We start from the raw sequence: 72,089 nt of genomic DNA on the forward strand, positions 1-72,089 counted from the left end.
TTTTTTTTTTTTTATGTATCATCCACAAACTCTGTCCTCTGATGCCATCCCATAATTATGACAAAAATGCTGCACATATTCTTTAGGGAAGAAATTCCCCAATTTGGTGTATTTTATGTAATAATGTCACTAAACTTGGCTCTTGGGCTCATTGGCTCTTTTTAATGCTATTAAAAATGGCTGCCCACTTGCCTCGTTTTCCCTTGGCACTCCTCCAGCAGGCTCTATCCACCAATGTGGGTGTCTGCCCCATGGAAAGAAGCCCAAGCTGGGACCCAAACCCCCTCTGAGCACCTCCTTGGCATCCAGTGTTCCCCGGCCCCTCTCTACATGATGGCATTAGCTGGTGCTGGCACAGGTTCCTGCTTGTAATGACATTAGTTAGTGACACCAGCAGCCTTTTCCAGAACCTCCGTGATTCCTTTAAATGGACATGACCCTTCCCTCACCCCACTGGCGCCACATAAGCCAAACCCCCAAGTTTGGAAACACAGATTCCACTTGGTGCTTCCCATTGTTTATAGCTTCCCAGCCAAATTCTCAAGCCCTGTGAACTTGTTTTTATCCAAGTCAATTGAATCTAATTTAGCAGGAAATGTTTCGTGACGTAGAGGAGATCTCCAAATATGTATTGCCCTCTGCCAGGGCTGTGCTAATTCTTTTGAAATCCAGCCGCTTAATGATTCTTGCTATTATTTAAAAACAAAATAAGGAAATAAAGATATATCACCAGTCCTGTGGGGAAGACACGAGGAAGCAGATCATTCTCATTTCCCTCTGCTGCTGGCTTATATGGATTTCTTCCAATAAAATGGATTTTTGTTTGGGGATAATTAATAACAATTTATTTTAAAATCTCATAAATAAGCCAATTAAAAAAAAAGAATAAGTCCATGGCCAGAAAAAGCAGACAAATCTATATGGAAAAGTAACCCAGAGGACCACACTTTATCTTGGTCTACTACTTTCTTAACCCACCAAACGGTTATTATTTAATTAGCACATAAGACAATAGAGTGAAACCTCAGTCTTCTCTCTGAGCAATCTCACTGTGACCTGCCACACTGAGACCTGGGGGACGCCCTCTCCCAAACAGAGCCTTTAAGTTCAGGATCACTTTTACAGGCCATTCCATTAGTGAACCAATGGTTGGTAACCACAGACTGAGTGTCTGGGAGAATTCCCTCACCTGCGATCTTATAAATCCACACCCCTGGCCACAAGGATGATGAGGTCACAAAATGGGAATTGCTAAGATACAACACCAGAGGATAAATACCAGTTCCAGACATGTTCCAGTCACAGACATATCTTCTTTAAGAGAGCTGAGTTATTAAAAATAGGATGCTAGTGATAGCCTCTGATATCCACACCAACACTTTGGAATTTACAGTGTCTTTTCATTGTCCCACATGGGATAGGTGGCATTTGCAGAATTCTACACAGGAGAACAATCTCCATAGAGGAAAGGAACAATGTAATTTAAGAATGAGCAGAATTCCCAAATGCCCATCAACTGATGAATGCATAAAGAAGATGTGGTGTGTGTGTGTGTGTGTGTGTGTGTAATGGAATATTACTCGGCGATCAAAAAGAATGAAATCTTGCCTTTTACAACAACGTGGATGGAACTAGAGTGTATTATGCTAAGCGAAATAAGTCAGAGAGACAAATATATGACTTCACTCATATGTGGAATTTAAGATACAAAACAAATGACCATAAGTAAGGGAAGCAAAAATAATATAAAAACAAAGAGGGAGACGAGCCATAAAAGCCTCCTCAATACAGCAAACAAACCAAGGGTTGCTGGAGGGGTGTTGGGTGGGGGTTGGGCTAAATGGGCAAAGGGCATTAAGGAGGGCACTTGCCTCGATGAGCCCTGGGTGTCATATGTAAGTGATGAATCACTAAATTCTATTCCTGAAAACAAAGTAATTGTAATAATAATAATAATAATAATAATAATAAATAATGAGTATAATTCAGTCATGCTAGGTTCTTAATTTATCAGGATCCTAATTTCCTGAGCAGATAGCTACATGGTAGCAATCATACATTTATGCTATGATTCCCAGACTCCAGGTTTTATTTAGTCTAATAAGAATAAAGCTACCACCAATGTACACTTCTTGAAACCTGGGGTGACAAGTTGCCTCTGAAATTTGTAGTATTGTAGGTCTAACACATGCTGATGATGGCTTTTTCTTGACATTTTTACTTTTAACAACATGCTCACCCCCTCCCCTATCACAATAATCCATCTTAGAGATGCATGGTGCATTCAGTTTATTTCCTTTCACATCAAAATCTGGCATTTAACTGACATGAGTTTTCTTTACAAGTTTTATCGTATGTATGTATGTATACTCTATCTGGGGAATGTACATTTGAATTGGGACTGGGGCGAGGAATGGAGAAGGCAGGGATGGGCAAGGTCATCAGCAGCCTATCTTGTGTGTGACTGAGCTTGGATGTAACTGTTATGGAATTCTCTCTGACCATTAATCAGAGACATGTTCACTGATCAAAGTCTGTTTTTCCCCTGAAGTGTTTTAAGTCAGAGAGTTTCCATTTTAACATGAGCAATTCCATTTTGAGTTCTTAGCATAGTTTTGTTTTACCTCATTTTATTGGAAAAGGTGAATGACACGGAAATCTAGTCCATGAACCAACACAACTGTGTTTATGAATGCAGGCACTCAGTGGCAAAACTAGAATCTCCAAGTGGAAAACTTGCGTTCACTGCCTCCTACTTGAATCATTTGAAATGTAAAAAAAAAAAAAAAAAAAAAAAAAAAATCCAGAAAGATACATCAAAATAAGATTAAATTCAATAAAGTACTAATGACACTAAATCTCTTATGTAGACAAACCTTGTAAGAGATTCAAAATAGATTCATGTAGTGGCAGCATGTGTTCTAAGTCTCTGGATCACACAAAGCAATGAATTCTACTTTGCTCCTTTTCCAAAAACAAAGTCCATCTCCATCCTTTTTTTTTCCTTTTTGGTCACAATATTTTCATGCTGACATGAATTAAATAAAGCTTGAATCTGTTCTGCCGTAATAATTTCAACACCTTTTGTATTTTTGCTTTTGCTACCATGAAATATTTTATGGATCTGAGAGTCTCTAGTATCTCTATCCAACATGGAGAAGTAATGGAGATCCAAATAACCAAACCACTGAAACCATAGAAGGCAGCTCAAGGAATTGGCAGCCTCTTATTTTCAAGAGTGAGTATTATTTTGTTCCCAGAATATTTATTGTGGTTCCATCACTTTAGAGTGACCCATCCACCTTCTACAGAAGACTTCCAACATAAAACTGATACATCCTCTGCCAGATGGGAAGGCTTATGCCTTTTTTTCTTCCCACAGAGAGGAATTTGAGATTAGATGCTATTGGAAGAACACGGTTATTGTCCACCATGTATATATCTCCAGAAGCGTTTGTACTGGTACACGGCTTCAACACACAGTGCTTCCTGTCAGCCTGAAAGAACAATTTAGAAAGTTACTCAGGACTTCAGAGACTTATTCTCCACTTGACGTGTGGTCAGTTTTGAAATTTAACCTACTTTTTAAGCTACTTTTTTTTTTAGATTAGGGAGTAAGATCAAAGGGCTAAATAGGGGTGGATAAAATGTTTAAAGAGTGGGGATGATTTTCACTTTGTTTTGTGAGGGAAAGTGTCTTCAAGGCTACAAAGAGAGTTATGACAAGGTTGATAACCACAAGCTGAACATTTTCTTTGAGCACCAAGCAAAAGTTACAGATTACGTTTGATCTGAAAATAGGATACAAATAAGCAAGAACTTTCTTATATTAAATTGTTAGGCTTTTGTGTTAAAGATAAATTTCCCCTTTACTAGTAATAAAAGAAGAGACATCTATATTCTTTTCTCTTTAGTAATATTTCACCTTAAGAAGATGAACTGAAGGCCTTAAACTTTTTTTTTTTTTTTGCCCGTCCTGAGAAATATTCAATTTTTGCTACTACAAAGAGTTTAAGAAGCAGGTAAAAAATAAATAGATAACATGGATTCTGAGCTGAGGTAGGCAGACTTGTATGCCCTTCCCTTTGCTTCCTGAATAATATGAATAATAGGACCGTCTCTGGATGGGACTGGGGAGTTTCACTGTCCTGGGCAGATATGCCCCTAGACTGAGCATCAGAGCTGGCCTGGAGAAACATGAGGTTTCTCTTCCCTTTCACCACTGTCAGGAACAGGCAGTAGACTAACTTCAGCCTGCTTCTTGCAACCCAGATTTACAAGGTGCTTTACACACAGCGTGGGCCCCTCAGATTCCATCACACCACAGTTGAGTGGCAAAAGGTCAATATCCAGCCGTTTTTAGGACTAAACGATAGTGAGCCCTTGGAAATTGCAGACTATTTACTGTTGTCCCACGGTAATTGTGGGAAGAGTTTTGGAAGATCTTCTGAGAAACCCAGTGTTGTATGAAGGGAGAAAGAAAGCCACAATTTGAATAAAGGAAACCCAAGAGGGCTACAGGAAGTAAAGACATGATGGGAGTCCCTCCTGGCTTGTGGTTGGCTTGCCAACAGTTAGGCTTTCTGGTGCTCACACACAAGACCTCACACTTTGGGTAATCATTCAGCAACTTTGTTCAGTAGGACACTGAAGTGTTCTGGGTACCATACTAGGTTCTGGGGATATAGTAACGAATTATGTCCAATACCTCTCCTCACATGACTTAAACCCTAAACAAGGCAACGAATGTGTAAACCAAGTATTTAGATGATCATTCTTTCTCTTCACTCTTCATCTGTTTAAGTCCATGATGGCCCTCCCAGCGCAGCTTACTTGTCACCTCATCAGTGAAAAGCCCCCTTGCCATCCTTTGTCAGGCTTTCTATGCTTCCATTTCATGGCACTTTTCACATTGGTCATTTAAGAATTTATTTGTGTAAATATTTTCTAACATACCTCTCCTCCATAAAGGACACTATCTGGTTTTGTCAGTGCAATCTTCCCAGTACCTAGGACAATGGGTAGCACACAGTAGGTTCTGAAAAGTAAAGTTGCTTAATGAGTGAATAAATGAATGAAATACATTAATGGCAATGATGGAAATAAACACGGGACACTATATGAATACAAAGAAGAACTTATACCTTATATCCCAGAGCCAAGAAGCTCTGGGAAGGTGTTCTAGGAAAGAGACTGATCTGAATCTTGAAGAATGAGCAGATGTTAACCAGGCAAGAAAAGAGGGAGCAGGTAGACCCAGTTGTGAAGACAGCACGCTAAATCTCAGAAGTGCAGAATGGCTTTAACTATAAGAGCAAAGACAAGCAATGAAGCATTACTTGCAGGACATGAATTTTGAGTGAGGGTGTAGCAGGAGATGTAGCTCAAGAACATGGAAGACTGTACATCATTCCAGAAAGTCTTTGACTTTTGCTATGGTCATTGAAATGCCTTTGAGGAGTTTTAAGTCAAGAAGTAGCATGGCAGCGTATCATTCTATGGACAAAATAAGAAAATAAAGGCTTCCAGGTCAAGATAGGCATTGAAGACATAAGGCTCAAGGCCACATCCCCACGAGTTCTCCCTCGCACAGGGCCTGTGACAATTGATGTGGAGACCCATAGTACATAATTGCATGTTAATCACAATGGCAAATATTGGCTAAGCCTATCTCACGTGCCCGGCTCTTGTAGGGTTACATGGGAAGTAAACAAATCTAGCTAAGGAAGAAAACATTTCTTGAACAACCAGGGAACAAAACTATACATGAGTAAGTAATGTAATATAAATTGGAAAAAAAACAAAACAAAATGGCTCAGGACAAAGTGGGACCAGAGATGTGTGGGTTGAATTGGGAAAGACTCTGTAAGAGATGAGTCTCAATCTGGCTCTTTAAGAAAGTAATGCGAGCCAAATGGCAGAGCAAGAGGGTGGGTGCTTACAGGTGAGCTGCGTGGGGAGGCCCCAGCAGGGATGGGATGCCACGCAATGGAAGAAGGCTTCCTGGATGCTTTGTGCAGGCTATTTGAGGAAACAACATGCGCGATGGTAGCCTTCATCAATTCAACTGTAGTAAAAACTATTTTTTGAAACTTTTAAGATTGGCTGCTTCCCTTCCCTGAATGTCAGTCTTGATGTCAAATCTTTAGGTGGGGTGAGCAAAGTGGAGTGCCAGCTGCGGTGGAGTGGCCCAGAGCAGGGAGTCAGAGTCTGAGCAGGGTGACAAGGCCTCCTCTCCAGGGAATGATCAGGAGAACTAGAACTTGCCAAGCAGGGTGAGGGGAGGCTTCCACACACAGGCACCTCAGGCCAGTGTCAGAGCCTGATTGTAATGGTCGCTTTGTGGTTATGGAGCAGATGGTCTTTGTTCGTGGAAAATACACACTAAAGCTCTCAGACGAGATGTGTGAGATGGCGAGCAAACATGTTAGGACAACATGTTAACAATTCATTCTCAAATGGCTTACAGGGGGAAAAAAGGTTTGGTATTAAGCTTACAAACTTTCTGTAAGTTTCATATATTTTCAAAGAATACTAATCAAGAAAACCTTAAAGACAAGTAACTTATCGATTCTTATGTATGAATTTGAGCCACATTACAGACATATCACACACACTTGAAGCATCTTTAGTTTAGGGCACCAGGGTGGCTCAGTTGGTTAAGTGTCAGATTTCAGCTCAGGTCATGATCTCGCAGCTCGTGGTTTATGAGTTCGAGCCCCACGTTGGGCTCTGCACTGGCAATATGGAGCCTACCTGGGATTCTCTCTCTATCACTCTCTCTGCCCCTTCTTCCATTTGCCCACTCGCTCTCAAAATAAATAAATAAACTATAAAAAAGACTCTTTAGAGAATATTTGCTGATAATGTTTTAAATTCTATCTGTGCAAAACCTGAAAAGAAAAGGAAAGAAAAGGGGAAATAAGGAAAAAAGAAAGAAGAGGAAAACAAGAGCCTTCAAATCCAGTCCATAGTTACTTAGGTAATCCCAGAAATGCCTCAGCCCCTGGGCTTTGTCTCATCAAGTGAAATTGGTATTTATTTTCCTATCCCTTGGATTAATTCATCCACTTACTTAGCAACTACTGGCCATCCACGTGCCCAGGACTATGCTAGGCATCAGGGCTACAGTAGAGGGGAGAGAGCAAGTTCCCACCTCTGTGGTACCTTTGGGTCATTGCCAGGGTTCTACTCTTTGTTAAACAATAACAATAGCGTCAGGAAACATCCCCAAAGATGTGCTTGCTGTTTCAGCACTAGCGAAACCCTGCCCCCATCACCTGCCATACTCTCACGTTCTCATTCACTCAGCCCTTCTCTGACCACTCTGTCACCACCAACTCCTTTACTCTGCTTCATTCCTGTCACTTCTTCATCTCCTTCCATAAGAACGGGGACTCCAAGTTTTTTAATGAAATATTTCCAGCGATTAGCTGACACGTGAGGGCTCAGGAGATACTTGGTGAATGCATGAATCAGTGCTATGAAAGTGAGAGGATGGAATGATACAGGGATGCAGGGTTGGACACCTCAATGTACCTGGGGGAGGCAGTAAGGACAGGCTTCCCTGAGGAAGTGACATTCACCAGAAAGCTAAAAAAAAAAAAAAAAAAAACATCAGGAAATGCCAAATGAAGAGTTAATATATATGCAAGGGGATCAAAAGCTGGTCTTGGGCCATCAAAGGTCAGTGCTTTCCTCAAGGTACCTTTTAGTAACACATCTTTGTGCCATGACAGTATACTCCCCTCTCACTTCCCTGTTCTCTGTCTACAAAAAAGTGTCAATACAAATCTGACCTGAAAGGAAGCTTCTTCTTTCAGTCTGGTCACAGGCCCCCGGGGCTGACTAGGAATTGTGCCCTTCAGGGCTAGGAGCTTGACATGGGGGGTCAAACCCAGTGATGACACTTAACAGCTGTGTAACCGCAGGGCAAGTCTCTTCAGCCTCTGAGATTCTTTCCTCACTTAAGAAAATCTATCTAATAAGAATTCTTAATTCACAGGCTTGGAGCAAAGACACCTTCATGTGAAAGCACTTTATAATCTGCTGTTATTTTGACCACACAACCCAGACATATGGCCTGAGATACAAGATGGCAGCTGCACACCATACAGGTTGTCTTTGTACCCAAAACAGCTGTACCCTGTCAACAAAAGACTCCAGGGGAAGGTCCAGGTTCACATTTAAAGGCTTTCTCTGTTTATCTTTACCTCAGCACAGTTAGAACCCGCCACATTTCAGAAGGAAGGTGTTTCCTCCTTAACATTGCAGTGTTCTAGAGCTGCACTGGAATCCTCGCTGACTCAGCCCTTTCTTCAGAGGGTAAAGTTTAAGAGTGAAGATACTCGTGCTTTAATCCTGACACAAGCAGCTGTCTGAGTGGCACAACTTGTGTGTGCCTGTTTCCTTCTCTGGAAAATGATCTTAGTATGTATCTTCCTACCTCCTAGAGGTTTTGTGAAGATTAGATGAGTTAATGTTTATCAAGTGTTTAGAGAAGCATCTGGCAAATGGGAAGTGCTTCAAACATTTTAGCCATTATCCTCCCATAATCATTATTTCTATACCAAAAGTTTCTAAACCAAGAATTAGCTTGGGTCCCAAAGGATTCACCATAGTATCCACTGCCCCACTGCCGGTGCCAGAGAGGAAGGCACAGCCCTATTTGAATTTGGAAAGTGTGCATTCTAAAGAATTGCAATCTCCTGCCCAGACCAGGTGGCCAGGAAGCAGAAAACCATGAACCTGCTACTGTTTCATCTGGGCTTTCCCACCTTTTAACAAGGTGGGGGCAGGGGGCGGGGGCTGGCATTTCTCAGTAATCTAAAGGGAAAGAAAAAGCATTTGAAGATAAATCATCCTACTGTTAAATAAGTTAAAATTATATCAGTTTGTCTTAGTTATCTCACTCATCTATCTGAAAGTAGTTGAAACTTAATTTGCTCAATGGCTGGCCAAAGGGAGAAATGTGACCATTGCAGTTTGCAATTCAACCAGTGATAATTACAATAAATGTAACTAAGTAGCAATAATAGTGAGAGCTAGCAATTATTACATATCTACCGTGGGCAGTGTTTTACCAGAAGAGCTTTACTGACAGTAACTCATTATGAACCTTACAAAAACCTTAGAAGGTATTATCCCACTTTACAGAAGAGAAAACTGTCCCCATGGCTACCAATAACAGGAAATCACGGAGATTTCAGTAGAAGAGGCAAGCCAAGAAAAATATTAATTCAGGAGACAGTAGGAAATCTGTCAGGAAATTATACCCCCAGTCACTTTATCACACAGCCCCAAGAACACCTCAGTTTTCTGTATGAGCTTCTAATGATGAACCATTTCAGTCCTCAGAACTGTCCAAATAAAATGAAAGTCATGTGAAATAGGTTAAGGTAAGGCTGAGTCACTTTTGATTGCTTTGGAATTTAGATCCATCTTTAAAAGATTGCTTCTGGCATGTCTCTATTCTTCAGGTTGTTTAGAAGTGAAGTTGGTTATCAATCACACTTGTACAGGCTTTTCAACATACAAAGCACTTTTAATGCATTATTTCATCCGACTCTCTCAGTGATGGAGAGCAATAGGAATTTTTATTTCCTTTTTACATAAAAAACTGAAGCTCAAGGATGTCCTCAAGCCCCACAGCTAAGCAGTCAAGCTGGTTGCAAAACCCTTGTACTCTGCTCAATCCCACCTCCTTTCCACTATATCATGCTTTTGTTTTTAATAAGATGAGGAACACCGATCTCTACAGGGTAAAATTAAATTTCTCAGCCACACACTATACACTCTAACAGGCCAGTGAACTTTGAAGAGCATGTTACTGGCAAGGGCTAAATGTATGACACAGAGACTTCAGATGAACTGGCACGCACACTGGGGCAAACACCCCAAAACTCTCCTGCAAATGGTCAACGGCGTCATTATGGTATATAGACGACTGTGCTGGGAAACACAGACTGGAAAAAGTCAAAGGAAATGCTATTGGTATTGTTTTTGCTCATGTTGCTTTCATTCACAATGGCTAGTAGCCAAAGAAACAGGTAGTCACCTCCCCTTCTGGTTCTCAACATTTCAATTGAAAAGAGAAGCATTTACATTACATTTTGTGAAGTAACGTTGAGTGATTTTGGGCTTTGAAACCTTCCCGAGGTCCAGTAGAGAAAAGGAATGACAGTTCCTGAACCAGGAGTCAAGCCTCAATTCACTCATCCCTGATAGGTCAGCAGACAAAGAGTTCATATTGGAGCCCTCCGGTTTCCCTCCGGAATGCCCCTCTGAGGCTCTGGCTGAGTGTGGGGATATCCATGTCATCGCCTTCCTGCCATTAAATAGTCACAGTTAATAGTGGCTTCCAAAGGAACTCAGGGCCAGGTTCAGGTCACAAGGGGCCAAACAATGGAACTCCTGCTCCCAAGGAGAGAGGAAGACTAGTTTCATTTCACAATTAACATGCCTACTACTTTCACCTGAGACATTTTGTTTTAGCCCACGGCTCTGCCCAAACTGAAGTGCTGGGATGTGAGATCTCTCTCTCTAATGTTTGCTGGCCTCTGAGGGCACTGGGCTGTGACCCTACCTGCTCTTCTGCTCAACAAATAAGGACATTTAGCTCCGAGATCCACCAGCTTCCAGCTTGAGGGCAAATCCCCAGAAAGGTTCTGGCTCCTTCATGCATGTGGTGCTGTGATGGTGTAAGACAAGAGCCTCATTGGAGTTGGAACTTGGGTCTCTGAGCACTTCATAGCTGGGCGCTATGGCCTCTTTAGATGGGGAGCCATTAGGGGAGGCATAGAGAGTAAGAAGACACAAATGCCATTCCTGGGGTAAACTGGCATGATCTCAGATTAGAGGTTTAAAAAAAATACCTTGAGAGGAAAACACAAACACCAAATCCTTACATTGCTGCTACAAAGAAACCTTCCCTGGCTGCACGTGATGTAACAATACCTTCCTCCGCTCCACATCCTCTGCCTTTCCCCTCAATACCATGTCATACTGGCTGATGTCAGTGTGGGTAATATACAACTTCATTGTCTGAATAGATCACTCCCGTGCACGTTGCTTTCACCTATTTAGTTGACACTTGGAATTCTGATTATCTCAAAGAGGAATACTGCTTCTGTGAGTCTTTTCTGCTATTTACGCACCCATTTTGTCCAAATGATACTCATTTAGCTGCCTTAGCACATCGTCCAACACAGATATTCCTATCCTTCCTTGCAATCTAAGTCCCCCTTCATTAAGTGCTTTCTCGTGTGAGCCCAAGTTAGAAATTATTAAAGGCTACTGTGTACTTTTTGAATCCCATCAAGCTATCACCAATGCAAAAGGGAAACAGCCCCCTTTAGCTGCTAGTGAAAAGCCCTTCTGTTAGGCAAACTCCCTCTCTATAATTAGCTCACATTGCTTTCAGTCTTTGGCAGCAGTAACAAATTGACCATTTCAAATATGGAGACTTTAAGAAAGACCACGGAAAATGAGGTTTGGAGGACATAGCTGTTGGTGGAGACATTTGCTTGCACATTCCACACAGAGGGCACATCTTGCCATTTTTTTTTTTACCTGCTTAGAATAGACAAAGAACCAAGAAACAGATGTGGCATCTGACTCTGAAATGCAATGATGTTTTTTTTTTAAACACTGGACTAAGATATTGAATGCATCATAATAAAGGATCCTTTTCTCCCACCAGCATAATCAGAACTGTTTCTGACATACCACACATGAAAATCTTTTTGCTTTAATATGCCATGCCAGATTCTTCCTCTAGGCCCTTCTATCTCTGGAATGACATGCATGGCTGTTCTTCCATCAATCAGAGCACCAATAATACTCTAATGCTGCATCCAATCTCATAACATAGGTGAACTTAAGAGCTTCCACGCTCATCCAGGTTTGGTCAAGATCCATCAGGGATCAACAAGCTCAATTAGGGAGGGAGGGTGGAGGGAAAGGAACTAATATCTCCTGAGAACAGAACCTGTCATCCTGCAAGAGCTGCAGGTGTATTGTCTATCACATCTTCACAACCACCTCAGGAGATAGCATTTTCTCCCTTTTACACACGAGAAAACTAATAATGAAAAGGATTTAATAAATTGACTGACATAACATGATTCAAGCCTATGTCTAAGATCCAATGCCATGATATTTCCCCTGCACCACACTGCCCAATTCTGGACCACATGCGTAGAACACAAGATTATGAGAAATGCTTAGACGTTGGCATTTTATCTTAAAAGCAAGAATAAGTCAGCATCTACTTTAAACTTTTTATCTTACATATAACACTCTGGAAAGAATATAGACATCTTATTGGAGGAGATTGAAATTGAAGATAAGGAAATTCCAGAGACCTGAGACAGAGAAGCCGCTTGGCTAAGCTTAGGCCATACATCAAAGATGTAGTCTGAGAAGTGGGCAAGGAGAGAAAGGGTCTTGCACTCTTAGATTCCACTGTAGAATACAGGCATCTGGAATCACCTGATAACAAGAAGATACATAATGGGTGAGATGTAATTAGCCCCACTGGAAATCTAGGTACTACTCAGATGGTGGAAGGATGCTGAGCAAAGAATGATCAGTGTTCACAGGAAGCACTAAGAGTGAATTTGGAGAGAAGATCATGACATTTGAAGTGCCATGACCACTGAATACTTACTAAGAGTCTACTGTGTGGTAGGCCACGGGCTTGGTGGTACTGGAGATACCAGGAAGTAAGACTCACCTGCAGTGTGAGACCCAAACACAAGAAAGGTAGGTGGCAATACTAAGTCTCATGTATCATGTGTAGATGAAGATAATAAGGCATATGAAATTCCGTGAACGGAGAGATTATCAAATCTAAAATAATTAAGAGTCCTCCTGAGGGTCATGGAACTTAAACAGTACATAGAATTGAGCCAGCAGACAGGAAAAGAGAGAGCATTCCGGCAGAGAGATGATCTGGCTGAGGCATGGAAGTGCAATATACAAGATGCATTTAGGAATTGATTTTTGCCTAGTGGTCTAGTAGTAAGAGTTCATACAAGGATGTGTTCCTGTCAGTGATATCTAAGTCGAACAAAAAAAGACGACTTTCCCCATCTCTTCCTATTTAGCTGACCTCAGTCAATCACTGGGCAATTCCATTTCAAGACTTTAGGGAGTAGAGTAAGGAAGGTATTATATTTGTAGGACTGAGTGGCTGGGCCCAAATGTGTCAGTGGTGTGAGAGGAGAAAGAAAACAAACCTGACAGACACTGGCATTGTGCTTCAAGTTTCTGACTCCCCTTCCTAGACCGGGGCCACTTGGGTTTGTCTGAACTCATCAAGTTTATTGTCAGGCTGCCAAATGCCCAGGACTACCCCTGCTGCCCCATATCTTCCCTGTTATTCCTCCTTCCCATGCTTCAGCAAAGTTGTCTTTACCAGCCTGCAGAGGCCAGGCCCAGAAAGAGGAGTGGGTCCAGGACAGGGAGTGAAGCCTGGATCTTCCTGGACCCTGGCTGCCCAATGGCAGAGGTCTTTTGCCCTAGCGGCTGCTTCTACACCAGAATTGGATCTAATGGGACCACCACTCCACTCCAGGGCTTGCTCGTCTTCAGCATTTCCAATTTCCTGAAGTACCTCTGCAAATGGTGTAAAGGGACAATGTGCTAATTACATGCCCAGTTGATACTTGTGGGATCAGCCAGGCCTCTAGGGCCTTGCCAGCAACTCAGGATGCTTTCATTTCCAGACACCTGCAGGAGGTGGCTGTCTACTATGCTTCTTCCCTCTCCCAGTTCTGGGGCATGATGCACCAAGCTCACTACATTAGGTCATTAAAATTGGATTGCAGAGAGCCAAGGTATGCGGCAACCACAAGCAGATACATAGCACCAAAGGTAGGCTTTTTCTTTAAGGAGACTCAGAGGAATGACAGGATGCATCTTTCCCTTCAGATAGGGATGGCCCAGGCAGCTTGATTCCTTCCCACCATCCTGTTTCCCTTGTGGCTTATGGTGATATTGGTCACTTTTAAAACCCAAGTTCAAATATGTAGCCAATGCTAATAGTAGAGTATTTAAATGGTTCTAGTTCTAGTTTCTTTATACCACTAGTTTATAGTTCTTTACACCACTCAGTAGACCAGTCAAGAGAAGCCAGAGATGTGGCCCAGGCTCTCAAAAATCTCAGTGGAGGGACAAAAATCTCACTGCATTAAATTAACCACTAAGACCAGCCTGGAACACCCAATTCCCTTCAATGACTATTTGGTATATTATCCAAGAGGAGCCACACAACTCTTGGACACAGTTGAAATGGAAATAAAGCAAGACTTGTACAATTCACCATATACTTGCTAATGAATTTTATGCAGATATGGCTATAAGGATAAAAAATAAGTAGGTCGATGCATATAAAGCTTCTTAGCAGAACATCCCAAATATCCTCTGCAGTCTGTGCTAGATTTTATTACAAAAATGGCCTTAATTGTCACACTCTTCCTAATGTGACTTTGTAGCTCTTCCCATTAACAAGTGGGGTCTTTGTTCCTACTTCTTGAATTTGGGCTAAGCAACGTGTCTTGGTTTGTCTAATAGAATGAGGTGAAAGTGTTGGTGTTCCAGTTCTAAGCCTAGACTTCAGGGGCCTTGCATGTTTCTGGTAGCATTTTTGGAACCCTGTTTCTATCATGAAAATAATCACAGGCTTAACTGTTGGATAATGAGAGACTAGGTAGGAAAACTGAGATGACAGGTTGAAGCATCTCAGGCCAGAAGCCCCCAGTTGACTTAACAGCTGACCACAGATACAAAAGTGAGCCCAGCCAAGACCAGAAGGACCTTCCTGCCTAAATTTCCAACCCTCAGAAACATGAGCTAAATAAATGATTGTTTTAAGTCAGTGACGTACAAGTTGGTTTGTTACTTAGCAATAGGTAACTGATACACTCGTATTTAGGTTTTTGGATACCTTATATCTTCTTGGACATCAGAAATCAATGCAACTGTTTCAGTCACAAGCTAAGCTATCACCACTTTGCAAACATGCCTTACGGGCCTTACAGATACATCCAGATCATTTCCAAATTTTACAGTTAACATGTCTGAGATTTCTATTTAGTCTTGCCTATCTTTCTGTTCCATCCCTGCTATCATCAAGTCTTCATTTCCTTTTCTGGACACTGGAAACAGGGCCCTGCCTGGTGTTTGCATGCTTCAACTTGTTCTTTCTGTGATCCCTCACTGTCCAAAGAATTAGGCCTAAATACCTTATTTCAGGTCAAGATAAGACAATAACTAATGGCTATGAGCAGCCACTGTGTGTCATACCAAGTTGAATAAAATGGAGAAGTGTAAGCCTACTTAGGGCAATAGTCCTTTAATCTAGTCCTATTCTGCCTCTGCAGGTTCCTGCTCCACAACTTGTCTACCCAAGACATCTGTCCTGTCCCTTCAACATGGAACCCCCATAGGGGCATTTCTGCTCATGTCACTGTTCCCTAAACCTTCTCCTAAAATGCTCTCCCGACTTTTCCCTGCTTCTCTAAATCTTCATCTTCCTTCAAGGTCTAGCTTAACTCCTCTGAAACCTCCTCCTTCCCCCCTGTCTGAGTTCTCTCTCTCTCTTCTGCCTCTCTTATCTCAATTTCCCTGGAGCTCCCATAGCTTCCAGCCATGGCATCTGCATGGCTGGTTACATACTGGCCTGGAGACCAGGGGCCATGGTGTGTCCCCTCTCCAGCACCCGGCACAGTGTCAGACACATGTGCCTTCAGGTGATGATAATACTAGGTAAAGATGCACTCAATTAAGCTACTCTCGCCCAAGACAATGTAATGTGTTGGTTCTTCTTTCTTTTAAGGAAAAGTTTTATACCCTTAATTTGGGGTATTGGATTTGAGGACGAACCATAGACCCTCACTATCTCTGCTATGCCTCCCAAGGAGTCAGATGAAAGAGCAGAACCCTTCCTGACGTGTAACTACCCCTTACTGAATGCTCACTAAGTACCAGTTACCACCCTGGCCATTGCATTTTGATTATGTCACTTAAATCTTACAACAGTTCTATGTGGTACATATTATTGCCTCCTTTTTATAATAGTGGAAACTCATTAGGAGGATTGAGTACTGTCTCCAAAACCCCACAGCCAGCAAGTGGCAGAGTTAAGATTTGACTCTACTTCTGTCTGAGCCCAAAGTGTGTGTTTTTGATTAGTAAGCAGTAATGCCCCTGACTTAACCAGTTACTTTGCTACAAGGACATACGGAACAGCTTTTTATTATTGGTGCAGTTCCCATCACTAGTCTTTAATTCCCAACCCAGATTTCAGTTCCACGGGACCTTCCTAACCTAGTACCTTCTATGGCAAGCAGAATAATGCTCTCACCCCAAAGAGGTCCATGTCTTCATCACCAGAACCTGCAAACATGTCATGTTACATGGTATGGGGGTATTAAGATTGTAGATGGAATCAAGTTTGCTATTCAGCCGAGAGGAGGGAGAGGGGAAAATTATGCTGAATCATCCAGGTGGGCCCATTGCAATCTCAGGGACTTTTATAATCAAAAGAAGGAGGCAGGCAAGTCAGAGGGGGAGATGTGACCACAAAATCAGAGCTCAGAATGATGCACTCGCTAGAAGGGGGCCCCAAGCCATAGGATCAGGAAGTCTTTAGAAGCTGGAAAATCAAGGAAACAGATTCTCCCCTAGAAACTCCAGCAAGAATGTTTATGTGTTAACCCAGTGCGATCCATTTCAGACTTCACACCTCCAGAACTGTAAGATAATAAATTTATGTTGTTTTGAACCACCAAGTCTGTGGTAGTTGTTACAGTAGTGGTAGGAAACTAACGTACCTTCTCATAGAGGCAGTTAGAATCAATTCATGGTCCAATGGCTTGTTGAGACTTCTCATAGCTCAGAAGCTACAGTCTCAGTAATTATAAGAAATTGTTTTGATTAAACACCTATTATGGAAATAGGATAACTTGTTCCCACAAATAAACTGAGGAAATCCTTTCAAGAGCCACTTCACATTGCTAAATAAGAAAGGAAAACTGACCTCTCTCCTCTCCTGGGCTCATGCGGCCTACAGGAGTAGGCCTAATCAGAAGGGGCCTTCTCTCTCTGCCCCTCCCATGTTCACATGCACACATGCATTCTCTCACTCTCAAAATAAATAAAGTTAAAAAAAAAGTACAGTAGTTCTTCCTACACTGTATGGCCCATGCTTGTCTTATCCTGCCAACACTGCACAATTACAGTTTCTAGGGTCCTGATTAGCTAAGATTTCCTGTAAAACTAATATGTCCTCGCTAGTTTCCAAATGATGTCTCTCTCCTCGCAGTAAAATCACAAACTGCCAATAAGGTATAGGCCAGCTGCTGGGTCCCCTCTCCCTCACACATACCACATACACAAATAGGAAGATGGTCTCCAAGGCTATAATTTCCTGGCCAGCAAGTGTCTTGGGTTTCACTTGAGTGGTTAATGATGATGTCACCCGAGTGCCTTAGTATGGGGCATTTCCAACCTTCAATTAAAGGACTATCATTTACTCTATATATTAACATCCAGAACAATAAACACAGTGGAATACAGTCATTACAGGCAGCCATAATCCATGGCCTGCTGGGTACTGATGTCAACCCTGCTGTGTCTGACATCTGAAATAAGTCCAAGGAAAGCACTGCATTTTCAAAGCTGCGACTACATTGAAGACATCCGCCCCTGGCTGCATTCCATCTTCCCACCTCCACCTTCTAACCTATCAGCATCTTGGGTTCCACCCCAGAGTTAAAAACCCCTGGATTTTACAAAAAGGCATCCAGGCCAACCTTCTCCCTGACTGGGAATAAGGCCACCAGTTTGCAGTTGATTGAACCTAGTGGGCCTTCACCATCAGATAATAAACCAATTCAGGATGTTATGATTCCTAATCTAAAGGATGACAAAATGTCATGGTCTTGAAGACATTTTAAAAAAAAACTGACCTTATGATGCATAAATGGAGCAGAATTGATAGTCAATATCAACACTTAACATTTGTGTGGCTATTCTAAATGACCTATATACATGATCTCATTTTATTCTTTTTACAGTCTGCTAAGGTAGCTTCTCTGAGTCCTGTTTTACAAAGAAGGAAAGAGAGCCTTAGAGCACTTAGATCAGTTCTGCTAGATCTGGAATTCAAGCCCAGCCAGCCTCAACACCACAGAGGAGCCATGTGAAAAGTGCAGTAATGGGGCACGTGGGTCACTCAGTCTGTTAAGCATCTGACTCTTGGTGTCTGCTCAGGTCATGATCTCGTGGTTCCTGGGGGCAAGCCTCACATTGGGCTCCATGCTGACAGTGTGGAGCCTGCTTGGGATTCTCTCTCCTTCTCCCTCTGTCCCTCCCCCATTCACATGCACACATGCATTCTCTCACTCTCAAAATAAATAAAGTTAAAAAAAAAAAGTACAGTAGTTCTTCCTGCACTGTATGGCCCATGCTTGTCTTATCCTGCCAACACTGCACAATTACAGTTTCTAGGGTCCAGGCACCTAGATTTCTGAGCTGAACTCTTCATTTAAGGGATGCAAAATCAAAACAGAATTCAAAAGACTCCTCTGTCAGATAGTCGCAGGGCAGGCAGGGAAGCCTCTCACTGTTGATTTTACGCTTCAGGTTGCATGGAAGAGATGTGCTTGAGTCATTGACGTGCTGAGAAGATGTTATATAGAGAGTAGGATGAGGAAGTAAGAACACAATGAAAGCCATCCCAGCAGTCTAGGGCCCTCAGGGACCCAACGACTCCAGGACTAGATAAAAAGCAGGCCTCTTTCTTCAGGAGACTGGCAGCATCTGCCTATGCCTCGCAGAGTGAATCTTATGCACGTCCTTCCCTGGAAGAGGATCCGATGTGGGTGGTCATCACAGTGAACCCCGAGCATCCCTGTGGGAGGCACTTTCAGACCTGGTCAATTCATAGGCAGAGGCTGCCCTCAGCCCACTATAGGGCTGCCTGTGACTAAGTCCTCAACACAATGCACCCAAACTTTTGAAGGCAGCAAAGCCAGTGAGTTCCACAATACAGTGCCAGCAAACCCGTCGTGCCTAGGGCAGCATTCCTTGGAAGCAGGATTGTGAGCACAACAGCAGGCACGTAGATGCCCCTATGTGTGTATCTTTAGAGTCAAGTGTAAGTGATTTACTGCTTTTCTGAATTATCTGTGCCATTGTTCGTCTCTACTGAGCATTTTTTTGTCTTGCTTCACTTTGTTTTTGGTAAAGTATTATTCACTACGTGTGGGTTTGCAGAAGCAGATCAGAAAGCCTCGGCCTACCAGTCTGCTACTCTAAGCACAGGCTCTGGGGACTTTCTGGAAATGACTGTGCCATCATGCCAGGTTTGGAGGGAAGGTTTTTCCAAATTGCCCAGTGCGCTTAAGAATTCTTAACGCCTAGGAGACTTGATGGGGCGGGAGTGGAGAAAGTGAAAGGCTCTCTGATGGAGGTTTCTTGGGCTATCCTGTGGGGCATACTTACTAGACTTGTGCACACCCTGCATGGGTCCCTGTGCACTTTCCAAACTGGCTGACTTGCTTTTTCAAACCGGTCAGGCTCCTGGTACCTATGGGCTTTCACTGCACGTGGCCGCCACCTGCTGGAACCAGCCTGGAACTGACTGCTGAGCCTTATAAGGCGGACACCATGCCAGCACAGGAGGTGTGAGAGAACAGATTGTCAAATTCATTCCATGGCTTTCATTCCAGAGGGAGCCTCTAAACTGGCCTTGACCCACAAGAATCTGTTTTTTAATAGTCTTTTGGAGACCTAAAGTCTACAAATCCCTCTGATAACTCATCTGAGAGTTTAATCACCTTCTCTCAGAAATATTTTCCCCATTTGTGAACTCAATGATGCTTCTGTTTAGGTTAATTTCCTACTGATCTGTCTTGATCAGGGATGAAAAGCAACTGCTGTCAATTCTTGGGGTACAAGCTCTTTACAGGCCTGGAGAAAGATCAATGAATGTGCCTCACTTCTCTGAAAAGTTCCCAAGTTTTATTTTCTTTTAAACTGACTTCCTTTAGCATATTTTAAAGCTTATTTATCATCTCTGTGGCTCTCTGAATGCTCAGCTTCTCAACATTCCTCCTTAGTAAGGATCCGGCTAAACCAAATAAAATGCTTCCAATATCATAGATACTCTCCAGATGTCTGAGCACCTATTATGTGTGAGGCACACAGGTAAGGCTTCTATGGGATAGAAGACAAATTACTCACGAACTTTGCAAAGAGAGGGGAGAGATAATGCTACAATGCCTGCACATAGATCACTCGAACGGTGTATGAGACAGGTGCAGGCATTCATGCCACTAGAGGCCAACAAATGGAGAGAATGAATACTTTCAGTACTTACAAGGCTTCATACAGGCAGCGGGGACTGAACTGGTCTCTGAAGGTGTGATTTTGTTATTTATAATAAGAACTATATATTTGCTCTTCCACCATTTCTGTCTCAGATATCCTAAACCCTTGGAATTTCCTGTGGTGTGAGCAATAGAGGTATCTCTTGCTATGTTAATGAAATGACTTGCTTAGGATGGGTGCTGGTTGCCAGGGAACCAAGTGTAGGATTTAAGGATCGAAACTTTTATCCCCACCCCCACCTCCCCCTTTACACACACCCTGGGGAGCAGAGGAGATGGGCTGGAGACAGAGTTCAATCACCAGTGGCCAATCATGCCTAATGAATGGAGGTAATGAAGAGTCTATAAATCCCCAAAAGGACGGAGAAGTTCAGAGAGCTTCCGGGTTGGTGAACACATGGAGATTTGCTGAGAGCAGTGTGCTAAGAGAGGGCATAGAAGCTCTGTGCCCTTCCCAGGTACCTTTCCCTATGTACCTCTTCCCTCTGGCTGTTCCTGAGTTACACCCTTGCAAAATTACACCAATAATCTAGTAAGTACAATGTTTCTCTTATTTCTGGGAGCCATTCTAGCAAATTCATCAAGCCTGAGGAAGAGCTGTTGAAACTTCCTATCTATAGCTGTTGGGTCAGAAGTAGTGGTGATAACCTGTACTTGTGATCGGCATCTAAAATGCAAAGGGACAGTCTCATAGGACAGAGCCCTTTACCTGTGGGATCTCTTAGCTCCGGGTAGATAATGTCAGAATTGACTTAAATTGTAGGACACCCAGCTGATGTCTGAGAAGTGCTTGGTGGTGTGGGGGGAAAATCCATACACTGGAATTAGTGACGAGAATTGTTAGAAGTGTATATAGACTTGGTTGGACCAGAGAAGAAAGTTGCTAAGAAAGGACACGGCACTCCAGGCAGAGAGAACAGCCTGAGGAAAGCCTTGGAGACAAGTGACTACCAGGTGTGGATGTGAACTTGCGGTTGTGTTGGTGTGGGACAAGAGAAATAGGGGAAAACAGACTGGCCAAACTGTGGGGACCTCCCCAACAATGGGGAGCTACTAACAAATCCAGGTACTGTGTTCACATTATATAACTCCTGTTGGATTCTATTAACTTGACAACTTGTTTTTCACCATCCTGACCCTAAATCACTCTCAGCTGTTCTTAGAGTCACTTTGTCCCCCTCTAGCATTGGCTGTTGCTTTTGATTTGTTTACTCCAAGTCCCAGTTTGGTTTTTACTCTTTTTTTCTCCTTCTGAGAAATCTGTCTTGCCCTGGCATTATTCACTCCCACTCTCCTAGCCCAGTCTTTGACAAGATCAGTTCCAGCTGGCCAATTTTGCCTCGGTCACTCAATACTTTTCCTGATGCAGTGGATCTTTTAAACTCCTCTCTACCTTCAGGAGACTTAGAAAGGGAGGCACCTGAAAGTGAGACCCTGGTCAAGCCACCTGCCCCATTCTGGCTTTGGTGTCCTTGCCTTTAAAAAGAAAGGGAAGGTATGTACCTGACTTCATAGGTCCCTTCTCCAGCTCATGTTCTATAAGCCAATAACCTCAACTATCTCTGTCCGCAAGCCATTCCCCCCAACTGTTTCCATGGAATAATTTCAGCTTTCCTGGAAAAAATTTCCTCTGAAATTGACTGAAAATGGAGTTTGAAATAAATTGGATCTGCTAAGATGTCAACCAGCTTTGAGTTATGTTTCCAACTGGGAAGAGGATAGAAGAAAAGATGAGAAGCATGTCTAGCGTCCTTCATGCCAAAGGACCTCTTCCCAGGAGATATTTTCAAAGACCAAGAGAAAATGATGGATGACAAAACACAAAAATGAGCTGCAGGTGACACTCAGCACCTGTTCCCTTCGTGAACTCGCCATACCCTCTCGCTCTCCTCCACCTTTTGATCTTCAGACTGGCCCTGTTTGATGAATCCTGTCAACAAAGCCTAGACCTGTCCTCTGGTGTGGTTCTCGTTGGAGTTTGTAGCCTTGTAGGTTCAATGAGCCCATCTCTGCAAGTGGTAAGTCTCATGCTTTAGCTGCCTTAAGCCACTTACTACCCAGATTCTCAACCTTCTTTTTAGTACTAATTTCCTTCAGCATCTGTCTGGCAGGAGTATGAGATGAAGAGTGTTAACGACCAGCAAATCAATAAACTCCAACCTCAGGTACCTGTCAGGTCCTAGAATTAACATGAGCCCACATGTCGGGAAAAAATCCAGAAGATCATGAGAATCACAGAGGGAAGATACTAGGGGATTAGGGCGAGGAGTAAAAGTCACAAGTGAGAATTTTACTGTGTCTTACTACTTCTGCATTGCTTTTATTATTGTTGTACTTCATATAATTTCACATCAATTACCTTAATTAATTCTTATAATAGCCTTGTAAAGTTAGGTGTTATAAATCCCATTTTATACGTGGGGAAACCTAACGTTTAGATTCATTTTTTGATGCCTGCTGTAAGTGAACTTGACAAGTATATGAGTTTCCATGAACTGAAGTAAGAAAACATGTGCAGTTGAAATTAAGGCAGAAAGATTCCTAAGCATGGCACTTTAAGAAATAATGGGGAACACAATGTGTATGATTGTTGTCCTGGACCCTAGAAACCTTGGAAATCTGCAGATACTTGCCAATAGCAGCATCAAGCTTCTTCTTTTTTGTTGTTTTTGTTGTTTGTTTGTTTATTTATTTTTGACGGGGAGAATCTCAAGCAGGCTCCATGCTGTAGGCACGAAGCCTGATTTGGGGTTCAATCCCATGAACTGTGAGATCGTAACATGGGCCAAAACCAAGAGTTGGATGCTTAACCTTAACCAACTGAGCCACCCAGGCACCCCAGCAGCATCAAGCTCCTTGAGAAGAATTTCCAGCCCTGAGGCTTAGCCAAAAGTGTGGTTTAAGATGAAACTGAGAAGGACAGTCGCCATAGGATGATGAAAAGTGATAGCAGCTGGAGAGTCAAGAAGGGACCTGAAGGGAGCAACCCCTTTCATCTGAATTGGCCCCAAAGAGAGAGAATAAAAAATGCTCAGGTGAAGTCTTTAGGTGATACCAACCTGACTCAAACACCAAGGAAGTCTTAAAAATGCTAACCAGGAAGAAGAAAGGCCTTGGGTTATAAGAGGATCCCGCAGGAATGTGGAATATGCTTCTCTAATTTTTTTGTGTGTTTGCTTAAATACTGCAGACGGTTTTTGGTATTTGATGATTTAAGTGGCTTTTACAAGTAACCGAAACTGATTCCAAAATCTTTCCAAGCCTTAACTTCCTCTCTTTGTGACGGATAGTGGGCCAGCAAACACTTGTGAACTGGGTATCCAACATCAGTGCTTTTAGCTCATGGTACCCACCATGGAAGCCTTTTACTTAATTTGATCAATAATTGTGTTTATCCTTTAGGCTCAGCTGAATCCTACCTTTTCCCTAAAGCCTTCCCTGCTTACCAGAGTTCATGGCATTCACGTGACACTGAATCCAATTAGGTAGATTGTGCAATCGGCACTCTGTTCTGAAATCATTTGCACTGGCAGTACAGAATACTTTATTTCTCCTTTTAGGGAAGAAGCTATTTTTCACAGTGCTTTTTATTACACTTAGTATCTGTTATGCTTGAGGTTTTCAAAGAATTGTGCACTTGCCTTATCTGCCCCATACAATGACACTTCAAGGTAGACAGGGGTGTTAGGAACTCCTTTGGTTGCAAGTGACAGAAGCCCAATTTGCTGCAGCTTAAATAGAAATGGAAATTTAGTTCACTCGTAAACCAAAGAAAGGATCCAGAACAGATTTGATAAGCTCAGGGACTAGACTACGAGATTCGATGCCTCCAATAGTGGACACCTCTGTGTCTCTCCTACTTTTGTATGCCGCCTATGTTTTCTCCTGCTTCCTTTGGCTTACTCTAGGGTGGGATGTGGATATTCTCTTCCCAGGTCAGTGAGTATAAATTCTATAGGCTCAACAGAATTGCAAAATTGGAAGAAGGAATAATTCTCCAAAGAAAGTAAAGGTCTGTGCCATTTGGAAAAGGGAGGACAGGAAGCATAGAGAAAACAAATCTCCACAACGCAAGTTACATTTTTTACTATCTTCTGAAAACCACCTTGAAACTGAAGTTCAAAACAAGCTATACTGCTACTCTTTAGTGGATTCAAGAAGAAATTATCTCCCAGAGTTCTCAGCAACTAACACCAAGCCTTGCTCACAGTAAAATGCTCAATAAAAATCAGTTCACAGAGGAGTGCTTGGGTGGCTCAGTTGGTTAAGCCTCTGACTTCAGCTCAGGTCCTGATATCACGGTTTGTGGGTTTGTGAGTTTGAGCCCTGCGTCCAGCTCTATGCTGACAGCTCAGAGCCTAGAGCCTGCTTTGGATTCAGTGCCTTTACTCTATCTCAGCCCCTCCCCTGCTTGCGCTCTGTCTCTCTCTCAAAAATAAATATTTAAAAAAAATTTTTTTTAAATCAGTTCACAGAAAATTGATTAAAGCTACCTATAATCCCATGCTTCCTTTCCAAATTGAAGTATTTAGGGCTGTAAGAGAAAAATCGTAGTAAGTCAATGAAGCCGTCACTGAGCAATTACAGTGAAATATAATTTGAAAACCGTGAAAATAACAACAGCAAAAACAAATCTGACAATAATCAAGTGCTCAGTAGATGCTAGGAACCATTCTAAGAGATTTGCATGTGATCATTCATTTACTTCTTACAACTCTGTGGGGGAAGGTACCATTATGCCCATTTTATGGAGGAGGAACCTGAGGCTTAGATCAGGTGCCATGCCTGGAATCACACAGCCGGTGGCAGGACAGGAATTCAGGCCTCTGTCTGACAACGAGTGGGCCTGGGCTCCTGTCACTTGCTGTACACCTCTTATAGCAGGGCCTAAGGGGACTGGTTACTTTGCTAGTCTGTCATTACTGGAGCTGGACATTTCCACATAGCACTCAAGCCTCCCCCTTCATGAACTTAAATTTTACCATGCTTATTCCCAGGTCATCTTTAGATGTGGAAGAAATTGAAGCCTTTGGGAAAGGTAGGTTATCAATACGTCAGGGATGCTTCCTGTAGGTAGGAATGCATGTTCCCAAACCCGTTATGTCTACTCACTCTTGTTTCTTGGCCCAAACTGGTCCCTCTGCTTGAATCTTGAATCCTTCTTTAATCTCTCTGCCTGGCAAGATCTTACTTTCATATTCTACTCAAACATCTCTTTCTTGTCCTTTTAATATGTATATCCTGGCAAGATGGTGAGGGTGTCCAGGGCAGGGGCCAGAGGTGTTTGGGTTTCCAGTGCCCAGCACAGAGCCTGGTACATAGAATGTGCTCAATGAATTCATGGATATGTGAGTGAAAGGTAGAAAGCATTGGGCGCCTGGGTGGCTTACTTGGTTAAGCATCCAGCTCTTGATTTCAGCTCAGGTCATGATCTCATGGTCATGAGACTGAATCCCACGTTGGGCTCTGCTCTAGGTGCATGGAGCCTGCTTAAGATTCTCTCTGCCTCCCCTGCCTCTCTCTCTTTCCTCCCCTTCCCCATCCCCCCAAAGAAGAAATGTGTAAAGTACACTGAGATCATTTACTTGTTTGATTGGAGGATCCACAGTGGATTCCAAAAGGATTTCCAATTCAGTCTCTTGTTACTTAGAGGTGTATCAAGGGCTGAAGTTCTGGGAAGGAAACTGGTGATCTTGGAGGAAAATCAAAAGAAACAGTCCATGTAAAGTCCGTGGCATTGTTATGTCTGGAATGCCAAAGGAAAAAGAAAGAATAAACATAAGTTAAGCCGTGTAACTAGCAAGATGCTATAATCAAATTATTTTGGTCCCTGCCTCTCAGTCCTAACGATAGGAGTCTACAAAGAAGACAACCTGACCTGTGTCAAACACAGAAGAATTCTGGTGGGTGTGTTTCTCCTCAGCAGTGTACATAGTAACTCATTAGCTCCCTTGTAGGTGTGGACCATATATTCCCTGACCTTTCCGCTCAAGTGTGTGGAACCAGATGCTTCCCATACCTGCACAATGCAGTTCTGCAGGACCACCATAGAGCACACTCAATAATGAGCTTCAACTTTGCATACCCAGCAATATAAAAACTGTCACTGTCTCCACACGTGGGAGGCTCATGTACTTCCTGGGAGCTTGTTAACAGAAATAATAGTCATAACATTTTCAACCTCAAAGACTCTTGGAAACAAAGTGTTCTCCCTTACCCTACTCATGGAAAAAAGTTACCTGAGACAGCAGGTGTCTTTCCAGGGTCACAGGCTAATCAAAAGCAAGCTAATCAGAAGTACTCCTGGCACAGTTGGGCGGCTCAGTTGGTTAAGCGTCGGACCTTGGCTCAGGTCATGACCTCATGGCGTGAGTTCGAGCCCCACATCGGGCTCTGTGCTGACATCTCAGAGCCTGGAGCCTGCTTCACATTCTGTGTCTCCCCTCTCTGTCCCCTCCCCCGCTCAAGCACGCTCTCTCTCTCTCTCTCTCTCTCTCTCTCTCAAAGGTAAATAACCATTAAAAATAAAAAATAAAAAAAAGTACTACTGGCATGCCCTTAGAGAAGTTTACTCTGTGCTTGTAACAAGAGTAACTTTTTTAGTAAGAATGATTCAGCATTCTTCCGTTCAAAATGAGATCTGCAAAATAATCTCTAAGCTTAGTAGACTTTCTAGTACAGGTCAAATTGGGAATGGTTCATCAAAAGATAGGGTAAATTTTCATTTAGGTTACTGACCAAGATGTCCTATTTCTGGCCTCTTGAAGAATCTGCATAACTAAAATGTGCTAGAATTTTACAAGTTTAAGAGATTCAAGCTGTGGGAGCTTGAAAGGAGAAAAACCAACCTGGAAGGTTAGAGAAGTTCCTGGACAGGGAGAAGGGGTGGGGGGTGAATGAGAGAGATGAGCCCAGCTATTGAGACAAGGAGGTAAAGGTCTACTGTTGACCAGTATATGCTACCCAATCCTGGAGGAAGAGTATAATTGCTTTTTTAACATTAGGTTTAGAATACGCTGGTTCCTCTTCAGATTGCATAAAGCTTTCAGCTTTTTTTTTTTTTAATTTTTTTAACGTTTATTTATTTTTGAGACAGAGAAATACAGAGCATGAACGGGGGAGGGGCAGAGAGAGAGGGAGACACAGAATCTGAAACAGGCTCCAGGCTCTGAGCGGTCAGCACAGAGCCCAACGCAGGGCTCGAGCTCAGGGACTGTGAGATCATGACCTGAGCCGAAGTCGGCCACTTAACCGACTGAGCCACCCAGGCGCCCCAAGCTTTCGGCTGTTTTTTTTTTTTTTTTTCAACGTTTATTTATTTTTGGGACAGAGAGAGACAGAGCATGAACGGGGGAGGGGCAGAGAGAGAGGGAGACAGAATCGGAAACAGGCTCCAGGCTCTGAGCCATCAGCTCAGAGCCGGACGCTGGGCTCGAACTCACGGACCGCGAGATCGTGACCTGGCTGAAGTCGGACGCTTAACCGACTGCGCCACCCAGGCGCCCCGCTTTCGGCTTTTAACATTAGGCTTGGCCATGTGTCAGGCCTTAGCCAAAGATACATGAGTGAAAAGGTCATGTGTTCTCTCTAGGCAGCAGTTTTAAGAGCAAGTATATAGTTTAAGTATATGTTCTCGTCTGCCTAACTTTGGAACCGTGGAAGTCTGTGTTTGGCTTAGCTTCTGTGAGCTAGATCTCAAGTGGTTATGAGGAGCAGTCCTTTTGCCAGTACCTAATGGACATGGAGTGTGACAGGAAATACAGCTTGTTTTGATCTTATGAAGTTTGGAGATCAAGATTTGGCATAATAAAGGGGCGCCTGGGTGGCTTAGGTGGTTAAGCATCTGACTTTGGCTCAGGTCATGATCTCACAGTTGGTGAGTTCGACCCCCGTGTTGGGCTCTGCACTGATAACTCAGAGCCTGGAGTCTGTGTCTCCCTCTCTCTCTCTCTGCCCGTCCCCTGCTGTGCGCTCTCTCTCTCTCTCTCAAAAATAAATAAATAAACATTAAAAAAAAATATTTACCATAATATAGCCTATCCAGTCTAAAAGAGACTAGGGAGTAGGAAAGTCTGTTAGTTTTGAGAAGCATGGCTTATGAATCAAACTGGATAAGGTTGGATCCCAGCTCTGCAGTATACCTCTAACTCTACTCTCCTACATGTACACCATCTGTATCCCGAATTTGCTGGCACAATAAAGGATTTTGTAAAGTCACTGCAGTGTCTCAAGCCAAAGTGTCTTCTCCCAACAGAGAAGAGGGTCCAGTAAGGACAGTGGAGTAAAGCTGGACCCACTGCCTGCTCTGGCAAGGCCCCTGGACTTCAAAAGCAGAGAAGACTAGTGTCTAGACTAATGTCTAGAGGCCACATATCCCTATTTATATTTTGCCCTTGGCATTTCCATCCCATCCTCATTCCCATTTCACCATCCGGTGCCCTGCCCACCTCATCTCTAGTGGTGCCTGATAGGCCTGAGCAGGTTAAGTGTGCCCAACTAATTATGTATACACATGAGAATATATGTGTGTGTGGCATGGATACTCAAATATACAAAGTACTTGCTAGATACAGGTAATAATGCTATATACTCTTCTCTCCATAGATGCTTTCTAAATTATCCAGCTTCCACCTGCTAGCATTAACATGGTCCTAATGCAAGGGGGCAGATTTCTGTTAGACTTGGGACCATGGTTACGGCGGCTGCTAGAGGTCATACCAGTGGCCCACAACAGGTGCCTGTGTCATGCCAAGGCCTTAACTCCGATGTCATTTCATAATATACCCTCCAATAAAGAGCAGGTACAATTTACTAGGCAAGTTAAGCAGCATTGGAAATTCTAAATCAAATGTTTTATTTATTTATTTTTAATTTTTTTTAATGTTTATTTATTCTTGAGACAGAGAGTGAACAGGGGAGGGGCAGAGAGAGAGGGAGACACAGAATCTGAAACAGGCTCCAGGCTCTGAGCTGTCAGCACAGAGCCCGATGTGGGGCTCAAACCCACAAACCGTGAGATCCTGACCTGAGCTGAAGTCGGATGCTTAACTGACTGAGCCACCCAGGCGCCCCAAAGTCAAATGTTTTAAATAGGGGTTTAAAAAAACCTGGCTGATCAATAGAATACAGAAGCCACAGCTGAAATCTACCTGCCAGTGGATGCCTTCTACATATTTTCCTTCTCATCTTTGCTTTTAATGTGGAGTCCGCTTGTACCTGACAGACCCAAAGAGTGAGTTCTGAGAGGTGCACAGGTCCAGTCTCCTCTTTTTCTTGAGGAAGAAGCTGAAATTCAGAAAGGTTAAGTGGTATCGCCTCCAGCAGGCTGCTGAATCCACAGGGGTTTGGGAGAAGTTTAGTACCAGGTGAGCCAGTGGCTGATTTATTTATAAGGAGACCGACCTTTGAAGCTGAATCTTGACTGAGAAGAACTTGCTCCTTCTTCTTGGCCTTTTCATCAGCACAGCCACCATCAGCCTGTCATCATGCGCCTGTTTACTCTGTGTTTCACCAAATGCCCTTTACAGGACCTGCAGTGGCTATTTTGGTAGCTTCCTGGACACAGGAAATGTTTTGTTTAGGCCCCACCTTGTGTTCAGGGTGTCTGGGGACTGTTGAAGTTGTTTGAATTTGAAAGAGAAAAGAAACAAGGAGTCAGACAAACAAAGAGATAGTTATAGATCTGGCTTGAAGTCTCTCCCCCGTGTGCCTGTCTCTCTGCTCCTGTTTTCCTCTCTACAGTTAGAACGCTGTACCAGCCACTGGAATCGTTCTGGAAGCAGAATTAGAGGGCTATGAATCTTGGAAATAGAGCTCACTCTAGAGGGTCGCCATGATATCTGAGTTTCATCCATTATTGCAGTCTTAAATCAGAGAGCCCTTAGGAAACATCTATGTCTACCACAAATTATAACACAGGCATAAAAATCTTTTCTGTAATAAGTAATTTTCCATGAAAACAACACTTCCTAGTCTTCCAGGACATAGCTGAAACATGACTTAGATTGCCGTGGGTTTTTTAATGCATTTTTTAAATGGAAAGAAGACTTCAAATTCCCTAAGCATGATGCATTTTTAATCTTACAGGATTTAATTTCTCAGCAGAAACCCATCTTAGGTAAGGGAGCTTATTCCCAGAGAAGCTTTCCTGACTTTCCCTCTGAAGGCTAAAGGTTGATTTATGAACTGTCCAGGTGTCTAAAAAGAGTCTTTAAGCAGAGAAGAGGAGCCAACCATTCTCCCCTTTTCCTGGGAATAAGACAAGATGCATTTGTATCCAAACTGGAACTTAAAACTCAGGATTAAATATTAGGAAATCTACTCTTATGGAAAGTGTAATTAAAATTGATCTCCTGGGGCATGGGGTGGCTTAGATGTTGAGCATCCAACTCTTGATTTCAGCTCAGGTCATGATCCCAGGGTCGAGGGTTACAGCCCCATGTCAGGCTCTGTGCTGAGCGTGGAGTCTGCTTAAGATTCTCTCTGCCTCTCCTCTCTCTCTCTCTCTCTGCCCCCCTCCCCCCTTCTCCCACCACCCCGCACCTCTGCCCCTCTCTCCCTCTTGCTCGCTCCCTCTCTCTAAAACAAAATAAATTTTTAAATAAATACATAAACAAAATTGATCTTCTGTGTTGAGGGACATTAGAAAATATTTTTCTATGCTACATACAATTTAGAGACCTTTAACCTGAATTAGTTCAGATGGAGTCTTGCCTGAAAGCATGAGATACCCAATCCCAAAAGTTCCTACTACTATGATCCCAGATGCCATATAAAAATAGTAGAGATCAAGAATCCAAGGTAGAAGAAAGAGATCTCACTTTTCAGTAGGACTGAAAAGACCAGTGCTCATCGAGGCAATAAGAAACATGGATTCCACTAGGGAAACCCTAATCCTGTGTTTGAAGGCATGAAAACAACAGCAATCTCACCGTACATCATCGGAGCTCATGGACAGCAAGTGTGTTATCAGTGAGCGGTAATATTTTTAAAGCTGTCTTTTCTCTGAGTAATACGTCTCAACAGTGTGCTTAAAATATTCAGTAAATTGTATTGTAAACAGATGCGTCACATCATCCAAGCTTTGTTGCTCCATTTCTAGAGCACAGAGTAGATTTAGCATAACTCTTAAGTGCCTTAGGATCTTCGCAATGGTAAATGAGCATTGGCTTCAACTCAAAGTGACCAACTGCATTAGCCCCTAACAACAGGGTCCTTTTAAGCTTTGAAGCCGGGTATTGACTTCTCCTCTCCCGCTATGAAAGTCCTAGATAGCATCTTCTTCCTATAGACGACCATTTCATCTACACTGAAAAATTTGTTGAGCGTAGCCACCTTCATTAATGATCTCTCCTAGCTCTTCTGGATAACTCGCTGCAGCTTCTACATCAGCACTTGCCGCTTCACCTCATACTTTTACGTCCCGGAGATGGCTTCTTTCCTCATGAACCAACCTCTGCTTGCTTCAGCCTTTTCTTCTGCAGATTCCTCACCTCTCTCAGCCTGCCCAGAATTGAAGAGACTTAGGGCCTTGCCCTGCATTTTTTAGGCTTTGACTTCGGGAATGTTGTGACTGCTTTGATTTTCTCTCCAGACCACTCAGACTTTCTCCATATCAGCAGTAAGATTGTTTCACTTTCTTATCATCTGCAGGTTGGGTATAGTAATACTTTTAATCTCCTTCAAGAACTTTTCCTTCACAGTCACAACTTGGCTAACCGTTTGGCACAAAAGGTCTAGCTTTCAGCCTATCTTGGCTTTTGACATGCCTTCCTCACTAAGCTGAATCATTTCCAGCTTCTGATTTAAAGTGAGAGACGTGTGGCTCTTCCTTTCACTTGAACACTTAGAGGCTGTCGTAGGGTTATTAACTGACCTATTTTCCATATTGTTGTGTCTCAGGGAATAGGGAGGACTGAAGAGAGGGAGAGAGATGGGGGAACAGCCAGTCAGTGGAGCAGTCAGAACACACAGTGTGTATCAATTAAGTTCCTCGTTTCATATGGGCACAGTTTGTGGCACCCCAAAATAATTGCAATAGCAACATCAAAGATCACCGATCACAGATTGCCATAATAAATAGAAAAATAATGAAAAAACTTAAGATCTTTCAAGAATTACCAAAATGTGACAGAGACATGAAGTGAGCAAATTCTATTGGAAAAATGGTGCCGATAGATTTGCATGAGGCTGGGTTGCCATAAACCTTCAGTTTGTAAAAAATGCAGTTGTCTGGGAAGTGCAGTAAAGTGAAACACAGTAAAATGAGGTACACTGTATAATATTGTATGTCAACTATATTTCAATAAGAAACTTTTGAGTAGCTTGGCTATCGCTCAGATGTTTATGCCTAATATAATGCTAATCAAGTGATCCTCTTCTATGCAAATGTACTGACAAGTATCTAAGGACACTTATAAGGAAATAACTGGACTTTTTAGAGGGGTTGGTTGACCCTGGGACAAAGATTCTTGATTGAAACATTCTTAGCTCTTTGGGCAATGATGAAATTGGCAGATAACTAAAGTCCCATCAAGGTGATAGAATGGCCCTGTTTGCGTTCAGCTCAAGGATTCGTATATGGGTCTCGAACAAGTATTCTTTTAGATGTGAAATTATTTGCTGTCACTTAAAATGGTACTCCATTGTGTTCTGAAGAAAATTATCATAAGATTTTTTTTTCTTAATGAGAAGTTACTTTAGAGACAATAAAATAGTTGATGCCTGGGTCATTCAAGAGAGCAGAGACTAAGACTCTTCTCTTTAGAAATTAAGAGGTGTAGTTATGTTAGTGAGAGGGCCCTTCTTTCTGCGTCAAGAGCATTGGGACTAGGAGCTAGGGTCTGGCCAGAGAAGGTAGCAGCAACAGTGTTGGCCATGGGATGGAGAAGCTGAGTTCTGCAACCAGAAGTATTGACAGGTATTAAGGACTTAACTATGAGGTGTTAAATCCCTGTCGGAGGGAGAAACTGGAGGTTTCAGATAACTCTTTAGCCCTATGCCTAGAACATACATAGTAGGTACTCAGTAAATATTTGCAGAATGATTGTGAGCAACACCAAGAAGTGAGGGTGTGGGGAGAAGCAACATCAAAGCATCATCTTACAGGCTTTGGGGAAGCAGACTGAATTTTTTCAGAAGAGGTTAGCAAAGATGATACAGCGTCAGATATCTGGTCTTAGGTTCGATACTCATGGTGCCAGTTAGGAAACTAATAAGTGTTCTGTATCTGGGTAGAGTTTTATGGAAAACAGACTTTAGGCAATAAAAGTGGTACATTGGACTGGCAGTGAATGTGATTCCTTTGCAGAATAAACTGCTCTAGGGCAGTGGTTCTGAAATATTAAAAGGAAAAGAATTCTCTTGAATCCCTAATATTGACATAAATTGTGTTTAGGATAATGTTACTTAAATATGTATGTTCAAACATAAAACTAGGAACAGGATCTAAATGCTTGTAAATCTTATACACTTATACAACCAAATTTAATTTCAAAGGAAATTCAGGTGCATTGAATTTGACACGTCTGTACTTTATTACCATGTGTTTCATAATGACACAATTTTCCCACTACTTTCCTTTATTCTAACTTCCAACAAACTTTGTACAGCATACTGTGAAGTCATAGGGTCTTTAGTTGTTTGTAACACATCATTTACAAGTCATATCCACTTCTCTTTTCCCATTCATCTATGGTAATTAATGTAGCACATAGTGTCAGATCAAATCTCAATCTATTAAATAACTTAAGACACTAAAGCCTTATTCTATAAACATATCTTTTAATTACAGATGCCAATATGAGTTTTAACTTTCTAATGAGTGAAATAATTCAGCGTGGAAAAAAATGCTATTTCAGGGTCAAAATGTCATTTTGAGATTAAGATATCAATTTAGTAGCAATCAGATATGCTTATCTGTACATTGAAGGTTTAACGCTACAAATCAAGTGATTTCTTGGCACCAAAATGTCATAAATACAATTTATCCACAGGTAATGATTAAGCTGTGGTACCTAGTTCTTAGGTGACTGAAAATATGTTAGTTAACATAAATTTTTAATTTTTAAATATTTACTCAGGATGTATTTAAAATAAAGTTTGGAAGGGGCGCCTGGGTGGCTCAGTTGGTTAAGCGGCCGACTTCAGCTCAGGTCATGATCTCACGGTCCGTGAGTTCTAGCCCCGCGTCGGGCTCTGTGCTGACAGCTCAGAGCCTGGAGCCTGTTTCAGATTCTGTGTCTCCCGCTCTCTGACTCTCCCCTGTTCATGCTCTGTCTCTCCCTGATTCAAAAATAAATAAACATTAAAAAAAATTTTTTTTAATAAAATAAAATAAAGTTTGGAAAAGTGTAACAGACTTACATATCTACCAAAAAAATTACAAAATAATAATATTTTGCAATTATTTACTTCAGATAATTTTTAGTTATTTTATTGTTTAAATCTGTATGCAATAAAATATTTATTGTACAATTCTGTGTTTTAACATATGCATACATTTGTGTAACCACCACTGGAAAAAAGTTTCACTACCTTCCAAAATTCCTTCTGCTATTCTTTGTGGCCACACCTTCCCCCTGTGTCAACCCTGGACCACTGCTGATCTGTTCTCTCTCTTGATAGTTTCATTTTTTTCCAGAATGTCATGTATATGGAATCCTAGAATAGGTGAACTTTGTTTTGTTTTGTTTTAATTGAAGTATAATTGATAAACAATATTAGTTTCATGTGTACAACATAGTGCTTCAAAATGTGTATGTATTGTAACTGATCACCACACTAAGTCTAGTTACCATCTGTCAACATACAAATTTAACACCGTATTTTAAATTTTATTTTCTTAATTTACATCCAAATAGTGCAACAATGATTTCACGAGCAGATTCCTTACTGCCCCTTACCCATTTAGCCCATCTCCCCTCCCACACCTCTTCCAGTAAACCTCTGTTTGTTCTCCATATTTAAGAGTCTCTTATGTTTTGTCCCCCTCCCTGTTTTTATATTACTTTTGCTTCCCTTCTCTTATGTTCATCTGTTCTGTGTCTTAAAGTCCTCATATGAGTGACGTCATGTGATTTTTGTCTTTCTCTGACTAATTTCGCTTAGCATAATAATACCCTCTAGTTCCATCCACGTAGTTGCAAGTGGCAAGATTTCATTCTTTTTGATTGCTGAGTAATACTCCATTGTATATATATACCACATCTTCTTTATCCATTCATCCATCGATGGACATTTGGGCTCTTTCCATACTTTGGCTATTGTTGATAATGCTGCTATAAACATGAGGGTGCATGTGTCCCTTCAAAACAGCACACCTGTATCCTGTGGATAAATGCCTAGTAGTGCAATTACTGGGTCGGAGGATAATTCTATTTTTAGTTTTTTGAGGAACCTCCATACTATTTTCCAGAGTGGCTGCACCAGCTTGCATTGCCACCAACAATGCAAAAGAGATCCTCTTTCTCCACATCCTCGCCAACATCTGTTGTTACCTATGTTTTTAATGTTAGCCATTCTGACAGGTGTGAGGTGGTATCTCATTGTGGTTTTGATGTTATTTCCCTGATGATGAATGATGTTGAGCATTTTTTCATCTGTCAGTTGGCCATCTGGATGTCTTCTTTGGAGATGTGTCTATTCACGTCTTTTGCCAATTTCTCCACTGGATTATTTGTTTTTTGAGTGTTGAGTTTGATAAGTTCTTTATACATTTTGGGTACTAACCCTTTATCTGACATAAAGGACATCAGGATAACCCTTTTTCTGTCATTTGCAATTATCTTCTCCCATTCTGTCAGTTGCCTTTCAGTTTTGCTGATTATTTCCTTCTCTGTGCAGAAGGTTTTTATTTTGATGAGGTCCCAGTAGTTCATTTTTGCTTTTGTTTCTCTTGCCTCTGGAGACGTGTTGAATAAGAAGTTGCTGCAGGCAAAATCAAAGAGGTTTTTGCCTGCTTTCTCCTCAAGGATTTTGATGGCTTCCTGTCTTACATTGAGGTCTTTCATCCATTTTGAGTTTATTTTAGTGTATGGTGTAAGAAAGTGGTCCAGGTTCATTCTTCTGCATGTTGTTGTCCAGTTTTCCCAGCACCAGTTGCTGAAGATACTGTCTTTATTCCATTGGATATTCTTTCCTGCTTTGTCAAAGATGAGTTGGCCATACATTTGTGGGTCCATTTCTGGGTTCTCTCTTCTGTTTCATTGATCTGAGTGTTCTTGTGCCAGTACCATACTGTAGTGTAGCTTGAAGTCCAGGATTGTGATGTCTCCTGTTTTTGTTATTGTTTTTTTTTTCCGAGATTGCTTTGGCTATTTGGGGTCTTTTCTGGTTCCATACAAATTTTAGGATTATTTGTTCTACCTCTGTGAAAATGCTGGTGTTATTTTGGTAGGGCTTGCATTGAATATGTAGATTGCTTTGGGTAGTATCAACATTTTAACAATATTTGTTCTTCCTACCCAGGAGGATGGAATCTTTTTCTATTTTTTTGTGTTTTCTTCAATTTCTTTCATAAGCTTTCTGTAGTTTTCAGTGTATAGCTTTTTCACCTCTTTGGTTAGATTTATTCCTAGGTATTTTATGGTTTTTGGTGCCAAATTTAACACCATATTATTGCTTATATTCCCCATGCTGTACTTTACAACCTCATGACTTAATTTATAACTAGACATTTGTACCTCTTAATCTCCTTCACCTATTTCACCCATCCCTCCGACCCCTCCCCTATGGCAACAACCAGTTTGTTCTTTGTTTTTATGAGTCTATTTCTGTTTTGACTTTTTTGTTGTAGTTCATTTGCTTTGTTTTCTAGATTCCACATATAACTGAAATTATATGGTATTTGTCTCTGACTTATTTCACTTAACATAATACCCTGTAGTCCATCCATGTTGTTGCAAATGACAAGATTCTTTTCCTATTTGTGGCTGAGTAATATTCCATTGTATGTTTATGTGTCTGTATATACATATACACACATGTGATATATGCACATATACATACTCATGCATTGCATACATATATACGTACATGTGATACACAGGCATGCACACATATATCCCACGTCTTCTTTATCCATTCATCTATTGATGGACACAGGTTTCTTCCATATCTTGGCTATTTTAAATAATGCTGCAATGAACATGAGAGTGTATATATCTTTTTAAATTAGTGTTTTCCTTTGCTTCATATATATGTGCAGAAGTGGAATTGCTGGATTATGTAGTAATTTTACTTAAATTTTTTAGGAACCTCCATACTATCTTCCACAGTGACTGCACCAATTTACATTCCCATCAGCAGGTCATAAAAGTTCCCTCCTCTCCACATTCTCATCAACACTTGCCATTTCTTATTTTTTTGTTACTAGCCATTTTGACAGGTGTGAGGCAGTATCTCATTGTGGTTTTAATTGTAATTTCCCTGATGATTAGCAATATTGAGCATCTTCTCATGTGTCTCTTGACCATCTGTATATCTTCTTTGGAAAAATGTCTCATTCAGGTCCTCTTCCCATTTTTTTCATTGGATTTTTGGGGGTTTTGGTATTGAGTTGTAGGAGGTCCTTCTAATTTGTATATTAACCCCTTAATGGAGATATCATTTGCAAATATATTTTCCAATTCACTAGGTTGCCTTTTCACTTTGTTGATGGTTTCTTTTGTTGTGAAAAAGCTTTTTAGTTTGATCTAGTCCCAATTGTTTATTTTTGCTTTTGTTGCCATTGCCTGAGGAAACAGATCCAAAAAAATATCTCAAAGGCCAATGTCCAAGAGTTAACTGCCTGGTTTTTTTTTAGGAGTTTTTTGTTTTCAGGGCCTCCATTTTTTTCTTGAATCCATTTTGAGTTTATTTTTGTGTATGGTGTAAAAAAGTGGTCCAGCTTCACGTAGCTATCCGCTTTTCCCAGCATTGTTTATTGAAGAGACTATCCTTTCCTTATAGTATATCCCTGCCTCCTTGGTCATAGGTTAACCCACCATGTAAGTGTGGGTTTATGTCTGGGCTCTCTATTCTGTTCCATTGATCTATGTGTTTGTTTTTGTGTATCAGTACCATACTGTCTTGATTACTACAGCTTTGTAGTATACCTTGAAATCTGATATTGTGATACCTTCAGTTTTGTTCTTCTTTGTCAAGATTGCTTTGGCTATTCAGGGTTTTCTGTGGTTCTATAACAAACTTTAGGATTGTTTGTTCTAGTTCTATGAACAATGCTTTTGGTATTTTCATATGAATTGCATTGAATGTACAGATAACTCTTGGCTGTATTAGACTTTGAACAATATTCTTCTAGTCTTTGAAAATGGTATATCTCTCCAAGGTATTTAAATTTTATTTGCTCACCTTCAAATGGCAAATATTCCTTAATCCCTTCCCTCTTCGCAACCTCAAAAATGCCTCACATTTAGATAAAATACACAGTTTCTCTACTGAGCACTAATCAATCAACCAGTTGGTCAAATAGCCACCTGTAAAAAAGTAACCAGTAGTCAGTGGTGAGAAATATTTGTACAGCACTTTACTGTTTCCCTTTTGGGGATTCAGAGTGCTTTTTTTTTTCTTCTCAATGCTATTTGGTAGAGGTTGGAAATAAACTTTTTAAAAATCCACTAGAAATTAATAATGTTTCTAGTAAAATTTGCACTTTTTTTTAAATAAAAAGGAAAAACAAGGGAATATGTATCTTACAATAGACAATTCAGACAGCCTACAAATGCTGTATGACGGGTTTTACCTAAAACTCCTGTATAGTTTTGTAAGTCACTAAACACTACTTTTTCAACTAGAGAAATAGATCAGTTTTTCCATCAGTATATTCTCATTTCATATTCTACCCCAAAGAGGAAAAAAATAGCGTCTATGTAGAGACTCAAGACAAGAAATCTATTACTCCAATAACCAGGTCCACAGGTCTCTCTAGCTAACTTTTCAAATCCTCTATCATCAGTTTGGCTACAGTTCTAGTATATTTTGGCCCAGTCTGCTGGCTTCAGCTCAGCTCATGCTGACACATATGGAGGGGGCTGCATTCAATATTGGGGTAGGCAATTTATGAGTACTTATAGTTGTACACCACCCACGTGCAATTAAACCTGAAAAGAAACTATGGATATCCTCTGCTGCAATGTGAAAATCCCCATCCTCCCCACACCTCACTTTTTCCAGATTATCTTTTCCAAAGCATGAGTGCTTACAGTGTGGAGCCAGGGAACCAGAAGCCATTTTTCATAGCCTGAAGCATTCCTTTGATTTCAGCTTGATGATGAGCAAGATTTTTCCCATGGGTCTCTCCCCTCCCACCCCACATCACAGTGAGTTGTCACACAAAAGTACAAAGCGCTGAAAACTCTGACCATATACCAGCCACTCAACAATGAGAAGGCACAACAGTAAATGTCAGCAGGAACATTTTAAAATTTGAACTGGCATTGAAAAAAAAGGGAGGAAGGAAGGAAGGAAGGAAGGAAGGAAGGAAGGAAGGAAGGAAGGAAGGAAGAAAGAAGGAAAGAAAGAAAGAAAGAAAGAAAGAAAGAAAGAAAGAAAGAAAGAAAGAAAGAAAAACCATATAAGGAGGAAATGCCATTGCAGAGACCTACCAGGAACAAGCTTTCCGTTCTCTACTCTGTTGTTTTAGGTTTCTTCCAATTTCCATGTTTCAAAATGGGTCTCTTGACACAGCACCTATCTATCTATCTGTGAACAGGACTCCCACTAGACTGATGGTGGCAACATGTTGGGTCAGAGTTGACTGACAGACATCAGGACAACAATCCCAGAAATGGAGGGAAAGATCTGAGGTTAAAAAGAAAAAGACAGAGGCCAGAGGAAAGAAAGAAGTGAATCTAGAGGGAAGCCTCCAAGGAAGGACATCCTGTTGAACAGAAGTCAAAGCAAGTTGAGAAGCTACTCAGATGCAGAAGGCTAAGGAACCCAGTCATTTCCACAGAACTTTCCCCACCAGTAGGGTCTAGAGCAGTGGGACAAGAGATGTGGGATATTGAGTAGTGACAGTTAGACTTGTATTATTGTGCTTCCAGATATCTGACATAAACCTGAGAGGAATCCAGCAAAATCTCAAAGAGTTTTCACAAGTTTCTAAGTGCTAGATTGTTTGGGGGAGGGGACAGGCCAGTGCTGTAAAACCCAACTTGCTCTTGAGATGTAAATACATTGAGCTAACCATGAAGAATTGCTGTATAGCTGTAATTTACTATTTTTTTCTCTTTTAACCTTAGTCTTTATTCATTTAACACATTGAGCTTCTACCACAGTTCTCACAGTACCATAGGGAAGAGGGCAAGGGCTTATATCATGAAGTTGTAAAGTCCATGATGGCAAAATCTGTTTTGTCCACTTCCATATTTTTAGAGCCTAGAGCAAAGTGTTCACTAAATATTTGTTTAATGAAGCAAGCTTATAGTCCAGTAATGGACTATTATCTTTCTACCACTAGAATACTATGGCAAATATGTTTTGTTTACTATAATGCTAAGAGAGTGAGCAATGTACCCATTTCCAAGTTCAGATGGGTGAGGCTGGGACCAAAATTTCCTAATCTAAAAGAGAGAGTCCTCTTCCCTCCTATAGTGGTTATTATGGAAGGGACCATAGCCCAAGGAAGAAAATCTGTCTTTACATCTGTCCTTCTTTCAGCATATACACACAGAACTGGGAATAATTTGATGTATGAGCTTATGTGCTTGGTAGAGATAAGGGAAAGAGGTATTCCCTAACCTAAACAGAAGAGTGGAACTGTGGGTATTGTACTACTCAGGATCCTGGCAAGAAAGAGATGGCTCATTTCAAATGAGTAACCAAAGAGAGTTTCATGAAAGGGTGATTTTTAAAGAGATCGGAGTTAAGCTAAACCAACAAGGGATGGTGTTGGGAGACTTTAACTTACAGACTGAAGGCACAGGGGAGAGAGAAGTTGCTGAGCGCTGGCAACAACTGGCCATGGGAGGTGGGGGTGGAAAGGACTACTCAAGAGGAGCCCTGGTCCTGGAAAGAAGAAATTGTGGTCCAGGAAGTGGGAAGCCAGGAAATGCACCGCATGGTCTTTCCTCCAACTCTTTCATCTGCCATGGCCATTGCAACTTAAAGTCCCTGGGCATGAGAGCCTGGTTAAAGCAGTTCATGGAGATCATCCTCTCCACGCATAGAGCAGGATAGAGAAGGATGGAAAACTGATCTAGAGAGGCAGAGAACATCTAGTGCATTTTTGCTCCTCTGTATCTATCTTTTCCCTTTAACTGGTTGAAAAAAACGTATGTTCCCACTGTAGGAAGCATATAGTTTCAGTCAGTGGATGTATCATCATTAGGTGCTATGAATCCACTCGTGTTCTCTCCTGAAACCTAAAATTCAGGCAATTTTCGTGTAATATAACAGGGGGGAAAAAAAGATGTGGGTGGAGGAACAACCCAAAATAGAGCTCCTACAGTCCCTACTTTTGTACCTGGTCACAGGCCTACGTTAATAACCATAGCTTCTTCTACCTTTTCCCTACTTCCCTTATCCTCTGTGAGTTCTTTGGCTGGATAAAGTCTTTACCTGATGGTGACTCAAACTTTATTTATACAAAACTCCAAATCTACCATTGTCTTGTATTTGTTGGGATGCTGTAGTTTTTTATAGACCAGTATGGTAGAGAAGTACTAAGAGAAGCTCCAGTAAATTCTCTGGACTCCACGCATAGTCCTTGTCCCTCCCACTGGGTATCAGCAAGCCACGTTTCCTTCATAAGCAAGTTTGATTACCCAGGTCAGTAATGTGACCCCACCTTTGCCCGTTGGTTAAGCAGCATGAGGATCAAGTTAGTCCCAATTGTGAATTTAGTGGAAACATGACCGTCCCCTCTTGGAAGCATTCTTCCCTTGGGCACAGGAACCTCCAAAACCATCAATGCCAAGGTTGTGGAGACAGGAAGCACAAATTCTTTTTTGTTGTTTTTGTTGTTGTTGTTGTTGTTGTTATTATTTTTTTTTCTTTTTTTTTTTAAATTTTCCTTAGGGGCGCCTGGGTGGCGCAGTCGGTTTGGCGCCCGACTTCAGCCAGGTCACGATCTCGCGGTCCGTGAGTTCGAGCCCCGCGTCGGGCTCTGGGCTGATGGCTCAGAGCCTGAAGCCTGTTTCCGATTCTGTGTCTCCCTCTCTCTCTGCCCCTCCCCCGTTCATGCTCTGTCTCTCTCTGTCCCAAAAATAAATAAACGTTGAAAAAAAAAATTAAAAAAAAAAATTTCCTTAATGTTTATTTTTAAGAGAGGAAGGCACAGAGTACAAGTGGAGGAGGAACAGAGAGACGGGGAGACACAGAAGCAGGCTCCAGGCTCTGAGGTGTCAGCACAGAGCCCGATGCAGGGCTCAGACTCACGAACTGAGAAATCATGACCTGAGCCAAAGTCAGATGCTTAACCGACTGAGCCAGCCAGGAGCCCCTCTTTTTTTGTTTGTTTGTTTTTAATGTTTATTTATTTTGAAAGAGAAAAAGAAAGCGTGGGAATAGGCGCAGAGAGAGAAAGAGACAAGAGAGAATCCTAAGCAGGCTTCACGCCGTCAACACAGAGGCCAACACAGGGCTCAAACCCACCAACCATGAGATCATGACCTAAGCTGAGATCACGAGTTGGACTCTTAACCTACTGAGCCACCCGGGTGCCTCAGGAAGCACAAATTCTTTAAGTGAGCTGTTAGGTATCAGAGTGAGAAGGAACTCTTTCACCTTCACATTCTGATTCCCAGATCTGCAAATTCAGACTGTCAGGGAGGTAGTTCTGACCTCTGGTCTGGAGTCTGTTCCCTAACCAGACAGTTCATCATCTCCCTGGAATGGCAGCTGCACCTGCAGTAGTTCCTTCCATAATAACATGAACAATGGGGCAGTGAATTTAGAAGGTATGAATCTATTTCCACATTTTACTTGCCATTCAATGAGTTAAAGGGGTAAAATTGGGAAAAATAAGACCTCCTGTAAGTTTAGGATGTCTGGCAGAAAAATTGGGGCAAGGAAGAAAATGCCTATTTATGATGTATATATAGTATGTATATTTCCACAAGGAAAAATGGCTGCTGCCTCCATGATGGAAGGGGTCCAATAAGACGGTGGTATGTTGGTTCCCTTGGAGAATGATGCTATATCAGGGGTTTAGCCTTGGTCTCTGTTGTCCACAGGGTGAATATGGAGCAGTGGCAATAAAGAGATCAACCTTAATAATGAAAATCGCATTAATTAGCCTTAATTCTTGTCACTGCGGCATTATTGTCAAGGGGCCCATGGAACAAGTACCACATTGGCTGAGAAATATTCTGACTGATAGCCACAGGATTATTTCATCTTGTGCACCTCCTATCAAGAGCTTCTCTCCACAATGAAATGCTCGCTGGTAGGCATTTAGATAGTAAAGGAATACTATGTGCCTATTACGAGAAATCTATCCTCATATGTTTCCCCTTGTCACCAATCTGTATATCATGTTTTTTTAAAGTTCCTGACCAATTGGTTAAGTTTTTAGCCACCTCCCATGCAGTCATAGATACAAACCTTAAGCTGTCTTCTGGTGGCCTAAGTAAACAGCCAGTTGTACTGCTTAAAATTCTTCTTGGAGGGGCACCTGGGTGGCTCAGTCAGCTAAGTATCTGACTTTGGTTCAGGTCATGATCTAGCAGCTCATGGGTTCAAGTCCCCCATTGGGCTCCATGCTGGCACTGTGGAGCCTGCTTGGGATTCTCTCTTGCTCTCACTCTCTGCCCTTCTCCCACTTATGCTGTCTCTCTCTCTCTCTCTCTCAAAAGAAACAAATGAACTTTAAAAAAATTCTGATTAGAATAGTTTTCCTTCACCCTGATCTTTCTTTCAGAGCCACCCTGGCTGGGACTATAATGCAGTGACTCTGCCCTTCTGGCTTATGACCACATATCATAAACTCAGGCCCAAGTGGGCCTTCCCCAGTCACATAGTTATAAGGAATTCCACATAAGGCCATAGACATGAATTGAGATAGAAGAGGCAATGCACCAGAAGTGGGTGTTGAAAGAGTGAGCTGCCTACCCATGTTGTACCCAGTCATGTGTATACCATTGCCACTCAATGAATTCCTGTTGCACATTCCCAGTTTTATGAATGGTGAGTCAGATAACACCCACTTCACCAGGGTCAGCTCAGGTCTCATGGTCACTTGATTTTTCACAGTCAGTGTAATGGTTTAAATGGTGCCCCCCACCAAAATAGATCTCCTAGAATCTATAAATGTGACCTTATTTGAAAATGGCATTTTTGCAGACAGAAGTAAGTTGAAGATTTTGAAATGTGATCATCCTGGATTACTGGGGTGTGCCCTACATCCAATGACAGTTTTTTTTTTAAGCTTATTTATTTTAAGAGAGCGAGAGTAGAGGAGGGAGAGAGGGAGGTGGGGGAGACAGAGAGAATCCCGAGCAGGCTCTGCACTGTCAGCCCAGAGCCCAACGCAAGGTTGAACTCACGAACCGAACCGTGATATCATGACCTGAGTTGAAATCAAGACTGGGATGCTTAACCCACTGAGCCACCCAAGCGCCCCCCAGTGACAAGTGTTTTTACTCGACACAGCAGAGAAGACCCAGAGAAGGCCTTGTGAAGGTGGAGGGAGAGATTAGAGTTATGGGACCAGAAAGCAAAGATTCTTGGAACAACAGAAGCTGGAGGAGAAAGGGTAGGCTTCTCTTCTGGAGACTACTAGAGGGAGCATAGCCCTGCTGACATCCTGTTTCCAACTTCTAGCCTCCAGAACAGTGAGAGAACAAATTTCCATTCTTTTAAGGCATCCAAGTTTGTGATGATTTGTTACTGCAGCCACAGAAAATGTGGTCAGGCATTTCATTTCTACTGGGGCTTAGTGGCAAGGTGGAATTGTTTAAAGGGAGAATAGTTACCTGCAGAAGGCATCATGGCTAGACTGCAAAACACTAGAGGTCTGCACCAGTTCTCCTGCCAGGGGGGCTTGCCAAAGATAAGCCAAAGATAAGAGGGGAAGGCTGCTTCACTCTGATGAGGAAGTGGGGAGCAGAAGCTTCTTCCGGAAACAATGAAGGATCAGAGGAATTGGGAGGTTTGCAGTTCTCCGTCTTCTCTATATCTGCCAAAAATTACCTCATCTTCTATCTCAGGAATCCACTCCTTCCTGCTTATACATTATCTTATCATACAAGACCGAGTAGTATTGCCCATTTATTGATGCAGCAACTTGTCTCTCCCAGCGATTAAACAATTTGCTTGGTGCCATGTAAGTGGTTACCGTCAGAGCTGAAAGTCAGTCCCAGGTATTTGAATCCTCGGCACATGCGCTTTTTATTTTATGATATTGTAGACCCCTAGAAACCAACGTAATTGGGAAAAAGTGGATGCAGATAGGACATAGGTTTAGCCGGAGATGATCTCCGATAATATTTGCCCTGCAGCTAGATAAGGGATTCTTCAAAAGCTGTGCTGAGTTAGATATATTTGCCCTGTAGCTACAGAGGTAAAAGATTCATTAAACACTTCCAAAGAGGCTATTTTCCACCTATGCCCTGAGTTGGATATTCAAGGTTGATAATTTATCCCTTTCTCTGTTTATGTTCTCTGGGTGTCTTAAGTGGCCAGCACAATCTTTGTAATCTAAATCACCTGACAAAACAGTGCATGCCACAGTCACATGATCTCTGCCTTTCACCTGCACACCACCCCATGCAACAGCTGCTGAAAATTTGAGTGACCGTTACTCTACCACATTCTTTGTATCCATTCTACCTTGGCAAGGAGATTATCTGTGCTCTCATCAAATATGTGAGCAGGCTAATCACAGAATCCCATTTTTGGGATCTGTTTTCAGAAACAAACCTTGGTTTCGTTTACTGGATCAGCCAGATTCCCAGCAGCAAACAGATGGTATACTCAAAAGGGGTCACTAAAGAGAGTTTAACATGAAGGGACATTGACAAGGGTGTGGGCAAAGTTGTTACCCACAAGAAATGGAAAAGCACCTGACTAATAAGAATAGAATGCTGTTACCACCCTTGACTTGAAAGTACCAAGGAGGGATTGTTTGTTGGAACTTGGAGCTGAAAATATAAGGAAGGCCATCCAGCAGAAGCTGTGGCTTTTGGTATAGGAACCCAGCTACTGCTGAGTAGCTACAGGAAAGGAGACAGAGAACAAAGTGCCCTGACATTTCTTCGTTCATACCTTCTAACCTCCTGCTGATGCCTCCCATTGGACAATCAGAAGTCAGAGGAAAGGGGGTCAGCCAGTTGATAGAGTCCAAGAAGGTTGGTCTCACAAGGCTCAAAGTGAAATGAAGACTGGAGAGTAGATCTAGAGAGGAAAACAGAATTCTCAAGAGGGTGTTTACTGACTGGCTATGGAAGCTGAAAAACATACAGACAGCAGCAGCCAGTATGTCAATAACTGGCCTGAGACAGTCACAGATTGGGATGTGAATAAAGTATAATGGATCCAGAGCTTCTAGCTCTCCAGCTCCCGACCTTTCCTTCCAGGACCACGGAAGCAGGAGGAAGCAAACAGCATACCACTTCCTGAGGCTGAATATGTGTCTATGTGTGTACCTTGGCCCTATTAAACCAACTTCCAGGAGCTGGAAGGTGCATGTGCTTAGGGATCAAACATACTTGGAGATGACTCTCAGCTCTGACATTTACAACCTTCAGGACAAAGGTTACTTTGTGAACAAAGTAACAAACCTTCATGACAAAAGTTACTTTGTGAAATTACTTCATCACTTAAACATCAGTTGCTCCCTCTGTATGGTTTGGAATAATAACCACCCTAACAAAAATGTTGCAAAGAGTAAATGAAATAATGGAAAGTTCTTAATAGGGTTTTTCACACATGGTAAACACTCTTTAAATGTCTCTTTTTTCATGTTTACCTTTTTCTTGGGCTGCTGTAGCCACTGTGTAAAACATATTTGTAACTCATTTTGGGAGAAAACACATTCTGAGTTCCAATAAAATAGAAACCTTTTAAATACAACTTATTTTTAAGTTGAGAGGGGCCTGTATTTAGGCAAACTATCAAGGGGTGGTGGTTGATGGTCGTATTTTCAGAAATGATAGGATCCCTCTAATTGGGATAAAGTGAGTTCGCTGCAGGAAATAGATAGTTACATAAGCAAGGCTGTATAACAAAGAGAAGTAACCTGAAATCTGTGTATATACTCTAAGGAAAATGTTCTGCAAGAATAGCCCCAAAACTATTCAACAGGGGTTAACTCCAGAGACCAGAACAGAATTGGAGAGTCGGGAGCAATGAAAACAGAGTCCCACTTACTTCTCTGTATATTTAAATATTGCTGAAATATTTTACAGTGAACATGCATTTGTTCTGCCTAACTTTTAAAAACATTTAAAATGTTTGCATGGTTCCAGTGTAAGACAATGTGTCAATATTATGGACAAAGTAAGATGTCTGCTGTACGGGAATGAACTATGGATAAAGAAACGATGATCTGTATTCAATAAGATAGTATAAGGCACATTTATTTACCAAAAAGGAGAAGGATTTTAATGATTTGGCATATGGCATGTAAACTAATGCTGTTAGCCATTGCATTATACTGTAAGCTCCAGAAGGATGCTTCTATTTATTCTTATTTATCCCTAACACCTATTCTGATAAGGTTATATGTTCAGTAAGCAAGTGTTGTATGAATGTTTTTTTAGTTTTTTATTTTTTTTAATGTTTATTTATTTTTGAGAGAGCACACACGCGCACATGCCGGGGAGGTGCAGAGAGAGAGAGGGAGACACAGAATCTGAAACAGGCTCCAGGCTCTGAGCTGTCAGCACAGAGCCCAACATAGGGCTCGAACCCACAAACTGTGAGATCAGGACCTGAGCTGAAGTTGAACACTCAACTGACTAAGCCACCCGGGCACCCTTTTTTTTTTTTTTTTTTTTTAAGTTTATTTATTTATTTGGAGAGAGACAGAGACAGTGTGAGTCGCGGGGAGGCAGAGAGAATCCCAAGCAGCCTCCTCATTGTCAGCAGAGAGCCTGATGTGAGGCTCAAACCCATGAAACCATGAGATCATGTCCTGAGCCTAAACCAAGAATTGGATGCTTAACTGACTGAGCCACCCAGGCACCCCATAAATGATTATTGTTTAAATTGAGAGACAGAGTGGTATGTCGAAGAGACCACAGTAGGTTAGTTGTCATGAGTAATTTACAAGTCTCCGAGCCTCTCAGTTTCCCTCGTCTATAAAATGGGAAAGTTGAGAACATGAGTAATTTCAAGATTAATTTTTATAAACCCATAAGTGTCTAAAGTTTTAAGAACTGACATTGAGTCTCCAATTATTTATTCTACCAAGGAAAGATTTTTAAAAATCATCACACATTGTCACTATTGTTTCATAAACAGAAGGATATTTTAACACAAAAAAATGCAAGAGAGACATAATTCAGAATAAAATTCCTAAGAAAAGACAATTGGCAGCCTTACATGAGAGCATACACACACACACACACACACACACACACACACACACACGTGTGCACACGCACACAAAACTATATCATAAATTTGACAAATATTCACAGAAGATTTTGAATAAAAGGATTACATGAACTCTGGGGTCTTTTAATCTCTAAGATTTTGTGAGCTTCTTTTTATTTTCCTAAACTTAATATTTTTATTTTCCAATGGGAAAATATGTCCTTAATTGTTAAAAAAAAAAAAAAAAAAAAAACCCAACAACACCGACGTGTGCAAAGTGAAAAACGAAGCCCACCCCAAGGCTCCCCCCATTCCCACAAATAAAGTGTGGCATGTCATCCCCTAGGCTATTTTCTGTGAGGATATAAACATGCATACTGGCATAACCTTTTGAAGGAATAAAACTTATTCTAAACTATTAGCTTGCAAACGTAGAGAGCCACATATGTAGTAATGATCAACTGAATTGAATCTAAATAACATTTAGGGAAACTATTTTTTGGGCTCAATTGAGGAGAGTGGCTTTTTGCCACACATTCCTCATAGCTGGGCAGCAGGCTTGAATTTGGAAGTTTTTCTGATCTTAGCAGGCCCTTCATTACTGCGTGCTGCACATAAGATCCCAAGATCTTACCTTGGGATAAAGATCCGCCAGAGAAGACAAAAAAGCTCAGCAGTGTCCAAAGGCAGGAGAGCAGGTGGACATTGGGAACAGAACTGAAAGAGGTCAGCGAAGTCGTCCCCCCCCCACCCCAGGCTAGCCAGATATCAAGGGACAAGAGACCGGGGTCTTGAAGTGGGGTGAGGGCCTCATCAGAGAGCCATAAATCTATGGTCGTGTTTGGGGACACACGCAATGAATGGAAGCAACATGCGTCTCTGGGAGTTCACACCATCTCCTAATTCTCTAAAAAGCACATGTCAGGATTAGGAAGCACACAGAAATAAGGCCCAAGAGGCCTGTGGGAGGCTGGAACAGCTCCCAGATGCCAGGAGCTGTTAGGCTTTCCCAGGTTTCAAAATGTGAAAGTGGCAAAATGCAAGAATTTTCAAGCCACTGAGTTGGTGCTGCCGATTTGGTCCCAAACACTGGCCGTGTTTGCACAGACAAGTCAAGGCTAAGAAAGTGGAAGCCATTGGCTTGAATTGGGGCACGAAAGATCCCTGTTAGCTCTTGCCATTTCTTCAAGCTTAGTAGACGATTACATACTTTGACTGAGTTGAGATAACCCCAAAGTATAGAGTCTACTTAACTTTGCCCTTTAAATACCAAGAATGTTGTCCATGCTTAATAAAGGAGAGAGAAGAAAGAAAGCAGTCACTTGGTATGAGTTTGGACAAGTATATTCTCTCTGCGAGTGATTTCCTTTTCTGTGTGAGGAATGACAAATACCCCACTCACATGACACTGTGCCACCATCTGACATGTGGCAGTGATCACCAAGTGACCCAGAACTTTGTTGAGTCACGATACAGCCTCAATGTCCCCTTCAGTCCTTCTCAGTGCCCTTCAAGCAGCCTCGGTTACTCAGAGCTGGCACCATACATTAAACCTACTTGCTCTATTTGGCCCCCGTGATCTCTAATATCCCTGCCAGATCCAGCCTACTAATATTCTCTAAGAAAAACCTGTCAAAAGTGGAAAAATCGTATCCTCAAAAGAAAAGTGCCTATGTTGGTGTTTAATCACAGATCATGACTAAAGTCCCCTTGCGATCTTTTCAGAAACACCCAGCCTCGGGACTCACCAGGCCTGGGGTGGGGCCCTGACACTGGCAGCTTTTAAGAGCCTCACAGGTGATCTCAGTGTGCAGCCAGAGGTGAGAAGTACTCATGAAGCAAGGCAATCCTGGCAGATTCTCTTCGCTCCTCCATCATCCAGCCTCTGGGTCTACGGGTGAAACGTCCAGCCGAGAGGTTTTCCAGACATTTTTCACGGCTGAGGCTTTGCTCACAGCCTCACCCTGAGCACGGAGTCAGAGCCAACAATTCCCGGCTTTCTTCTGGGCTTCTAGCTGTCCCTGGCTGCCTATTGGCTTCTGTCTCCCTCTTAGCACTTACTGTCAATCCAAAAACACTGGGGAGGCTGGAGCAAAATCCTCCTATTTGTTTATGTGGCAACAAGCTCAGAGTCCATGCCGAAAAAATGTCCTTGGCCTTTGAGAAATCCGCTTGGAGATGCCTCTGTCTGTCTGAAACGGGCTGGAAACCAGTGCCCTCCCCCAGGAGCTACTCTGCTGAATCAGCCCGTATGAGCAGAGAGAGACCAGGATGATTCAAATACAAGGGTGTTTTTGATATTTTTATATCATTTAGCTTCAGAGGAATGCAGAACTTTTAAGGCAGGAATTTGGATTCGACTGTGGAGAATAGGTCAAATGGAGATTGATTTGTGAGATTGCTATTTTCCACTTTGGGGAATTCTTAAAATACAGTGATGAGCCCATGAAGCAGGAAAGGGACCAAGGAACATTTATGACATTTGTTCTAAAGAAAAGGTCTCATATTAGGAGACGAACGTGGTATTCACCTTTAAAAGCTTTGGAGGAATGTTTTGGGCTAAATCTTTGACCCTCAGAAAGCTATGCAGAGGTGAGGAAAAGGAAATATGGTCTCATTTTTACATGTAACAAGAAGAGAAAAATGAAATAATCCTTCTAAAAGTAACACAAATTCACATTTAAAAGCCATGTCATCTACTCTGTGAGGAAAAGAAGGAGAGTGACCGACGGTTGTGAAAATTCGATAATAATAGTGGCAAGGCTGTGAGCAGAGACAGTATGACCATGGAAACAGATGAAAAGTGTAAAATTATTTTTTACCATGGTCTCTGCCCACATGTGGAATGCTTGTTATGTTCAGGGAGCTGTAGAAACACGAACCCCCTGCCCTCAAGAAATCTGCCATCTAGATAAAGGGACAAAGGAAAGGTACAGTGTTAAATAGCAAAAGGATTTATAAACACCAATAGCAGTTTGAAATGCAGAAGACATTTCACAGCATGGTGAAAAGTAGGCTCCGAGAGTACAGGTGACAGGGTTCTGGACATGGAAGAGGGTTCTTCTGGCCAGAGTAGCCAGGGAAGGATTCATAGGGGGCCGGAAAGCTGGGTCCTGGAGGAGGGGTAGGATTTCAGGAGGTAGGAAGAGCACAGGGTGGGGGAGGGGAGGTGGGAAAGAGCAGCAGTCTGGCGTGTCTTCCCATCTTTCACCTGCACAGCTTTAGGAAGCATGAAGAACAGGTGAGCAGATCTCGGCTTTGCCATTTTCCTGCTCTGGGGAGCATCAGTGGTGTTCCGATCTTAATCGGGTTACACCTAATCGGAACACCAGCCTAGAGCAAGTTCTTCCGGGAAAGTTCCAGAGTGGAGCAAATTTAGAGAGAAAGGGGAAAGTGGAGAAAATGTACATTTATGGAGCATCTCCATGAGCACATGCTGTGCAAAGCCCTTTAAAACGTATAATCATTTTGTCTCCAAAATAAAAATACCAAACTCAACAACCCTATATGGATAGTGTTATTGCTCCCAGTTTATAGAAGTAGCAACAGGATCTAGAGCAGGTAAACAATTTGCCAACCAAAGGCTGCAGCACAGGAAGTAGAAATTCTAGGAAAGTGGTGGGGGTGATGAACATAATTGAACCTAAACATGAAGAGAGGCCTGGACATTCCTTAGAGATTTGTGTTAGCATTGCCTTGTTCTCCACCTTTTCCCCGTGTTTGTCTTTCTTTCCCCCATCCCATAATTTTAGTCACCTTATAGAATTTCAGAGTTAGAAGTATCCTACAAAAGTATACAACCACCTCTTTTGGCTTATGAGGAAATAAGGACTCACAGAGATGAGCCTGTGTGTGTCCCAGGGGTCCCATAGCCAGCAGGCAGCAGAGCCCGGAAGCCAGCCTACCATGTTCCCAACCCCTGATGAGGGGCTGGCTGAGTCAAAGCCAGAGACGCGTTGTCTCCAGGCAGTTGTCTGAGCCATACAGTTTCCTGTCAGTTGTCTGACCCACAGAAGTATCTTCCAATTCCAAATCCTAACCAGTTCCTACTCACTTCAGCTTTTGAGAGGCTTGTATGGGATGGCAGAGCATGCCATTTCCTATATGGCTTCTCTTCTTTACTCTGAGTCAGGTGGAGAAAGAAGTCTTTGAAAAACAGAGTGGACCACAGAAACTCATAGCTCTCTTACCTCAGGCTTGCCTCAGACCACTGGGAGAAGAGTCAAAGTAGAGGCATCTCTGGCAGTGATGGGCATATTTCTAGAATTTGCAAGTAAATGGTGTCAAGAAACAAGACTCGTGATAGGTATAACATCTGTTTTTACCCAAAGGCAGATTGACCATGGATAGATGGTGGCTGTGTTCTTGGGTTTCCAACACCTACATGTGGACCTAAGGGAATGGACCAAAAGCCTAACGGAGGGTCAGAGCAGATATCCTGACTTCATCTCTCACTGGTATCTCTGGTCGTCAAATGGGGAGTAGACAAATCAGCCCTCACCATGAGAAAGAGGGGACCCAGTTTCTGTTGCTTTTGAGGACAATCTACTGATGGCTCTTGAGGCCAGCTAGACTAGGAAATAGCACATAGGCTAATTTTCTTCAGCCCAAAGGCCAGTAGCCACCAAATTTCACTCCCAGAGACTTGGCCAGCAACACTGCCAGAGTTGGAGGAAAGTATTCTAAATGGCCACCAGTTCCCTTCCAAACTAACACACATGTACACACACACACACATACACACACACACACACACATACACACACATACACACACACCACGAGACAAGTTTGGGCATGCTACATTAAAATAATTAAAGCTTTCTTGAGTCTATCATCTGAAACCACTAAAACCTCTAGAATTCCTGTTCAATAAGAATGACCATGTAGACAGTTTTATTTGAAGCCAAGTCTCAGATTTTAAAACTGATTCCAATCCAGTTTTGCTTCTTCCCTTGGGGGCTTATTCTGTTGACTTCTAGGCAGCTTTACAAGGCTCATTCCTACCAGCTAAATGAAGATGATTTAATCAACCTACCAGCCACCTCTACTAGCAGTAAGTGCAGAAACAGAATACTGAGTTAAAGCCAAGAGCTTCTATTTCCTTTTTCTAAATTTAAAAATGAGACCAGATGAGCCAAAAAATAAACATCTACCAGTCAAATTCTCAATCCCAGCTCAGGCCCAGTTTAGAGTATATTTGCGTTATGTAGCATTTGTCTAGTAAATTGAACAGTGTAAAAGAAAGTCTAGATCAGGGCCCCCAACTGGTATTTTGAAGCCAACTGGTAAATGCAAAACCTCTATCTAATCACTAATTTCTGTGGCACATTATCCACAAAATCTACAGGCATTTTCAACGTGGAAGAACATGTAGTTCAGTAGCACTGACCCACCTCCACCCCATCCTATTGTATTATATCACTGAGGCATGGGTGAGAGTGGCCAAAGCTAGAGAGAATAAAGAATAACATTTTCCGGGGCACCGGGGTGGCTCAGTCAGTTAAACATCCGGCTTTGGCTCAGGTCATGATCTCATAGTTGGTGAGTTCAAGCCCCACATCAGGCTCTGTGCTGACAGTTCAGAGCATGGAGCCTGCTTCAGATTCTGTGTCTCCCTCTCTCTCTGCCCCTCCCCAGCTCACGCTCTGTCTCTCTGTCTCTTTCTCTGAAATATAAATAAGCATTAAAAAAAAAAGAATGACATTTTCCTACAAAATGGAGAGGGGCTCCTTGAGTTCTGTCATTCAGATAAAAACTAGTTTTCAACTGGCTCCAAAAACTAATTTTCAAAAAGTAATGTTTAAGTCTGGTCCAGTATGATCTAGATAATCATTTCTGTTTTCACTTCTTACTGTCTCAGTAGATAAATTCTTCCTAGAGTTTTCTGCAAATATTAATCTCCACGGATTTCAATTACAATGTCATTCAGTGAGGAATATTTACCAAACTACATCTTAGTACTAAAATGGAGACCATTTAATACAATATTGTGCTTTACTCAAGACTGTGCTTCTCAAAGTGTGGTACATAATGGTGAGGTATAATTGGTTATACTCAAAATCATCAAGTAAATAGTATGCAAGATCATCACTTTATTCAAATATTTGAAGGAAAATCTGTATTTGTATGAAAATAATTAGAAATATGTACTATGGTGTAGAAGCAAAATGTGTATGACTGCCAACACAAAAATGAAGATTTCAAAGACATTTACGATGGGCCACTTCAAAGCTGTGTGCCAAGCTTTGAACGTACAAACACCCTGGGTTGTATGTCTACATACAAGACATACAAACACCCTGGGCTGTATGTCTACTGTCACCCGAGGTGGGGAGATGGGAGGGTGGTAGAGAACATGTCTCCTCTCTTGTGCCATTAGAGTACTTCAGTGGAGATGTATGAGAAATGCTAACAACATGTGTAATAGAAATAATACTTTAGAGTAAGGAAAATGGTGGCTTCAGAAAAACCCTGGAGCCATGTTTCCTAAGAGCGCTCCACTCACCACCAGTCACACAGAAATAATTTTAAGCAATGCATAAATAAGCACTTCATATTTCAGTGTGTTTGAATGTTTTTCCGCTATTTATGAATAGCAAATTATGCACCTCTCGCTAATTTTCTTAAAAATTTTCTCTCAAACTATCTTGAGTAAAAGAAATGAGTTAAGCTCAAAAACATTAAATAATAGTACATGTGGCAGTAGATACAATAAAATCATGAAGGAGGCAAGTGAATGACTGAACTTATACAACCCAAATCCATCTCTACCCTTATAATACTTCTCTTAAGAAATATTGTACATAAAAGCATTAAGAAATGCCAAATTGGGTCAGTCCTATGACCCATCTATTAGATCTAAAAATGACTTATTTTTAGGACTTAATTAAAAGGATACTTATTTCATCATACATACTTATTTCCAGAGAACACTTATTTCCTCATAATATTGTAGAATACACACTATGTTCCATAGACATCGTTACTTACAGGAGCTACAAGTCCAGTGCAAAGACAGACTTCTCCTAAGCCACTGCAATACAGGGTCACCATTGTCATGATGGACACACCTGAAAAGTTCAGAGAGCATGGAACAACCAGTAAGTTTGCTGAATTTGTGTCAGAGAAGGCTTTATAGGGGAGGCGATATTTGAGTTGAAGCTAAAGGGGAGAAGTTTACCAAGAGCATTGCCTGAGAGAACATTTGCCTTTCATAGAAAACAATGACAGAAGTTCATGGATAAAACTTAAATATATGTAAATTTTTTAAAGCTCCCGATTCCAGTCCCATTATAGATTAGTTTATGTCCATTTTTTTTTTCTCAGTCCAAATCATGGTAATTTCTGTCCTTAGAAAGAAGCAGTTTCAGAAACATAGGTAGTCTCCTCTCTTATGCTATTCCCCTCCTAACATACTCAGCTGACATCTTGGGAAGGAAAAAAAAAAGACCTGAACTTGCATATCTACAGTCAACCCATAAATGTCCCCCTCTAATACTAAAATAAAGGGAGGGACCAGGTGTCTTCTGCCTCCACACACACATCATTACTTTTTAATACGTGTGTCCAGCTGCTTTCCTTTTTCCTACTGCTCTAAACCTGCCTTGATGCTTTTATGAAAAAGAAAATTAGCACTTAATGTTTCAACGCTATGGAAATATGTAGAAATAAACCTTGATAGAGCTCATCATTTATTGATCAAGGAAAGAATGTCAATAATTGTAGAATATAAGGCAGTGGGGAAAAAAGTCCTAAATAAGCGGGCTACAGGCATGTGGACAAAAGAAACCATTAATTCTAAACAAACAACATCAAAATGTTGAAGAAGCAAGGAAGCACACTGTTGAAGCTAGAAGAACTGTCCTATGGATTGAATCTTCTAGAGAAGACTCTAAGGTCAGCAGGGTCCCAAATGCAGACATGGTCAGGGCAACAAATACTTCTCAGAGAATGTTAATTATCAGTTGACTTTATACCATTTCCTATTGTGTGATAGTGGCATATTCACCAAACCACATCTGGTCAGCACTTTATGGGTCTGGAGGGTCCTCACAGTAGCTCCACAAATAAGCACATTGGCAAGAAGCTCGAGGGGAGAGACCACCAGACCTCACTTTGGCAAGAAGGTTCTTCTTTAAGCATGATTTGTGGTTACTCTTCTGCCCCCACCCAAAGAGCATCCAGAAAGTACATTCTTGTTTTCACTAAGGATTTGCTGAAAAAAAGGTTAGGAAACTGAAGATTCCTTAGTGACCTTCTCCTCAAACACAGCTATGGATAGAATGAGTTTTGTGTCCAAGGACCCTTGGAAAAAGTTTCCCTTGGATGAACCAGAAGAGTTGGAGAGATCAAATGAGTTTGAACACGTCATTTTTGGGAGATCAAGACTTACTCTCTTTTCCAAATCTATTTTTTTGTTGTTGTTGTTGTTGTTGGAGAGTCAGACACCAGTATTTCCTATATCCACATTCTGTTCATTCTGAATACCAGAAATGGCTACCCTGAAGACATAATAACAATGGAGCATCTAATGACTTAAGCCCGTCTACTTTAGAATTCCCTCAGGATAGATCTCCTTTCCAGGAATGCTACCCAAGTAACTTCCAAATAAAGGGATATAGAAATCCAACTTATTGACCTGGCACTAGACTCTATCTGCTACCTACTTGAACACAATGCCAAGTAGCTCACAAATTGAAAACTCATTGAAATGTCCAGATGTCTTTGTTCCTATGTGTAAAAGGTGGCAGAGAATATTCTAAATTAACAGCCCTATGTCCGTTCACAACCCCACCCACTGTGACCATAACACAGTGAACATCTCTGCAAAACTGTGAGCCAAGGAGCAGCAAGAAATACCTCCTAAATTAGCCGCCTGTGTCTACCTACTATCTTGCTCACTAGATTGCCGGCTCTTTATCATCCTTAGCTTCTACACCTAGAACCAGCACAGTGCCTGACACACAGTGAGGCTCAAAAAATGTAAGCACTGAGGAATGATTCTATTCTATTCTAATTCTTTTATTTGCTATATTCCCCTAAATTCAATTCAGTTCAACAGTTCAACCCGTTCTCCAACATGGAAAAAATTACTGGAGTTTATTTAGTCCAGATCAAACCATAGATCAGACAAATTTGAAGATGGTGCCAAATGATATTCAATAGCAAAATTACAGGCACCAGCCCAGTGAAAGTATTTGAATTTCTAGAGTTTGCTGCTACAGTATTCTATGAATCTATCTAATACAATCTATAGCTCAATATCATTTGTGTATATACAAGAATTAATTGACATTCATAATAAGAATACTTATTTTAGGTTCTCAAAAAAAACTAAAATAGCTTGGTTTTAGAACCAACTTGATCTCTCTGGCTTAATATGGCCCTTGACAGTTGCCTTATGTATCCTTTTCAAAGTCTGTATACCACACCTGGGAATTATGTGTCCAAATAAGAGAATAGAAAATGATTCTGTTCAGAAAGGAGGATCATAGAATTAAGATCTCAGCAGTGGAAACATTTCTAATAATGGTCATATTTGTAAGGAGATGTAGTGGAATGAGAAGAAGTAATTAAAGGACAAAGAACCATAATGCCAGGCAATTGGAAAGTCAGCATGGTTGTTGAAACCCCTGAGAATACTATCAGTGGTTAGAATAGAGGGGAGGACTGAACCACAGGCTAGATGTCGGAGTATGATTATCTGGGAATTAGGCAAAGGGTAAGATATTAAAGTATGAAATCCTAAACGGGAAACATTGCTAAAAGTTTATGGTGTAACAAAAGTTTAAGAGAAATAATGGAGATGATTATAATGTTTTACTGACATAAAATATTATAATGCTACATCACCTTTCCTGCCTAGAAAATTCCCTACAAATAGTAATAAGGATAGGAGAAGAAGTGACATTTATTACATACCTACTGTGTGTCAAGCCCCGCACCAGTAATTTTTACCATTATTATTTCATTTAAGTTATCACAGAGATGGCATGATTTGTGCTTCATCTTCAAATGTGAATAGGAATTCTTCAAGTGTGGTGTTTTTAGCATAATTTCTTCCTATAGCAATTTAACATAATTATTCCTCTCTGAAATTAAGTGAGGAAATGTGTTAAATAAAATATTAAAAAAAAAAAAAACAGCAATACCACCACCTACCAGACAACTATTATATTCCTGACACTGGCCTGTACATTTAACCTACATTTATTTTCATATGCTCTCAACAGGATTTTAAGGTGGATGCTACTGTTTCCATTTTACAGACTATGAAACAGAGACTTAGAGATTAGGAAATTTGCCAAAAGTCACATAATTCATTAACAGATGTAGAATTCAAACAATTCTGTTTGATCCCTATCCATGCTTTTTTAAAGGACATCATACTACCTTTCAGCTGGAGACACTTTCAAAGAAAACGATAATGGTGCCATTTACAGCTACAGTGACCAGGTAGAAATAACTTTCAAAGAGAAAAATTGAAAATGTTAACTCCTCTTCACATGTGAACAGGAATAGGGTTAGTAGCAGGAGGAGGGAAGGGTCTAAGATGAATTGACATTCTAATTTCAAGATCAGAAATGAAAGGCCAAGGATGAGAGGTATTCTAGAGGTCTGTATTTGTAACGGACAAAGAAAGAAGGCTTACTTCCTGATATTGCTTACTTTAGCCTGTCTACACTCCTATAATACCTCGGAACATAAGAGATGTTTGCCCCAGGCCCCCACCTATGGTTCCAACAAGAACACACATTATTAGTAGCACAATTTATTGGCAATACACATAATTAATAGTCACCTCTCCCAAAAAGATACACATAGTGCACATTCTTGGGGGTCCCTGAAATTGTCTGCCTCCCTTTATTGCAAGATTAACTATAATCTTATATCACTTCTCCCAGAGACAGTACCAGGAAAATAGCTTATTTCTGGGCCTGGTCTGGTTAACTTTCCTAGATTAGTTATTTCAACCCCAGATACATATGAGAATGACCTGAGGATTTTTTTTTTATATCAATTTCCCCATTCCATGAGATTCTGATTCAGTTGGTCTGGGCATTTTTTAAATCTCCCCAGATTATTTTCATGTGTAGCCACAATTGAGAGTCGATGGTTTCTGACCATTGCCTCACCAATGCCATAGACACACATACTCCCACTATCTAATATCCAAAGCTGCTCCCTGGAAAATGCTAGAAATTAATGAAGAGCCAGTTACTCGTCTCCTTGACTATTCCCCTTTTCTTCTCTGCAACTTCCCACATCTCTGTCTCTTGCTTAAACACTTCACTCAAAACTACACTCAAAAGGTGTTACAAAGAGGGGCTCCTGGGTGGCTCAGTCAGTTAAGCGTCTGACTCTTGATTTTGGCTCAGGTCATGATTTCATGGTTCATGGGTTTGTGTCCCACATCAGACTCTTTGCTGACAGCATGGAGCCTGCTTGGGATTCTCTCTCTTCTTCTTCTTCTTTCTGTGCCCCTTCCCAGCTCGCTCTTTCGGTCTCCCCCCCCCCAATAAATAAACATTTAAAAAAGAATTATTACAGGCAAGTAGTTGAGAGAGACAAGGAGTACCTGCCTCTACATATGTCTCCACTCTTGCCTATTTTTGTAATACTTTTGGATAGCTAACAGGAAGATTAAACTTCTAAGTATCTTTGAGGAAAATATCCAAATAGTTTCAAAATGTGTTTGATGGTTCCATGAACTTAATTTCCTGGAGTGGTACTATTGTAGTTATGAGCTTCCATATGGGAAGGCATGTGGTAAACAAGACCAGACAGCCCCATCTCACATGGATGGACAGTGTGTTATGCTCCAAGCCTACTAGCCATTTCCAAAAGAAGAGAAAGAGAATCAATTATTAGAATCAAGTTATCCCCACTGTCTTTATGTGCTATATGACACTACCTTGCTATAGCACAGGACCTACAGAGTTTATATGAGCTAGAGCCACCATATACCTAGAGCAGGGATCTAGGTGGAAACTCCATTTTTAAACATGAGAAGACACAGGATAGCTTATGATAAAACTCTAAGGAGGGAAGGAAAGGATTACATATGCATATATTTTAACCCAGCACTATAGGCTTCCTTTCTCATTGAATCATTACAATTACCCAAATATCACTAGTTCAAAGATGAAAGAGCTAAGGTTCAGAAAAGTGAATGTGGAGTCAACACAGCATGACAGGTGGGAAATCCAGGTTCAATTCTGACAGCATTATCACCTGCCAACCATTTGGTATGAGGCAAGTTATATTCCCTGAGCTTCTGTTTCCCCATCCATAAGATATAAAGGTAATAAGAGCCCCTGTTCAGCTGTGGCAAGAATTAAGTAAAAATATAAAAACAAGGTAGCAATCACCATTCATCTAATAATCCCTGTCTCCATGGTTATGGTAGTTAGAATTTACTCAAGCTAACATAACAAGGGTCCCGACCAAAATATGAACTCTGCTCTGTGAAGTCCCATTTCCTTTATGCAGCACAGAAGATTCAGATCAAGAGAGTTCAAGGGAAGGAAAGGAGGTAGATTGAGAAATTCAGGGAAGACTCTAAAACTGAAGGGGGAAGAAGTCAGGTGGGTTTCAAAGAAAGAACATAGATAAGCAAGAAGACTTGTATGCTCTCCCCTTTGGGGTTGGGCTAATGCCAGAAGTACTGCTTTGTGGCATCTCACATCAGAAATAATATTTTAGGGGCGCCTGGGTGGCGCAGTCGGTTAAGCGTCCGACTTCAGCCAGGTCACGATCTCGCGGTCCGTGAGTTCGAGCCCCGCGTCAGGCTCTGGGCTGATGGCTCAGAGCCTGGAGCCTGTTTCCGATTCTGCGTCTCCCTCTCTCTCTGCCCCTCCCCCGTTCATGCTCTGTCTCTCTCTGTCCCAAAAATAAATAAACGTTGAAAAAAAAAATTTTTTTTTAAATAATAAAAAAAAAAAAAAAAAAAAAAAGAAATAATATTTTAATTACTCTTGGATATACAGCTACCGGCTTTAGCATGACATTAAGCAGCTATGAGAGAGCAGAGAACAAAAATTCGGATGGCCAATTCACCAATCCCAATTCTAAATCCCTCTGCTAGATCTATTAACGCACCAGACATTTGTTCCCCACGTTCTGGTCACTGTGAGCCAGGCCAAGGCAAAGGGCAAGGTGTGGCCACACTTCCCCCTGCGGGCAGACAGAGAGAGAACAGAGCCCCTGGAAACTCTTGACATCTGTGAAGTCTTTGAGTGAAAGGGCACGTCTTGGAGTGCGCCGGCTCTTGCAGCTACCTTCCAAGGTGCCTGAACCACTCCTCTGACTTAATGAACTCCACATGCTGCCATAGCTATTTATAGGATCAGCCCGTGTGTGTTTTGTTAAAGTCTCTAGATCATATTTTTTAGCGTTGCAAGTTTATGTCCTACAATTGGTCCATTAAGTTTTGCCTCCCTTTCCTCCTCCACCACATTCTTGGAAATCCAAGGTCAACTACACAAACAAATGTACGGGATTATCAAAATATTTTTAAGCCATCATTTGCCTCCTCTGTTTTTCTTGTGCTCCCATAAGTGTGAATTTCTATAGCATCACTCTTCCTGGAAACTTAGATCTGACAGGGCAATCTGACAGAAGGGTAATGCAGCCCAAGAGGCAGGGAAGGAAGAGTCGTAAGTGATCAGCAATGTTGTCACTGAGCCTGCTCCTACTGAGTGCAAGTTAATCACAGCAAGGGCCACAGGAAAGCAAGAAAAATCTTCAGACAAAATCAAAATGCAAACAAAAGGGAAAGACAGGCTGAAGTGGACTAATCAAGAAACAGAGAACATTTACCTGCAGAAAATTGGAGAAACTGAAAATGAGGTCCAGTGTCTAATAAGGCACAAAACAAAGAAGCCAAATCTGAGTAATAGTGGAGACCACGTCTTATGAGAGGCCTATGTCTCCCTTTTCATACAATCCAGAGGAATATTTTTATCAACTCTTTTGTAAATACAAGTGGCTTAGTAGCTCTAGAATCCATTCCATCAGGAGAAAATTTCACCTCATCCCATTTTTAAAACATATTTAGGTAAGAGATTCACATGGTTTTCTTTTTTTTTTTTTCTTTTGTTTTTAAATTCCAGTATAGTTAACATACAGTGTTATATCAGCTTCAGGTGTAAATTGATTCAACAATTCTATACTCAGTTCTTATCAAGATAATTCCACTCTCTTTTTTAAATCATTTTTTAAATGTTTTATTATTTATTTTTAAGAGAAAGAGAGAGAGAGACAGCACAAGCTGCAGAGGGGCAGAGAGAGAGGGAGACACAGAATTTGAAGCAGGCTCCAGGCTCTGAGCTGTCAGCACAGAGCCCAATGCGGGGCTCAAACATATGAACTGGGAGATCCTGACCTGAGTTGAAGTTGGATGCTTAACCAATTGAGCCGCCCAGGTGCCCCAAGATAAGCGTACTCTTAATCCCTTTTATCTATTTCACACATCTTCCCACCCCACTCCCCTCTGGTAACCATCAGTTTGCTCTTTATAGTTAACAGTCTGTTTTTTGGTTTGTGTCTTTTGTCCTTTGATCCCTTGTTTTGTTTCTTAAAATCCATATATGAATACAATGATGTGGTATTTGTCTCTTTCTGACTCACTTATTTCACTTAACATTATACCCTCTAGATCCATCCATGTTATTGCAAATGGCAAGATTTCATTCTTTTTTTATGGCTGAGTAATATTCATCATGTATATATACCACATCTTTACCCATTCATCTACTGATGGACACTTGGGTTGCTTCCATAATTTGGCTATTGTAAATAATGCTGCAATAAACATAGGAGTGCATATATCTTTTTGAATTCGTGTTTTCATATTCTTTGGGTAAATACCCAGTAGTGGCATTATTGGATCATATGGCAGTTCTCTTTTTAACTTTTTGAGGAACCTCCATACTGTTTTACACAAGGACTGCACCGCTTTGCATTCCCACCAACAGTGCACAAGGGTTCCTTTTCCTCCACATCCTCACCAACACTTGTTGTTTCTTATGGTTTTGATTTTTAGCCCTTCTGACGGGTGTGAGGTGGTATCTCATTGTTGTTTTGACTTACATTTCCCTGATGATAAGTAATGTTGAGCCTCTTTTCATGTATCTGTTGACCATCTACCTGTCTTCTTTGGAGAAATGTTTCCATATGTCTTCTGCCTATTTTTAAATGTATTATTTGTTTTTTGGGTGTTGAGATGTGTAAGTTCTTTATATATTTTGGATATTAACCCCTCATCAGATACATCATTTGCATATATCTTCTCCAATTTGGTAGGTTGTCTTTAAGTTTTGTTGTATTTTTTTTTGTTTTTTTTTTTTGTTTTATATTTTATTTTTTAAAATTTACATCCAAATTAGTTAGCATATAGTGCAACAATGATTTCAGGAATAGATTCCTTGATGTCCCTTACCCATTTAGCCCATCCCCCCCTCCCACAACCCCTCCAGTAACCCTCAGTTTGTTCTCCATATTTATGAGTCTCTTCTGTTTTGTCCCCCTCCCTGTTTTTATATTATTTTTGTTTCACTTCCCTTATGTTCATTTGTTTCGTCTCTTGTGAGTGAAGTCATATGATTTTTGTCTTTCTCTGACTGACTAATCTCACTTAGCATAATACCCTCCAGTTCCATCCACGTAGTTGCAAGTGGCAAGATTTCATTCTTTTTGATTGCTGAGTAATATTCCACTGTATATATATACCACATCTTCTTTATCCATTCATCCATCGAGGGACATCTGGGCTCTTTCCATACTTTGGCTATTGTTGATAGTGCTGCTATAAACATGAGGGTGCATGTGTCCCTTTGAGACAGCATACCTGTATCCCTTGGATAAATGCCTAGTAGTGCAATTGCTGGGTCATAGGATAGTTCTATTTTTAGTTTTTTGAGGAACCTCCATACTGTTTTCCAGAGTGGCTGTACCAGCTTGCATTCGAATGTCTTTTAGTTTTATTGTGCAGGAGTTTTTTATTTTGATGCAGTCCCAATAGTTTACTTTTGCTTTTGTTTCCCTTGCCTCAGGAGATACATCTAGAAAAATGTTGCTATGGCTGATGTAAGAGAAATTACTGCCACTGCTCTCTTCTAGGATTTTTATGGTTTCAGGTCTCATATTTCCATCTTTAATCCATCTTGAGTTTATTTTTGCATTTGGTGTAAGAAACTGGTCCAGTTTCATTCTTTTGCAGGTAGCTATCCAGTTTCCCCAGCACCATTTGTAAAAGAGACTGCCTTTTTCCCAGTGCATATTCTTGCATCCTTTGTCTAAGATCGATTATATAATTGTGAGTTGTTTTCTGGACTCTCTATTCTGTTCCATTGATCTATATGTCTGTTTTTGTGCCAGCACCATACTGTTTCGATTACTTCAGCTCTTTAGTATATCTTTAAACCTGGGATTGTGAAACCTCCAGTTTTGTTCTTTTTCAAGATTTCTTTGGCTATTCCGGGTCTTTTGTGGTTCCATACAAATTTTAGGATTGTTGGTTCGAGTTCTATGAAAAATGCTTTTGGTATTTTGATAGGGACTGCACTGAATCTGTAGATCGCTTTGGGTAGTCTAGACATTTTGACAATATTTGCTCTTCTTATCCATTGGCATGGAATATTTTTCCATTTGTTTATGTTGTCTTCAATTTCTTCCAGCCATGTTTTATAGTTTTCAGAACGCAGGTCTTTCACATCCTTGCTTAAGTTTATTTCTAGTTTTTTAAATTATTTTTGTTGCAATTTTAAATGGGATTGTTTTCTTAATTTCTGTGTTATTTCATTGTTAGTGTATAGAAATACAACAAATTTCCACATACTGATTTTGTGTCCTGTGGTCTTATGAATTCATTTTTCACTTCTGGTAGTTTTTCTGTGAAGTCTTCAGGGTTTTCTGTATACAGTATCATGTGATCTGTAAATAGTGAAAGCTTTACTTCTTCCTTTCCAATTTGGATGCCTTCTCTTTGTTTTATTTCTCTGATTGATGCGGCTAGGAATTCCAGTACTATGTTGAATAAAAGTGGTGAGAGTGGACATCTCATTTTGTCTGTCTGTGCCTGTTTCTGTGTGTTAGGAGAGAGCTCTGCCTCCTGCTCTTACAAGCAGTGGCCCTATGAAGAAGGGGCCCTGTGGTGTAACTGCAATGCATTGCCCTCTATTCACCAGAACCTGGCGCCTCACGGGTGTCTTCTGTGTGTGTGGCGTGTACCTTGCTGTGTGGCTGAGCCACTTTTGCCTTCCGTCCGGCTGTCTGCAATGGTTGGCTTTGCCCGTTGTGAGCAGAGGTGGGTCCCTGTGTTGTTAGTGGGCCAGTCTGAAGTTAAGCTTGAGTTAAGTCAGGGCTTGAATTAAGTCAGACCAGGCATTTGCAGAGATGCAGTAGCACCAAAATGCAGGGCACTTTCCCTGTTTTGTGCCCTGAGAAGCTTTTGTTGGTGGGTGGGGCCTACGTTCAGACCAGATGCCTGGCCACAGCCCACTGCTGGGGCCACAGTTGGACTGCTGTGTGTAGTCATCTTCCCCTCTCCCTAGGGCAGGAGTCACCTTGGAGTGGTGCTGGCCCCTGTTGAGGCTGCTTTCACACTGCTTGGGATGGGCTCCAGCCAAGAGCATAGGGGACAGAACCACAGGAATCTATGGGTCAAATGCTTTAAAAAAAAAAGAGAGAGAGAGATGTGCAATCTTCTGCTGGTTGTTTATCTTTCTGTACCATCAGAAAATAGTGGGATACTGAATCACAGGAAGCCTCCACTGACTTAGGTGTCAAGTTAACATTCCATAGGTTGGGGTGGGAGCAGCTTTCATATCCTGCAATACAAAGCATACTTAATGATGATTTAGAGTCATAGTCATGCCAGCGATCCCTTGAAATCTGCTGTTGTCCATTGTCTCTGCCTCTCTCTGAGCATCAACCCACCACCACATCCTAACAGCTCAGTCCCACCTCCTGCATCTCCACCCAGGTCCTCATCCTGTCCCCTCCCCTTGCCCTGCAGCAGGCTGTCCTGAGTCCTCACCTACCCCATTGCAATAACCCTTATATTTGAAGGAAGTCTCTGGATTTCAGGGGACACAGATTCACCTCGCAATAGCCAAGGCAAAAGAGAGCTCTATTAGAAGGACACAGGGTGGGGGCGCCTGGGTGGCGCAGTCGGTTAAGCGTCCGACTTCAGCCAGGTCACGATCTCACGGTCCGTGAGTTCGAGCCCCGCGTCGGGCTCTGGGCTGATGGCTCGGAGCCTGGAGCCTGTTTCCGATTCTGTGTCTCCCTCTCTCTCTGCCCCTCCCCCGTTCATGCTCTGTCTCTCTCTGTCCCAAAAAAATAAATAAAAAACGTTGAAAAAAAAATTTAAAAAAAAAAAAAAAAAAAAAAAAAGAAGGACACAGGGTGTCCATAGACAGAAGGCTGGTGCAACCTTTGGGCTCAGGAGGGCCTGGAAGTGAGGAAAGCGTGCTTTCCTGCCCCCCTACCCTTGTCTCTGCCTCCATGTCTGCCACCTTCTTTCTCTCTGTCTATATGGCATCTCCCACACATTAAGAAAACTACTGGCTCAGTCTCCCAGGAGTGCCATCCTACAGCTTCTGCAACCAAGGGATACCTCATTCTCAGAATCTGTTTGGAAAAAAAGGAAAAAAAATACAAGAATTCCAGAGAAACATGCCTCTGGATCAGTCAAACATGGTAAAGGAGTAGGGTCAGGTAACGACATGGAAACACAAACACACACTTGGAATTGGAAGAGGGGCAGTTCCCAGAACAGGCTGCATGCTTTTCCAACCACCCTGGACTTGCCCCTGCTGTTCCCTCCTCACAACCTTCATAGGCAAAACCCTACCTGTCCTTCAAAGGTCATCTTAAGTAGCACCTGGCCGGGAAGATTTGCTCATTCACCTACCAGAGGCCCCTTTTTAAAGCCCCCAACCCTTTCCAGTTGTTGTTTTCTCCCTTAGGGCACTTTTCATTATTGGCCTTAAGGATAGTGTTTATTGGGGCATCTGGGAGGCTCAGTCAGTTGGGTGTCCGACTCTTCATTTCAGCTCAAGACATGATTTTGTGGTTCATGGGGTCAAACCCCACATTGGACTAATGCAGAACCTGCCTGGGATTCTCTGTCTCCCCCTCTCTCTGTCCCTCCCCAGCTCGTGCTCGCGCTCTCTCTCAAAAATAAATAAACTTTAAAAAGGAAAGAAAGGATAGTGTTTGCAAGTTTTCCAGCATGAATAAGTTCCTAGAGGAAAGAAGTCAGATCCAATCACATTTATATTCCAAAAATTAAAAAATGCCAAGCAAAATCTTTGCCTGTGACAGGTACTCAATAATTGTTTGCTAAATGGTTGAGTGGATGAATATAAATGACTGAGAATAGTTTTAGCAACCACCCTGGGTATTAGATTGCCCACCAAACAGTCATGACTCTTCATAGTGTTGTTGGAATAATGTCCTTTGCTGGGGAGAGGACATCCCTGACTTTTCTCTTGAGGGAGTTAGCAGGAACTGAATATTCATTTACTACAAGGCCAGGGTTTAACAGCCCAGCTCTCACATTCGTTGGTAATAGTCAGATTCTTTGGGGCTCGTTTCAATTATTCTTAAGCTCAGATGTTACCTCTGCTTTTACAGAAGTTGATGGGAGCTCCTTAAGATCTTTTCCTCCTCTGCTTAACAGGAACAAAGAGGAGCTCCCTTAGAGCACGGTCCTTGAACCTCACAAGGCTTGGACCTCACTGAGGCTCACAAGCCTCACCTAGGCTGGAACGGCACAGTCACACAGGACCTGGTGCTGAGGGGGTCCCACACTTGATGTTTAACACTCTGCAGTCACAGTCCCAGATTTTGAGATTTGCAAGTGAAGTACAAAAAGACAATGGAAGCTTAGAGCCTTGGTTTAGCTGTGGTTCTGCCTCTCATCACCTCCGGGGGCAGCCTCTTAGCTGCCTGCTTCCCCACTATCTGGTGCCCCGGGCGCCCTGCCTGATCTCCCTCTCCCCATCCCCTACCCAGTAAGGTTTTGCACACTGGCAGAGGGTAGGTCAGCGCCAGGGCGCTTGCGCCAGAGTACCTCATGGCAATGCCATCCTGGACTCAGTCTAGCAGAACTGGAGTGCATTTATTGAGCAACTCAGAAGGGGCCAGCCTCCACCCACCTCTCCAGATCGCCTTTCCACCGTGGCTTGGAGAAGCATAGATGCCAGGCTCCACTTGCCCACCTCCGCCGGGCATGCACATCAGCCCAGCAGTCAGTGGACCTTCCTGTCACCCCAACCTCATCCTCCTGAGAGCTCATGAAGATCTGTGCTTCCTCGGCAAGTATCCCCAGGCCTGAGGGAGTGTAACAGCAAAGAGAAAAAAAAATCAAAAAAATAAGAAGTCGATAGGTAGAGAGAGCCCATGGATGAGAAAGAAAAGTTTTATTATTTTTTAAGTTAATTTTTAAACTGAGATATAACTGACATGTGACATTGTAATAATTTTAGGTGTAGAAATGAGTTATTTGACAGATGCATACATTGTGAAACGATTGCCAGAATAAGTTTAGTTAACATATATCACCACACAGAATTACATTTTTTCCTTGTGATAGGAACTTAAAAGATCTATCTTAGCAACTTTCAAATATACAGTACAGTATTCTTAACTATACTTTTATATTTTAATAAGTTTAATGGTACTTCTTCCTTCTTTTTGAATAAAGAAGCTCATACTTTTCCTTTGCGCTGAGCCCTAGCCCTGTGCCAAGTACTAAAAAGTGCTTAGCAATCGGTAGCTGATGTTTTCTTATTATTAATAAATGTTCACACAAAGTCTGACAGTTTCACAAAGTAAGAAGTTTCCAAAAATAGGACCTCTATAATCTCATTTGATCCTCTGAGGTAGGTGGCATATGGATGTTCTATTTTGTAAATGAGAAGATTGAAATTCGGACAGACAAGTAAGGAGGCCTAAAAAAAAAAAAAAAAATCATGTCACCCGTTAGTGGCAAAGCAGGGCCTGGAATCCAGGCTCCCTGACTTGCAGCCCTGTGTTTTTACCAAGCGACCTGCACGCCAGTGACCCATGGGGCAGCTGAGCGGCCTTTTCCTCACTTCTCTGGAGGGAGAAGGAGCCAGCAATGTCTAGCCACTCTGGAAACTCTGCCGGGTGCCATGGCGCTGTGAGCATTTGCCCCGGCCACTGCAAGGAGTCCCGCCCTTACCCTGCATTTATTTTCTTTCCCAAACCTCACAAAACCATAAAAATCAAAGATGACTCCTAAGAAGCGAGCCATCCGACGCTCTGAAAACCCGGCCCACGGCTGTGGATGGCAGGGCCACAAGAGCTGTTTCTTTGCTCCTGTTGACTCAAATCTGTTTACCTGGCTCCCTCATTCCAATTTCCTCGCCTTGGAACCAGTACAGCCCTCAGATTTATGCTCTAGGCAGACGGGCGATTTATGGTGTGTTCATCACCCATGCCACCCCAGGACACGGCACCTCTCCCTGCAGCTGTCAAAACCACCCACTCGTACCCAGCAGAGTGTCAAGCGGTTCACCAAGGGAAACTCCTCGGAAATAGTGCCCAGTTCTAGTCCACAGGTTTTGCCCAGTTGCCCAAGCCCTGGTCATAAAAATGCCAAATAGACTGGGAGTGAAAAACAGAGGTCAGACTAGCCCAGAGGGCAGGATGGGGCAGGAATCATAGGCTGGGATTAAGGGACAGAGGAGTTTTGGCAGATGCCACACTCCTGGGTTTGTCTTGATGTCCCCTGGCCTTGGATGGAGGGAGGTAGATGGAGTTGCACTGCGGGAGCTGCCCCAGAAGGAGAGGTGTTCTTGGGGTTGGCTGAAATCCAGAAGCTGGCTTCCCTGAGTCCCAGGAAAATGTTTTGTCTTGTCTTGGTTTGTTTTGTTTGTTTGTTTGTTTTGTTTTGTTTTTAAATGCCTTTGACTTTCATTTGGGGACTATTAAATGTGAGGAGTATGGACTTGGTGGCTAGAATGTGACTGAGGCAGCCATCTACATCAGTCCTTAAGCTGGAAAACAGATTAATAAGAACTACATATGGAGCACCTGGATGGCTCAGTCAGTTAAGCATCCAACTCTTGTTTTTGGCTCTGGTCATGATATCACAGATTTGTGAGATCGAGCCCCAGGTGAGGCTCTGCACTGACATCACAGAGCCTGCTTGGGATTCTCTCCCTCTCTCTCTGCCCCTCCCCTACTCACATGCATTCTCTCTAAACAAACAAACAAACATTTAAAAAAAAAAGAATTACGTATACTGAATGTAAGCCATTTGCCATCCATTGGACTTTACATATATCCTTTGCACATATTATTTCTAATCCTCACAGCGGCTCTGGGATCACATTTGTTATTAAGCCCATTTTAAAGATGAGGGAAATGAGGTTTGAGAGGTAGCCGAACTTGCCAAGTTTACACAGTAAGTTGACAGCGTTTGAACCCAGGAGAAATATTTCTCCACAAAGCAAGTTCAATGCCTGCTCTGTCTACTGGGCCTCTCATCGCCAATCCCATGGAAAAAGAGTAACAGTGGTCGCCACTGCCGACCTAATGAGGATTTACCCAGCCTGCTTTGCAGGAAGACAGCCAGGCTCTAACGTGGCCGATGGTTCTGGGCCTCTCTCTGGATGAAGGAAGGATAGGGTAAGCCTCCCTATCACTCACTGGAGGAGAGTAGATGCAGACGTTGCCAGTTTTCCATTCACCAATGTGCTCTGTCCCTTATTTCTTCTTCTCTGCACTTGTAACCATTTTCTCTACTTATGTTAATGTCTCTTCCAGTGACATGCAAATTAAGGCCAAAGAGATAAATTGAAATGCTGTGATTCTAAAACTATGTCTGGTAGGACTTGGCCAATAGGAAATGAAAATAAAGATCACACCACTGCTACCACCAGAAAGGAATTTGTATCTGTTGAAAACAAATATCTATTTTAAAGTTGTCTGAATTTTATTAATCCCTGTTCTTGCTTCCCTCCTCCCTCTGCTTAGACACTTGAAAGGCTTCTGGTAAATACATAGATAGCCAATAAGGTAGATCCCTACAGAAGAACAGAATTTTTCAAAAGGATTTAAAGGCTTTTACAACTTACATGGAACATGAATTTTTTGGCTTTCATTAACTCCAATGTTGAGTGTTTTCATCTATAAAACAGGAACCCAATTCAGCAAGTACTTATGA

The 72,089-nt window shown here is 41.8% G+C and overlaps 1 long non-coding RNA gene across 1 annotated transcript; it reads right to left on the minus strand.

The window, feature by feature from the left end:
- Window positions 1-29,554: 29,554 nt before the first annotated feature.
- Window positions 29,555-51,047, minus strand: LOC123583194. The gene is made up of 3 exons (XR_006704771.1): window positions 50,630-51,047; window positions 46,608-46,736; window positions 29,555-29,684 (listed from the first exon to the last, which is right to left on the minus strand). It is a non-coding gene; the product is annotated as an uncharacterized LOC123583194 (long non-coding RNA).
- Window positions 51,048-72,089: the final 21,042 nt, after the last annotated feature.

This window comes from Leopardus geoffroyi, chromosome B3, assembly GCF_018350155.1.
Source record: "Leopardus geoffroyi isolate Oge1 chromosome B3, O.geoffroyi_Oge1_pat1.0, whole genome shotgun sequence".
Lineage (NCBI taxonomy): Eukaryota > Metazoa > Chordata > Mammalia > Carnivora > Felidae > Leopardus > Leopardus geoffroyi.